Genomic DNA, 63,681 nt, shown 5'->3' on the forward strand with positions numbered 1-63,681 from the left:
CATGGTCCTTTTGGGTTGCCTTCAACATAGCAACTTCATAGGATGATTTATTAAGAGAGAATAAATATTATTAATATATTATGAGAATAATATAAAGAATAATAATATTGTTATTTGATTAATATAAGTCATAGAATTAATTAGAATTAATTTGTTGACTTAAAGAGATTAATTAAATAAGAGGGTATAAACTGTCAATTGTTTGATAATTACAGTTTAGACTCTAAATCCTTAAGAGATAGGGGTTGGACGAATTCTGGAGCTAAGGATAGCTCAAAATCGTCCAAGGCTTATCTATGGTAGGGATTTGGATTGCTTTAAGGAAAGATTATCCAACTAGGGTTTAAGGTGAAACCCTTAAGGAGTCTACAAGTATAAATAGACCCTATGGCCAAGGGAAATTTGCATCTCATTAAGAATAGAGAACCCTTGGCCGATTTCCTCCTAGCCTCTCTCTCAAATCATCTTCTTTGCTATTTGGTGTTTGTAAGCCATTAGAGGAGTGACAATTGTGACTCTAGAGCTCCAAGACAACAAGATCAAGCAAGAGATTCAAAGGTAAACTTCTAGATCTGATTTTGTATTGTTTTATACCTAATTAGTTATTAGAAGTCTTGGATTCAAAGCATGTTTAATTAGAAAGCCTAGATCCAAGCATTAGGGTTTTGCATGCGCACATAGGAAAGTTCTTATGGCTAAAACCCATCACATACAACTATGCAACTGATGTTATTACTTTCCATCTGGTGAATAACAAGACGGTTCGTCTTACCAAGAACCTGTTCATGGACTTCTTGAACATTCCTCATAACCCACCGTTCTTTAAACCCACCAATTCACAGATTATCTTCATGTTCAATGAGATGGGACATCAACCCACTCTTGAAAAGATAAGTGATTTCTGGAAATCCAGTTTGCCATGTATTTGGAATTTCGTATTTGGTATCTTTCTAAGATGTTTGACCGGAAGGAGTGTCGGTCTAGACAGGGGACGAATGGAGGTTTATGCTATGATTATGGGTTTGTACTATGATTTAAGTATTGATTATGGAACTCAGCTTTGGAAGGAGTTCAACAAAAGCCTCGAAAATACAAGTGTTGATAAGGGGATTTCTTGTGCAAGGTACTGGAGTTTAATCTTAGAAAAAGTATACGCAAAAGAAGGAATTCAAGTTCCTAAAGAAGGAGAAGTTGCAGAATTTTCTTTGTATCAGTTTCCAAAAGTTGTTGAAGATGATGAAAATATCTTCACAAGTGTTTCAAGAATTCCTGATGCAATGCTTCGCAAAGTGTCCTCTACTCACAAGGTGTTAGTTCGCTACATGAAAACGTTTGATCCTAATGTGCGAACTAGAGTGTTGCTTGAAGTCAGTGCTGAGTCATCAAAGAAGAAGAAGAAGACTCACAAGGAAGAAAAACATGAATCTTCAAAAGTGTCAAAAGCTGAAGAGGTTGCGAAAGATGAGCTTTCTCTCAAAACTAAGAAGGAGATTATACCAACAAAGTCAGGGGTATTAAAGAAGCTTCGCAAATCATCACACACGACTACTTCTCCTACTATTCGCAAAACTGAGGTGAGTAGTAAGGGAGCTGTGTTTAGAGATGTTCCAGCTCCTGTTTCTCCAGGTTCAAAGAGAAGAAGAGCTCAAGAGGTTGCGAAGCACATTACTCAAAAGCTCTACAAGAAACGAAAGATGATTATTCGCAATGAATCATCAGATGATGAAGTGGTTCCAGAGACTCCACCAGTTTCTATTTCCACAGTGGTAACTAATTCTCTTCCAATTACTTCGTAAATTTCCACCACCACATCCATTCCACTTGAAGTTGTTCCAAACAAATCAGTTCAAGAGGAGGAAATTTTTTCTAATAAGTTTGTTAACGTATCTGATAAGGGGACACCTATCACGAATATTGAACTTACAGAGTCAATCAACTTATCTACTTCATTACCACCATTTTCTCTTCCGAATACAAGCTCAACCACATCATCCATATTTGATCATCCTTTAAAACATCCCTTTACTACGTTGTTCCCATCTCAATCACCTGAAACACCACAACCTATAACTTTGCAAGCTCAGTCTGATGAAGAAACCGAAGGAGGAGGTTTTGGAGGGACATTTGAGGCTTTACATTTCGATTCAGAAGAGGAGGAAGAGATACCTGATCATATGCTTATGTCAGGAAAGCAATTCAAAATCTTGAATCGAAAGTTAAATGCTATTATTCAATCACAAGCCGATTCAGGCACTAAGTCTTCTATTTCGGGTTTAGAGGTTGAGTCAATGATTAAAGCTGCTGAGAAACGAATAACTGACAAAGTTGATCATTCTGACAAGAACAATGAGCTTCACATTCAAGCTCAAGGAAAATCGTTTGATGGTGTTGTTAATGAATTGAAAAATGTTACAAAAGAACGTCATGTTCTTTTTATACAGGATGTCAAAAAGGTTCGAGAAGATGTTAATTTTAAAGTTGAAGAGTTAAAGCAGGAGATTGCAAAAGAGCTTAAAGATCTTAATTCTCAAAATTTGGAGGTGCAAAAGAGGGTTGATGTGGTTGCTGCAGCTCTTAACAAAATTGTCACTGATTATCAACCATATGCTCAAATTATCGAAGCCAAACATAAGGAAAATAAGGAGCAGTTTGATAAACTAATTCAGTTGGTGACTGAATTAAAAACTTTTGTTTCGCAATCTTCTCACCAATCCATCCTTACTCCTGAATTCTTAACTCTTAAAGTCAACACTTTGGATCAAGCTATTCAGAAGGCATTGGCTCCCATCACGAGCTTTACTTCCATATTACCGACTAATGCCCCACCTGCTTTCACAGGGGTGCAAGGGGGAGAAAGAAAAGGAAGTAAAGAAGAAGATGCGAAAACAGTAGGACAGCTTATTTCTACCCAACTTAAAACATCTTTGCCAGTGCTCACAAAGCCAATTTCTTCAACAGTAACTACAACAAAACCAATTACCAAAGGAATTACAATTGGTTCAAAAGAAGGAGGAAGTTCAAGTGCAAAACCTCAAACTGAGGATATTGGAAAAGGAAAAGGGGTAGCCTATGAAAAATCAAAAGAAGAAAAGAAAGTAGAGGCAGAAGCTGAAATGGAAAGATTAAGACAAGTACAGAGTATTATGAGGCAAAGAGAAAATGACCCACCAACAATGAACAAGGGTGATCCTGTGAAGTTATATTCTTATGAGACCATTGAATCCAAAGTAATAGGGAGTGAAATGTTTGAGTTCGAGAAAAAGCCTAGAAAGAGTTATGATGTTGCAAACTCAAACAGAAGTCAACTTGATTTTCCAATAAACGAAATGATGTTTATTACGGCGTAGTACAAGATAAGTTCTGACAATCAAGAAGGATGTTATGTTCGAGAACATGCTTCAAAACTTTCGATATTTCATGGTTCGTGCAGACAACAAGGCATTTGATTTTACCATAGCTGATTTTCCCTTGATGAATCTAAATGATCTCATTCAAGTGGCATTTATTCTTAAAGACATGGAAGAAAACAAGCTGAAAGGATATGATACTGATGTGTTCAGATTCGGTTTCGCACATATCAAGATATTCATAGATAACTACTATGATTGCTTGGCATTGACTAATGAAGAACTTGCATCAGGTCTTGGAAGAAAAGTTATAGTTTCTTGGGAATCAACCTTGCCTCAAACGGAGTTAAAGAAGTATGTGGATGGAGAAATATGCCTTAAACCTTTTGGCATGGTTTTCACAGGAAAAGATACGAAGGGGAAGCCTAAGAAGTTTTTGTTTAAAGTCTCAGAGATAGAAAGATACACCACTTCACAATATACAAATTTCATTGTTCGTATGAATAATTGTGCGAAGAACAATGAAGGAGACAAGAAAGAGCTTAAAAATATAATAACTTGGTATTCAGAAATTCGAAGAACAATGCACTCAACTATTCAGCATCTCACAAACTGAATAGTTTTGACTGTTTACAAAGGGGGAGAATGTAGAGACTAGATGTTGTAAAAGTCGAAATGTTTGTTTCTTTAGTTTCGCATGTTAGTTATTTTACTAAGTCTTCATTTGTGCGAAGCGTATAGTTCAGGACTTAGTATATTTTTTGTACACTCAGGTTTCCTATAAATAGGGACTGAGGTTAGAAGTAGAGATATCGAATGCATGAGTGATTCATTAATCATTAGCAATTTCTCTCTGCTTAGTTTGTAATCAGTTCTTCATTAATATAAGATCTGATTAATATTTACTTTATGTGTTCTTACTTTTCATTCATACAATCATGATTGCTTTCTAAATCTCGATAACAATTCTCTTCAGAGTTTCCTCCTCAGGTTGACTGCTAGGGTTTGAAGTTCCTTCACCACTTGACTCTTGAATTTCTTCAAGGTCAATTTGCCTCCCCCTATTTCCTTGGCTTATGAACGCTCTTTCTCGAAAGACACCCCTCCTTGCTACAAAGACCATATTATCACTGGGTATGTAGAAGAGGTAACCAAAGGATTTTTATGGGTAGCCGATGAAAATACACCTCTCACTTCGATGTTCGAGCTTATCGTGAGTCTCACACCTCACGAAAGCCTCGCAACCCCAAATCTTGATGTGGTCTAGATTAGGAACATTTCCAGTCCACATCTCATGAGGAGTTTTGGCAACCTTCTTTGTAGGGACTAGATTAATGATATTGTAACGACGTGAAAATTTAAAACAAATTTTTAAATTTAAAATGCATACTTTTTATAACACTTTGTAAAACAATATCATTTGTTCACTTTTCAAAACACAACTCCATATTTGAATAATTAATAATCCAGGATCCTCAAAACATAACTCTTCCTCTGGTGTGTACAATCAAGTCGGTGTCGTCCCGCTAACCGGAAAACCTGAAACACATAACACATAACACTGTAAGCACGAAGCTTAGTGAGTTCCCTAAAATACCACATAAAACACATATTAGCCACTCGAGGCTATAACTCTATGGACCCTTTGGTCCTAACTCTGTGGACCTTTCGGTCATAACTCTGTATACTCTGGAACACACACACACACACAACATAAATCACATAGAAATAATGCAGTGCATCACATCACATTAATAACATACAAAATACTCTGTCACATAACTCTAATTGCCACTCTAGGTAAAGTTTAGTGAGAAGACTCACCTTGGATGAAGAACAGCTCTTATAAACACTGATGCCACGCACCGACCTCTAACTCTGTGCCAAACCCATAATTATCTCAATTAGGAGCTAAGTCCAACCTCTCACTATTTGGGTCTAAAGATAGACCACCTACCAACCCATTAATGCCCTGAACCCATTGGGCCCACCAAGGCTCAATAATAAATGGGGCCTCACACGGCCCAAAACCCCAAACTAAAAGGCAAGACCAACCCAAGGGCCCAAAGCACATACATATGATTCTCTGATCCAAGGCTCTATTATGTGAAGCCCGAACCCCAGGCCCAACACTCAAGGCCCAACACATCACTTAGCCCAAAAGCCCCCAGAGGGGTTACGCGGGGCGTACCTCCTTTGGCACGCTCAGCGTACTCAAGCATGCACAAATCTAATCAGGGACCTCAGCCCAGTACACGGGGTGTACTAGAATTACGCTGGGCGTACTCTCAGTTGTGCTTAAATTAATTTCTGGATCTTAACCCATTAAGACCTTAACTCATCTCTTGTATCTGGACTTCCTAACATCTCCTACTTCATAAAGCTAATGACTTTAAGCCTTTGCGTGGCTGAAGAAGTCACAAGCAGACAAAAACACTTATTCTTTTTACCCATTAAGCTCTTATCTCATGCATACTTGGTTCCAACACCCAAGATCCCATTTTTATGACATTACACCACTAATAAGCTCAAAAGGGGAGGGTCTTAGTCTCTGGAGTTTAGGATCTCATCAAGTCTCCACCTTTTTGGGACAAAACCCTAAAATACCCCATTAACATACTTAAAACAAAAGAGAGGTAAAGTTTGAAGCTTTATACCTCAAAAAGAAGCTCCCATCTCATATATGCTTAGATCTAGAAGCTTGGACTCCAACTCCTTCTTCTTCAAGGCTTCCACTTCTCCTCAAGAGCACATAAAACTCTCAAAAGCTCTTAAATACACATACAAGCTCCAAGAATGAAGGACTAGGGTTTTGGAGGGTTTGCTCTCTGAGAAAGGTGGACAGGAATAAGGCCATCTCATGCTTTATATAGGGTCACTTTAAAATATTAGGGTTTTCCTTCTGTGCCTAATACGGCCAGCGTACCATCTGGTACGCCCAGCGTACTAGGTGGCTCTTGCTTAAGGAACACGCGCATTTGTATGGTAAGCGTACGCATACGTACGCCTAGCGTACTTCGCTACCACACTTCTCCACTTTAGGGACTCATCTTGTCAAATATTCAAACTTCCATAGCTTCTTTGATATAACTCTGATTCCAAGGATCCTCATACCTACGGGAAGGTGATGAGATGCCTTACAATTCCAACAACTCGCCACAACCCGAGGCTTCCTCATGCCCGGATCGTGGCCCATGAACCCTAATCATGGACAATTCGAATCAGGATGTTACAGATATGGGCGGCAGTCTCTAAGGCATACCCCCATAATGAGATTGGTAGTGAAGCTCGACTCATCATGGAACGAACCATATCCAACAAGGTTCGATTGCGCCTCTCAGCCACACCATTCAACTGTGGTGTCCTGGGAGGTGTCAATTGTGAGACAATCCCACTTTCCTTAAGATAGTCGAGGAACTCTGTACTAAGATACTCACTACTACGATCGGATCGAAACATCTTAATGTTCCCGCCCAATTGATTCTCGACTTCTTGTTTAAACTCTTTAAACCTTTCAAAAGTCTCTGACTTATGCTTGATTAAGTAGACATAACCATATCTACTATAATCATCTGTAAAAGTCACTTAATAACGATTAGCATCCCTTGTGGCAGTTTTGAAGGGTCCACACACATCTGTGTGCACTAGATCCAACAAACCTTCCCCTTGCACAAGAACCAGTAAAGGGTGACTTTGTCATTTTTCCAAGTAAGTATGATTCACAACTACCATCTGACTTTAGGTCAAATGACTCCAAGACTCCATCCTTTTAGAGTTGGACTATGCGTTTCTTGCTTACATGTCCAAGACGACAATGCCATAATGATACTTTATCTAAATTATTATTAGAGGAATTAATACACAACACATTATTTCCTAGGTTATCTACAACAAACAGAACTTTATACACACCATCACAAGGTAATGCTTTAAAATAAAGAACATTATTAAAGAAAGCATTCATTCCACCAATTTCATTATCCAAAGATAAGGTAAACCCTTGTTTGTACAAAGCATGAAAGGAAATAATATTTCTTGTCATTTCAGGCGAGTAACAACACTTATTCAAATCTAATGTAAACCCACTACTTAGAAACAAAGAATAAACTCCAATCTTGGTGACAGGTGAAGCTTTCCTATTCCCCATGATCAAATTTATCTTTCCATGCTCCACATTCTCACTTCTTCTTAGACCCTGAAAATCAGAACATATGTGAATTCCACATCCTGTATTAAGGACCCAAGAGTTAGAATAGGGTGAGTTATTATACAATATTGTGTAAATACCTGCGTGGTGGGTTTCACTTTCCCACCCTTAATGTCTTGCTGGTACTTTGGGCAGTTCCGCTTCCAATGCGACTTTTCATGGTAATAAAAGCATTCAGCCTCTTTTGGATCAGAAAAAGGAGTGACAAAACCTTTCTTGGTTCCACTTGAAGAGGAGCCATCAAGGGTCTTACCCTTGGTACCCTTTGAAGGGCTCTTCCTCTTTTTCCCTCTACCTTTCCCGATTGACAAGACAGGGTCGGAGTTTGGAGTAAGAGTGGTAACAACCGACTTACCTTTAAGATCTGTTTCAGCGGTCTTTAGGAGTCCTTGAAGCTTGATGAGGGTAACTTCCTCCTTGTTCATGTGGTATGTCGTGCGGAATTGATCATAACACGATGGTAAGGAGTGCAAAATTATATCTATTGCTAATTCCTTAGGGAAGTTCACATTCAACTTCAGCAAACGGTCCACATACCTTTGCATTTTCTGCATGTGGCCCGTGATGGGTTCACTATCCTTCATTCGGGTTGTTATCATGGAGGAGATTATTTCATATCGCTCTTGACGAGCACTCTGATGGTAGCGGTCCATCAAATCCTGGTACATCTCAAAAGGATAGTAGTCCTCATAGGACTTCTGGAGCTCGGTTGTCATAGTGGCCAACATGATGCATGCCACTTTGGTAGCATCTCTTTCATGTGCCTCATATTCAGTGACCTCCTCAGGAGAGGCAGACGGCTCGTGTCACACCCCAAAACCGGAACGGCGGAAACGTTCTGGGGTGGAGGACGTCATGTACAGTATCACAACACATAATAATGGTAAACAAGAAAACAACATCATCCGTTGCATTAATAATGTATTTTAATACAAGAGTGTTCTGTATAGTTTATAAGGCACCAAAAATATGAATCAAAATAACAGATGAGTCTTGAATGTGCTCCATCTTCTCAAAAGCTGGCCTTGGTACCTGTCTACTGATGACCTGAGAATACAAGTTATTTTGAAAGAGTTCATCAGCTTGAAAGCTAGTAAGTTCATAAGTATTTTAGTGTCATTGTTTGTATGGAAATATTTGTAAGTGTTTGAATGTATAAGTTTGCAAATAATTGTTGTAAATGTTTGTAGTAAATGTTTGTATCTCCTAGAAAATCCTATATTTCCTACTAATAGTAGCCTTCTACCAAGGCATCAAAAGTATTGTATGTTTGTTCGTTTTAAAAGTGAGTATTCCTCCCAAATGTGACTATCATTAATAAAATATAGTTTGTACATTATTGTTTATGTGAAGATCACAAAGTAAATGTAAAGGGGAAAATAATGAAGTATTGTAGTATTATGTTATAGTAATTATTGTTGTACCAACTACCTTAAACCAGTTGTTAATTAAGGTATAATGTGATGTAATTGTAACCATACTTGATCGACCTAGTAAAACACGATGCTCAAAGACGTCGAGATGGTATGACATTCATCAACCAAAGACCTGCAGGTCCCAATGTAGCTAGCAACAAGGTGTAGGACGGTCAGTCCAGTATAGATCTATACACGAATTCACGCTCTCTCTTCAGAAGACTCTGGTTACAAGACGAGCCATGACAAAGATGCCATGCCCTGAAGTAGTGCCTCACATTTATGTTATAGTGTGTATGTATTGTATGTAGTAGTGTAGTGATTGTGCTTGCTGATTCTCATCATAGTATGTTCTTTTGTATAGTATATAGTGTGTATGAATTTAATGTACTGGTGTATGTTCTCTCTGTATAGTGTATAGTATGTTCTCTTTGTATAGCATATAGTATGTATCAACTCATGTATTAAATGAGTCTTTGTATGCTTCATTGTACTAGAAATTTGTAAGTAGTATAACCCTAAACTATACCTATTATAGTTTACTAGAACTGTTGTTTGAATGACTTAGTAAGTTTATACACCTTTGCTACCCAAAGGTGTTGGAACTAAAGTAAAAGCTTTATATCCACACATATATACATAATATATAATTAAGGATCAAATGACACTTGGACAAACAACAGAGTACTCTATTTCCACAACCAAACAAGGAACAAGAATTAAAGCGAGTTATCAGCCCTAAGTCCTTCAAACCTTACTTATATAACTATATATGTATTGTACATGGTTTTGACAATATATATAAGTTTAAAGAATTGAAAGTGAAGGTTTGGTAATTAAGAACAAGTTTTATAAGGAGTTTAACATGTAAAGGAGTTTGATAATGATTTTGAAGAAGTTTTGTTGACAAAACAGTTAAAAGTATAGTAAATCCATTTGTTTGATAGTTACAAATCACATGAGATTGATATTATAACTATTATGATTCAACTTGTATTCCCCCCCCCCCTCCATAAAAGCATTTAAAAACATTTAAAAGGTTGATTAAGAGGTATGAACTCACCTGTAGTGAGTGGTTTGGATGAACACGTGGTGTAAGATGCTAAGTGTCAAGTGAAGACTTGAGCACACCTGAGGATCCTAGTTAGCACATAATGACACATATATGCATCTAATTAGTGATTAAACAACTAATGTAGCAAGTATAGACACCCTAGAACATGGAAAACACTTTGATTTGAGTGTTATAAGTACTAAAGGGTTGCATCTAAGGGTTGTAGGGGCGTACCATTGAGTTTACGGTCCATGGTCATTACCACATGAGTTTACGGCCCATGGGCTTATGGCCCAATGAGTTTATGGCCGTAAACTCATGAAAACTAATACCATTTTGTGTTTAAGGTCCTATAGTTCACTAGGAAGTGTTCTAGACTTATTTCCATGGCTTAAGAAAGTGGTTTGGCAACTTTGCACCCAAGAATTAGGGTTTATGGCCTTGGGAGATGCCTTGGCCGTAAACACCTTTCATTCATGCTTTCTTGATGATTTCAAGGTGTAAGTTAATTGATTCAAGTATATAACAAGCTAAGACAAGAGTACTTACAATGTAGAAGCTTGTTAGGGTGTTTAAGGCTTAAGAACACTAGTGTGAGTTCTTGGTGAAATGAAGAACATTTGAAGATCTATGAAAAAGAAAGGATTTCATGGATGAAATCATGTATAACCACTAGATAAGGAGTTGTAACAACAAATCAAGAGAAGAAATGCTTACATTTTTGGAAGATTGGAATGAAGATCTTATGATACTTGAGAGAGAATTGGAGGTTCTTGAACTTGCACTACAAGAAAAAAGGCCTTTTACGACGCTCATTGCGCGTCGTAAATGGCTCAGACGACGCGCAAATGCGTGTCAAGGAAGGCCATGTCATAAAGATAGACGACGCGCATTTGCGCGTCGTCTAGAGACGACGCGCATTTACGACGCGCATTTATGACACGCATTTACGACGCGCGGTTACGACACGCAATGCGTATCAAGGAAGGCCCTGTCATAAAGGAAGATGACACGCATTCGCGTGCCGTAACCTTACGACGCGCGTGTTAATGACACGCAATGCGTATCAAGAAAGCCCCTGTCAAGAAAGGCCATGTCATAAATGAAGATGACACACATTTTTGCGTATCGTAATTTTAAATTAAAAAAAAATTATTTATGGATTTACTTATTTTCATATTAAATTTGCATTTTATGTCACATAATGGAAAATAAAATACCATATACAAATAATACAATGCATTGCACAAAAGTTAATGTTATACAAATAATCATTCGAATAGTAGACAAATGTAATACTACAAATAATCATTCCAATAGTAGACAAATGTAAGATTTCAACATTTTTTATATAATTAACTAAATTATTTGCCAAATTTCCTAAAATACCAACATACTTTTCTATGAAGAGCATTAACACTATTCTTTTCCATCAAAAACTTCAAAACCTGCATAATTAATTTAATGTTTAATCAGCTACAGGTCAATAAGGTAGGTTTAAGCAAAAGAGGTTCATAGTAGTAAGATTTTACTTACCACTGTTGTTAATGACATTGAAAGAAGCAGCCCAACAAACACCCCCTCAGAAGGATTATTACTAAATGAAACCACAAACAAAGTTAAAATGTCAAGTATTTTGTGACAACCCCGGAACCAGGGGCAAGGCTGTTTTTACCCATGGTATGACCTAATACATGATAATAAAGACTTGTTTAACAAAAAGAAAAATGATTTCTCACGTGACATCACTATTAAGAATTGATGAAAGAGGGTACTCCACACTGTATTGCCAACAAGCTTGACACCAACACCTAAAAGCTAGAAAAAACAATAACAGAAATAAAAATAAATGTAAGATTTGAGATAACAGATGCATAATTCACATGTCTACTTTTACCAATTTATTTTATGCAACATATATGCAGCTGACATGAATGAATTATACAACAAGTTAGGAGTAAAATAAGGGATGGTTGCATATTTAGTATGATAAATAAAGAGATTTGTGGCATAAGGGTGCATAAATAATAAAAAGAAAAAAGGAAGAGGAAAGCTGACTTACATAATCAGCAAATTTCTGAATTAGTGCTTTTAACATAATACATAAGAGTGGTCCCGAAGGGATAGCTGGCAGCAAAAAATCTCAGGCAAAAAAAATTCCAGGAGAAAACAGTTAGTACCTCAAAAGCAAAGGTTTTATAGGGTTAGGCATGCACCTGCAAGACAGGGACTAAGATGATAAGTGATGTGAATGGGACATAGTAATTAAAGGAATTTTTGTTACCATTGTTCCATGCATAGTGGTTGGGGTAGAGTGTTTTTCCATCACTGTTAACACGGAAGGTTCCAAGTTCTTCCATGGCTCCATATCCAAACAACAAGCATCCTAGCCCAGTAGAATACCTTCATTAATAGTGGTTCGATCTTACTCTAAATTTTGGTGCATTTGGATGATGATCTTTAGAATCTCCATTCTGATTCATGAATATTCTAATTAATTTGGTATTGTAGAATGTAGATTGGTATCTGCATTATTAAAGTTCATAGGACTTACTACTGACTCACTTTTCTTTTTTTAATCATTAGCCTTATGCAGCTCTCAAAGCTAGAGAATATCTTGATAAGCCTGCAATACATGAGACAATGGTGAAGGTATGTAGATTATATCTTATATTTCCTACACAAATATAGACAACTGTATGCTGATGTCATTATGCAGGTTAGCGCTTATCTGCTTGGAGAATACAGCCATCTTTTGGCCAGACGACCTGGGTGTAGCCCAAAGGACATTTTTGTCATTATACATGAGAAGCTTCCTACTGTATCGTGAGTATTTCTATTTCTATACATCTATGTTTTCTTTTGTGATCATCATCTATTTTTTTTGTTTCTACAGGACTCCAACAATATCCATTCTTCTCTCAACATACGCAAAGATTTTGATGCACTCTCAACCACCAGATCCCGAATTACAAAGCAGATCTGGGCAATATTCAGCAAGTGAGTTTATAATAAATAGGAGCTACACTTTTTTTTGTATATGCAAAATTTGATAATATTTAATTTCACACACATTGACAGATATGAAACATGCATTGATACTGAGATACAACAAATAGTTGTACAGCTATTCATTTTCAATAGCACACTTGCAAAAATTTTTAAACTTTTAAAACCCATCTTAGAAGGACTAAAGGTTAGAAAGGAGAAGTAATGAAGCTATGAGTTGAGAAAAGAGTAATCACAGCAAGGTCTCTAAAACAGACCTGCTGTTCAAAATGGATTTACTCCAAAATCTAAAACAGAAACATAGCTTTAACTAAATTTTATAGGAAACTATGATTATTCAGGATTCCAGAACTATAAAGAACTCCTTCTAACTCCAAAGGATGAATTAAATATGAATTTTACAAAAAGGTGTATCACTTCTGTCTCCAACAAGACAGTCAAGTGAGGTTGGCCAATTCTACACAACTTGTAAGTAGAATTCGTCCATACCAAAATTCAGAGAAGTAAAGGACATACAAATGAAAGTCTCAGAGTTGGAATTGAATGAAAAGCATTTCCCAAGCTCCGGATATAAAATTCACATTGTGGACAATCACAACACTAGTAAAAGCTGGTGACTGCCCACTGATCTGGAGTCTGGATCAATTCTAACCAATTTATAATTGGAAATAACACCCCATCTGCTCCAGATCTTAAATTCATAATATCAGGAACATATAGAAACTTGGAATCACTCTGGATCCTTTTCCAAGCCTTATAAATGATGAAAACAAAATGACATATCAGAACAGACCCGAATCAGACCTAACAGCAAAGATTCCATTCTTGCAGATAGATAAAGTCCTTACCAGTGAGGTTGGCCTGCTTAAGAAAGTTAGCCAACTCAATTTGTGAACTTTGGGAACTGGTTTGGGGTCCGTTTGAGTTCTATAGCTCAAGGTATGATTTTTACAATATGACTATAGATCTGATGGAAAACAGAATCATAGGCACCCGTGATTCCGTTTGAGTTCTATAGCTCAAGGTATGATTCAAAGCCCTTTATTTTAAAGACAAAAGATCTCAAATATACATGATAAGGTTTCTCACGAAGTGTGATCTTATGCTTGTTTTCTATATATAATCCAAAGAAACACAACCATTAATTTAACCAAAAGAAACTCAACACAATTTAGATATCATGATTTGTTACTTACCCCTTTTCTGTCGGAAGGACGAGGTGCTAATTCCTTCTTGGTGACAACATGCCCTTTATTTAGACCCACAAAGAGTCCTGTGTTTGGCTGTTTTGGAGCCATTGGAACCTGAAAACATAAACATATATTAGCGTAAAGCAACATACACTTCACAACAGTTCATCAACTTAGCGTATGCAGTTTTAATTCAATATGACCTGAAAACCTTACAAGCCTCAGACTACAATCAAAATGCGCAATATATATTCTTATTAAACATGAAGCTGATTACAAGATATAAATGAGTTTATGCGTGCCAATAAGTTTGTAAACACCAGCAAGCTTATAAGCACATGGAAAGCATCTCGGAACTATAAGAAGATGCGGGAAAACTAAAAGTACAATGAGGGAAGAAAAACAACCTGGGCAAGAAGAATTTGAGACCAAGTAAACTTTAGTTGCTGTACATTTTACTTGCTTCTTGAAAGAAACCCCCAAATTCTTAACTCCACACCGGAGGAATATCACGTGATGTACGTCAACGAGGATGTAAGCCTGAAGTGGGCCCTCAATTCTACAATAACAAAAAGTGTATCTTGTTATATGTAACAATATGATGAAAACAATGTAAAAGGGGTTGAGTATTGAGGTGGTTTAGTAAATACTTTGCTTTCCAGACGAGATTCTATCAACTTCAGCTTCTCATCTAATTTAAACATCATCAGAGTTGGTTCTGTAAGAATAATTTCATGCAACAAATGTGATAGTCATACTAATTTAAACATCATCAGATTTGTTTCTATAAGCATGTGTAACTATTAACTCGAGAGTAACAACACAATATACTACTTGTCTTCATTTTCAGATAAGGTGCAATGGCGTTGTTGTTCAAGGTAATATCCAATATTTTTCCTATTTTTAAAATTACTAAATTACCAATATCATTTATCAGTGTGCATTCTATTCATTACCTATGTTAATGTTACAGGATCCAACAAAGATTTCAGCGTATCGTGACAAAAGGTTTCCAGGAACACAATAAGAATATGAACACGCACTCCAAAATTCAACAACCGTATACATTGGCAACATGTCTTTCTACACTACTGAAGAAAAAAATGGGATAAACCTTGTTTAAGAGATTTATCAATTTCTGAATCTAAGAGAAAAATTAATATTAGATTTGGAGGCTGATGAAGTTAAAGCAAAGAAGAACAAGGAAAGTTTTTTTTGGAGATTGTAATATGGCCTTATGATGTCTTCCAAACAGAACCGAGGCAGTTAGCCCAAAAGGGTAACACAGGCTCATGTAACCCACAACTTCATCCAACTCATGCAAGTGGTGCACTTGGATTCATGGGATCTATTAATTGACCTACTTAAAGCTCATTGCATACCTCCCAGAGACTCGTTTATTATCTCTAAATATGATAGACAAACTAAACTTCAAGTCAAGAAACCTGCACAAAAAAGTGAACTTATTTTTATCACAGATTAACACATAAAACCCAATAAACAAAAAGAGAATCAGACCATATAAATTAGATATGAAATAGAACAGATAATGCTCATTAGAGAAAAGGAAGCAAAAGAGAACATTTCAATGAATCTAAAACCTATTTCCACTAACAATTAATCTTAAAAAATGAGAAGCTGGAGAGAGAACTAGCACATACCAAAGAGAATTTCCAACTGGGGAAGGAGAAAAAGAAAAAACAGAAAAAAAAAACAGAAACCCTAACCAACCTTGGTTGTTGAGATGATGGTGGAGCTTTTCCCTTGACGCAAAACCCTCCATGGTATCAAGCTCAATCTCTGTACCCTACGATCTGCCATGTCCAAATCTCTCTCATCCTCCAGAGAATCGTCCAACCCAACCGACCTTCATAGCCATTTCCAACTTGATATCATAAATTATGTTTCGACATGAGAGTGTGGGGAGGTTTCAAGAAGAACAGAGCAGAAGCAACAACGCAAAAGATAACATTAGGTATCGAGGGATAATTGAGTTTGATTAAAAAGGTTATAAAACTTGTAATAAAGGAAGACAAACCTCTGGAACAAATAGAGAAGTAGAATGTTGATGGTGATTGACCATGGAGTTTCGAGACCTTGACTTTAATGGAGCTACTGTTCTACTTGATATGGAAATCACTCTAAACTGTACCCCTTTGATCAATGTCATGGCCTGGTGACCAAAAAACCTTCGATTTCACTAAGAACCGGAACCCTAGTTCCAACAATAGTCAATTTTTGGTATTTGATTGAGAGAGAGAGAGAGAGAAGAACGATTGAAAGAAGGTAGAGGAGAGCATGGCGGGGTTTTTAATTTTTTCAGAATTTCATTTCCCCCTTTCCCCCACTATTAAAGGATGGAACGCGCGTTCCATTAAAAAATATAAAGCGACATCCTTAGACGACGCGCATTTTATTATAGGTGCCCTCCGTGTTTTTTTTAGACACTAATTTAAGGGCGCGCAATAATGCGTGTCTTCTATCCTTAAATTTTTTGAAGAGATGACATTTTTCTAATGTCACTCTCCTTTGCGTAACATAGATCAATGAGCGTCGTATTTTGCGCGTCGTAAAAGGCCTTTTTTCTAGTAGTGTTAAAAGGAAGGAATGGTGGAAAAATGATGTAAACTCATGCTTATAGCATGAGTTCACGGCCATGGTGGAGTTTACGGCCCAAACTCATGAAGTTTGGCCGTAAACACCATTTAAAGGGGGTTAATGCTTGATTGTTGCTCAATAAACCTAGAGGATACTTTCTTTCACTTATTCCTTTAAGATTAAAACACGCAAACGGACTCCAAAAGTGCTAAAAGTTAGCAGACGCAAGTTTGACTTTGATTGAAATGTGGGGTTTGTACAAGATAAAATTTTTGGTTTGTAACAGCTCGGGTACCTTAAGCTCCTTGTCGAGGACATATCCGTTGTCCTCATAGCAAGTGACCATCCTGATGTTCCTGATCCAATCCATAAAGTGGGAACCATCAAAGATGACTCACCCACAAAGGTTCATGAGAGAGAAGGAGCCGGTGGGATTTGAGCCAGAAGCAACATTGTTGGTTGACATCTGAAAAGAAGAAAACAAGTTTAGATTAGATAAAGGATAGTCCTTAATAAAACACCCAAATGTAATATTAAGGCTAGGACCCAATCACAATATATTATAACTTAGAAGAGGGATGTCGTAATCTAAGCTATAACATATTTGAAAGATAGGTAAATGACGATTCACCAATTTCCACAATGATAAACGAAATATAACATATTAGGTCTTAATTGGTTTTAGAAACTCCTAGATTCTTTTGAGATTCATTGAACTTTTCAACGGCCTATTTCAATCTCGAGTGTGCCCTTCATGTTTTGTGACTGGGATGCCGATGATCACAAAACAAGGTGTGAAGTAACCATGCAAATTACTTGGTACCCTTAATGTTTTTCACTCAATCGATGTGCCGGTTAACCACACGCGCTCCACCGACCTATGAACTGATGGGTTTTAGCCATAAGAACTTTCCTATGTGCGCATGCAAAACCCTAATGCTTGGATCTAGGCTTTCTAATTAAACACGCTATGAATCCAAGACTTCTAGTGACTATTTAGGAATAAGAACAATGTTAAAATACATCTAGAATCATACCTTTGAATTCCTTGTTGATCTTGTTGTCTTGGAGCTTCTAGAGTCACAACCGTCACTCCTCTAATGGTTTACAAACATAAAATAGCAAGGAGGATGATTTGCGAGAGAGGAGAGGGGAGGAAATCGGCCAGGGGTTCTATACTTTAGATCAAGTGTCGATTTCCTTATGCCATAGGGTCTATTTATACTTGTAGACTCCTTAAGGGTTACAACCTAAACCCTAATTGGATAATCTTCTCTTAAAGCTATCCAAATCCATTCCTTAGATAACCCCTTGGATGATTTGAATCTATCCCAAGCTTCAAGAATCCGTCCAATACATATCTATATGGATTTACAGTCTAAAGTTTAACTATCAAACAATTGACAGTTTATACCCTCTTATTTAATTAATCTCTTTAAGTCACCAAATTAATTCCAATTAATTCTATGACTTATATTAATCAAATAACAATATATTATTCTTTATATTATTCTCATAATATACTAATAATATTTACTCTCGCTTAATAAATCATCCTATCAAGTTTCTATGGTGAAGGCAACCCAAAAGGATCATGCACAACTAGATCAAATACTTGCCTAATATAGTTGCAGCCTTAGACACTATTCCAACAGTCTCCCACTTGGATAAGTCTAGCAACTATATGCACAAGTACAATTCGGTTTGCAATCGTAGCTCTCAAAAACGCTGTCAAACTCTGATCTAATCAATCTTGTCCTTTAGATAAGGGATCGTACAGTCCTCTGTTAGATATCATGCTGACAATCCTATGGAATGGTTAGTCAAGCATTTAGGTTTCTCGATCTCTGATTTATTTGACATAGAACTTAATCAAACACATTAATTCGGTTCTGACCGGGCCTGGCACATAAGTCAAATCAAATCATCGAGCGGCCGAGATATCGCTTTTACCTTCTTAGATAAAAGTTACAGATAAACTTCGACTTATATGCATTTACTTATTCATTAACCAACTATACACAATAATGCGTTTTATAACACCGAGTTACTGATGCGTTTTTGCATTATCAATGTACAATCAATTAACAAATAACAAACCATATATCTACGTTTTAAGACTATATGATATTATCGTCTTGCGATCACCCTTTTATATCATATTCCATAAGGTGATTCCAGCAAGCGCGGGTTTGTTCCAATGCTCAAAACTAGTTCATAAGCACTCATGAACGTTGCAGCAACCCATTGCTATGTCTAACACCATTTAAACAATCTACACACCAATTCATGACAATCTTCATTCATATCTACTTCCAATATAGGAACGATTGTGGACAATTCGAATAATTCTATTATTCCTAATAAACTCAATTATTCTGGAAGTCAAAACATGCAAAATGAAACAATAGTTAAACAATTAACATAAGATAGTAACATTACTCATAAATAAAACTCCTTTATTTAATCATCAAATGTTAATTACAGTTATCTATTACACGTTTCTAATACTATCTAATCTATGCAAATATCATCCTTCAGCCCAATACTCCTAGCATGCTGCAAGTGCTTAACCCTACTCAGTCCCTTCGTAAGCGGATCTGCTGGGTTATCTTCTGATGATATCCTCTTTACTACGAGTTGTCCTTCTTCTACACGATGTCTAATGAAGTAATATTTTCTGTCGATATGTCTTGATCTACCAATATCCCTTGGTTCCTTAGTCAAGGCAACCGCTCCTTCGTTATCACAGAAAATCTCCATGGGCTCCTTTATGGCAGGTACAACTCCAAGATCAACGATGAAGTTCTTCAGCCATATTGCCTCCTTTGACGCTTCGCTCGCTGCAATGTACTCTGATTTGCACGTTGAATCAGCTACGGTTTCCTGCTTGGAACTCTTCCATGTCACTGCTCCTCCATTCAGGGTAAAGACCCAGCGCGACTGCGAACGGTAATTGTCCCTGTCGGTCTGAAAACTGGCGTCACTATACCCTCGCACCTTCAAGTCATCACTCCCTCCGAGGAATAAGAACCATTCCTTCGTCCTCTGAAGGTACTTAAGGATATTCTTCACCGCAATCCAATGTGCTCTGCCAGGATTCCCTTGATATTTGCTAACATGCTCAAAGCGAAGGCTACATCAGGGCGAGTACAGGTCATAGCATACATGATTGAGCCAACTGCGGAAGCGTATGGTACTCGGCTCATTTTTGCTATCTCAGCTTCGGTACTCGGACTTTGAGTCTTACTCAACTTGGCATTACTTTGTATCGGTAATTCTCCCTTCTTCGAGTTTTCCATACTAAAACGTTTTAGTACCTTCTCAAAGTAAGTGTTCTGACTAAGTCCAATTAGTCTCTTACTTCTTTCTCTTACTATCCTTATTCCCAAAATGTAAGAAGCCTCTCCGAGGTCCTTCATAGCGAAGCACTTCCCGAGCCAGGACTTAACCTCCTGCAGAGTCGGGATGTCGTTTCCTATGAGTAATATGTCATCGACATATAGAACAAGGATGCTTACTATACTCCCACTGGCTTTGACATATACACATGATTCATCTTCACTTCGTACAAATCCAAACTCTTTGACTTTCTCATCGAAGCAAAGATTCCATCTGCGAGATGCTTGCTTAAGTCCATAAATGGACTTCTCAAGCTTACACACTCTATTCGGATGCTTCGGATCCACAAACCCCTCTGGCTGAGCCATGTAAACATCCTCAACCAACTTTCCGTTAAGGAAAGCAGTCTTGACATCCATTTGCCAAATCTCATAATCATGAAATGCGGCAATAGCAAGCATCACTCTAATAGATTTTATCTTCGCAACTGGTGAGAAGGTCTCATCATAGTCAACTTCGGGAGTTTGAGTAAAGCCCTTCGCAATCAATCGCGCTTTATATGTGTGTACGTTTCCATCCACGTCGGTCTTCTTCTTGAAGATCCATTTACACCCAACGGTCTTACGTCCGGGCACATTATCAACCAAATTCCAAACTTGGTTATCATACATGGATTGGATCTCGCTATCCATCGCCTCTTTCCATTTCGCAGACTCCGAGCCTACCATGGCTTCCTTATAGCTATTAGGTTGATCAAGGTTTATTAGTGTACCATCACTAATATATGTGTCCCCTTCGGTAGTAATATGAAAACCATAAAACTGGGGTTGAACTCTAACTCTTTCGGAATGTCTAAGAGGTAAGGACTCGTCAATCGGTCCAACCGGAGTTTCCTCCTTGGGTTGAGTGCCAGTGGTAGAGGTTCCTTCATCTATCGACTCTTGAATCTCTTCAAGCTCGATTTGCCTCCCACTGTCTCCTTGGCCTATGAGTTCTCGCTCTCGGAAAACTCCTATCCTCGCAACGAAGACAACATTGTCCTTCGGTCTATAGAAGAGATATCCAAAGGATTTTTGCGGGTAGCCGATGAAAATATATCGCTCACTTCGAGGTTCGAGCTTGTCGTGAGTATCTCGTCTTATGAAAGCCTTGCAACCCCAAATCTTAATATGTGCTAACGAGGGAGCTTTCCCTGTCCACATCTCGTGAGGTGTTTTGACAACCTTCTTAGTAGGGACTCGGTTAAGGATATGGGCGGCAGTCTCTAAGACATACCCCCAAAAAGAGATAGGTAGTGAAGCACGACTCATCATAGAGCGAACCATGTCCAACAAGGTTTGATTATGCCTTTCTGCCACACCATTCAATTGTGGTGTCCTAGGTGGCGTCAATTGTGAAACTATTCCACACTCCTTGAGATAATCGTGGAATTCAAGACTTAGGTACTCTCCTCCTCGATCGGATCGAAGCATCTTGATTTTCCTACCCAATTGATTCTCCACTTCATTCTTGAACTCTTTGAACTTTTCAAAGGTTTCTGACTTTTGCTTGATTAAATAGATATACCCATATCTACTATAATCATCGGTAAAAGTCACGTAGAATCGATTCCCATCCTTCGTGGTTGATCTAAACGGTCCACATACATCGGTATGTATCAAGTCCAATAGACCCTCACCCCTTTCACATGTACTCGTGAAGGGTGACTTAGTCATCTTTCCAAGTAAACAAGACTCGCATGTGTCATCTTCCCTAAGGTCGAATGACTCCAACACTCCATCCTTTTGGAGTTGGGATATGCGCTTCTTGTTGACATGTCCAAGACGACAATGCCACAAGGATGCTTTATCCATACTAGTGGAAGAATCTATATTCAAAACATCATTTCCTAAGTTATCAACAATCATAACAGTTTCATAAATTCCATTACATGGTATAGCTTCAAAGTAAAAGACACCATTTAGATAAGCCAAAATAGAACCATTCTCATTATTAAAAGAAAATCTAAAACCTTATCTATATAAACCATGAAATGAAATGATGTTTCTTGCCATTTCTGGCGAATAGCAACAATTGTTCAAATCTAAACATAAATTATTCCTAAGCACTAAAGAATACACTCCAATCTTGGTCACAGGCAACGATCTTCTGTTCCCCATGATTAGATTGATCCTTCCTTGCTCCACATCCCTACTTCTTCTTAGTCCCTGCACATTAGAGCAAATGTGGTAAGCACAACCGGTATCAAGAACCCAAGAAATAGCATGATTAGAATCGTTAGATTTAATTGTGTATATACCTACGAAAGATGGCTTGATCTTTCCTTCCTTGATGGCTTGCAGGTACTCTTGGCAGCTTCTCTTCCAATGTCCTATCTTGTGGCAGTGGTGGCACTCTGCCTCCTTAGGGTTAGGGCAGGGCTTAGCGGGATCAACTTTGGTCCCACTAGAAGAGGCACCATCTCGGGCTTTAACCTTGCGATAGTTCTTAGACGAAGCCTTCCTCTTCTTTCCCTTTCCTTGACCAATAGCCAAGACAGGAGCAACAGGTGGATTGGGAGTTGGTGCAACAGACTTGTCTTTGAAGTTGCTCTCAACGACCCTCAAGAGACCTTGGAGTTTGCTTAGGTTGACCTCCTCTTTGTTCATGTGGTAGGTCATCCTAAATTGATTGTACATCGGAGGCAGAGAGTGAATCACCATGTCGATCGCCAAATCTTCCCCAAAGTCAACATTTAACTTGCGAAGGCGGTCGACATACCTTTGCATCTTTTGCAGGTGCACGGTAAGAGATTCTCCATGACCCATCTTAGCGGAAATCATGTTAGTGAAAATCTCATAACGCTCTTGTCTCGCGTTCTGGTGATATCTCTCCAATAAGTCTTGATGCATCTCGTACGGGTACATGTCCTCATAGGACTTTTGGAATTCGGAGTTCATGGTGGCTATCATGATGCAATGTACCTTCGTTGCATCTCGCTCATGAGTTTCAAAGCGGTAATTTCAGTCGGAGTAGCGATTTCAGGGTTGATCTTCTCGAGCTTCTCATCGAGGACATACTCCTTATCCTCATAGCGAGCAATGGTGCGAATGTATCTTATCCATTCGCTGAAGTTCATTCCATCGAAGGTGACCTTTTGGCAAAGGCTCATCAACGTGAAAGAACTAGCAGCAGCGTTGTTTGCGTTCGACATCTACAAATAGAAAGGACAAAGATAGATTAGAATGAGAATCCCTAATTATCACCCAATAAGAAAAATTAGGGCTAGGATCCAACAACATCATTTACATATTAGAAAAGGGATGCCGTAATCTAACATGCAAATAAATTGAAGGTAAGTGAATGACGATTCACTAATTCTCCACCATAAAACCCAACTATTAGTCCTAAATGTATTGAGAATTCCTAGGATCGGATGAGATTCATTGAAACTATTCAATGGCATGTTTAAATCTCGATATGCCCCTCTAGTTTGTGACTGGGATACCGAGGATCACAAAGCGGGTGTGAATTACCATGCAAATTCACATGGTGCCTTCATTGTAACGATCACCTATTCGATGTGCCGGTAAACCACACACGCTCCATCGAACTATGATAAACAATGAATCACCCTTTGCCACCTTTGCTTTAACCAATTAGTGTGCCGGTAAACCACACACGCTCCACTAACTTCTTAGCAAGGGTGCAAAGTGTAATTTCATGGGATTGCATCAATTCACTTTTCCTAAAGTAACTAAGATTGGGAAATTTTAAAATATGTTTAGTTACTTTGTATTACTTATTATACTTTTAATGAGAGGATGAGGTTGCCCTATCCTACCCGTTCGGCTAACGACCCTCCACCGATCAAGCAAGCGGTGGGTGTGAGTGTACACCCATTAAGCGCCATTTTATAGGCCGCAACCTTATACCCACCTTATAGATCGGCTTCGTGAATGAGGCCTACTAACGGTAAGACTAGCATTTTAGTTATACATACATATATATATATATATATATATATATATATATATATATTATTCTTGTAATATTATATTAGTATAGGGTTGTATTTTAAACCTTTTAAAATCTAGGGTTTGAAATTTAAGTTGTCTAAATTAAAACCTTTTAATCACAAAATATAAATTTCAAAACTTGAGGACAAGTTTTAAACATTTAAAACATGGAGGATCAAATAACAAATAATTTCAATTAACAATTAATTTCCGAATTATCTATATTTGATTTATTCAAGATTTCTTTCAAGATAATTATCAAAATAATCAAAATAATTAATTAGTTATCATATAAGGAAATTAAATATTTTATTAGTTGATAAATATCTTTAATTAGATCAAGATAATAGTCATATATATCAAAAAATCGGATTAGGGTTGATCTAATATGATTAAGGTAAGTTTCCATAAGATAGTCATGAAGAAATCCCGAATCTGGCCATTCCTGACGCTTGGACTCGCCGAGTGCACCAATGGACCCGCCGAGTCAGGCCAACTCGCCGAGTCCACTATGGAACTCGCCGAGTCCATGACTCAGAAACACAAAAATCGAATTTTGCAGTTTAGTTTCAGACAATTAAGCAACAATTTAATGAAAACCAAGCTAGGCTCTAATACCACTTATGGGTTTTAGCCATAAGAACTTTCCTATGTGCGCATGCAAAACCCTAATGCTTGGATCTAGGCTTTCTAATTAAACATGCTATGAATCCAAGACTTCTAATGACTATTTAGGAATAAGAACAATGTTAAAACAGATCTAGAATCATACCTTTGAATTCCTTGTTGATCTTGTTGTCTTGCAGCTTCTAGAGTCACAATTGTCACTCCTCTAATGGTTTACAAACACAAAATAGCAAGGATGATGATTTGGGAGATAGGAGAGGGGAGGAAATCGGCCAGGGGTTCTATACTTTAGATCAAGTGTCGATTTCCTTATGTCATAGGGTCTATTTATACTTGTAGACTCCTTAAGGGTTACAACCTAAACCCTAATTGGATAATCTTCTCTTAAAGCTATCCAAATCCATTCCTTAGATAACCCCTTTGACGATTTGAAGCTATCCCAAGCTTCTAGAATCCGTCCAATACATATCTATATGGATTTACAGTCTAAAGTTTAACTATCAAACAATTGACAGTTTATACCCTCTGATTTAATTAATCTCTTTAAGTCACCAAATTAATTCCAATTAATTCTATGACTTATATTAATCAAATAACAATATATTATTCTTTATATTATTCTCATAATATACTATTGATATTTACTCTTTCTTAATAAATCATCCTATCAAGTTGCTATGGTGAAGGCAACCTAAAAGGACCATGCACAACCGGATCAAATACTTGCCTAATATAGTTGCAGCCTTAGACACTATTCCAACATGAACAACCTTAAGTCACCATTTGCCTACCTTGTTAAGTCCTAGTTAGTGTACCGATATGGGTGTGCGCGGTGCGGTTTTGTGCGGTTTAACGTCAAAACCGCACCGCATGTGCGGTTTGAGATTTTCGGAAACCGCAAATCGCACCTCGAAGGTTGGAAACCGCAATACGCTGTGTGGTGCGGTTTGATGTGGTGCGGGCGGTTTGGGTGAGGTTTGATAATTCAAAAAGTAAATTGATCAAATCTTAGTTGTGTATACGAACATAATCGTGTTGTATAAAATTTCGATTGATCATATATATTATTGATTAAATTTTGAATAGTTCATAAAAAAGATTTAAATTTGGACCGATAATTAATTATTATTAATGATATAATTCTTAATGGTTTCAAAGAAGGGTACATTTTAACTACAATTACAAATATATAAAGACTTGGGAAAAAATTATGATGGCAGTACGAAAGGTTGTAGAAATGGTTGTATATGTGCATTGTATCATCCGTTAATATATATATATATATATATATATATATATATATATATATATATATATATATATATATATATATAAAATAAGAAAATTTGGTGATGTGCGGTTTGAACCAATGTTTTGTAACTATAAACCGCAAACCGCATCGCATAGTGCGGTTTACAAAAACTACAAACCACAAACCGCATCGCGAACATTAAAAACCGCATTGTGTGGTGTCGTGCGGTGTGGTGCGGTGGGGACGGTTTATGCGGTTTTATGCACACCCCTATGCCGGTTAACCACACACGCTCCACTAACGACTTAATCAAAGTGCAAAGTATAATTTTATGGATTAGCACTTTATTCACATTTTCCTAAAGTAACTAAGATTGGGAATTTATAAAAAAAATATTTAGTTACTTTATAATAATCATTATACTTTTAATGAGAATTTGAAGTCATTGTCCTACCCGTTTGGCTAACGACCCTCCACCGATTAAGGAAGCGGTGGGTGAGAGTGGACACCCATTAAGCTGCCATTTTATAGGCAACAACCTTATACCCCCTTATAGACAGGCTTCGTGAAATGAATTTCTATAATAAGCTGCTACAACCGTCGCTAGGAGTAAGCCTTAGGAGGGAGACTCAAACCCCGATATAGGACAAGTAGTGCTTTAGAGCGGGTGTTTACTTGAATTTACTTTAGAAGGCTTCTACCCGTTCCACTTTCACTCTTAGGAGAATCACTTCGCTACACTCCTTATGGCCCTTCTCTTTATTCAATGGTTGTAGCAGCTTACTATAGAAATGAACATAGGCTTTAAAGGACTAACAACAACTACCTAACTCAAAAGAGCAAGTACTCAACTTCGTCAGTCTGGTTGAACAGCCTCCCAATGAGAGCAAGCAAAGACTTTGCTTGCTGTTTGTGTTTGTCGGCCACGACTGCTCAACCTTATACCCCCTTATAGACTAGCTTCGTGAATGAGGCCTACTAATGGTAAAACCACTTTATCTTATATATATATATATATATATATATATATATATATATATATATATATATATATATATGTATATATATATATATATATATATATATATATATATATATATATATGTTAACTTATAATATTATAAAGTATAAGGGTTGAATTTTAACTTTTAAAATTCTTGGGGTTGGAACTAAAGTTTACTAGATGACTTTACATCTTCCAAAACTTGAGGGCAAGTTTTGTAACTTTACAAAACCTTTCAATTCATAACTTATGAGTTATTAAAATGAAGACTCTTCATTTTTGTAACTTATGTGTTCTTTTAATGGATTTAATACAAAATGAGTTTTGGTTATCCATAAGTTGAGGACAAGTTATGGACTCCATTAAAACACATAAAGATCATGAATTAAGCATTAAACAAGTAATTCCTATGATCTATCAAGAACTCATATGAACATGAATATTCATATCAAAATTTCAAGAACATATGAACACATATAATCATGGAATTTTGATATTAGCCATTGTAAATGGATTAGAACAACCATTAAACCATGTAAAACAAGTTTTATAACACCAAAATAGTTTAGGGTAATGTTTCTAGTCCATTTCCAGCAGCAAAAGTCGAAAAACTACACTCTGCATGGCCAACTCGTCGAGTGCAAGAACTGAGTTGCCGAGTTAGTTGAAGATATGTTTGGACTCGTCGAGTCCCCCCGTGGACTCGGCGATTTCCCTGTGCAGACAGCAAGAAAATTGACTTTTTTCACTATTTGCATCCAGTATCAAACAAACAAGCCTAGACTCTGATACCACTATAGGGTTTTGAGCATTCTAACACTCCTAAGGATTACATGCAACCCTAGAAACATTGGATCTATGTTTATCTAAAATACATGCAAAATATGATATCCAAGGTTCTTAATCCTATCTAGCATACATGGGGAACTTTAATCATAAAAGTTTGCTAGAATTACATACCTTGAAGTGATTTGGATTCCTTGAAACCTTCTGAGCCTAGCACCCCAAGTGTGATGCCTCAAATGTCTCACACAACACCAAATGCACTTGGAATAAACTTAAGAGATATGTAGAGCACTTTAGAAATCGACTTGCCCTCCTTTGTTCTCTTAGGTGCCGATTTTGGTGTGTAACATGAAGTTTATATAGTGTGTTACAATTAGGGTTACACCATGTAAACCCTAATTATCATGACCTTTCATTTCCATGACCCATGGGTTATATAACCACCATGGAACATCCGTTGAGCATCCTACGGGTTTTAGCCTAACTTGATAATCCATGGAGCTTTAGCCCACTATACAAGTATGAGTGATTTACACAATCAAGCCATATATTTAATTAGTCTTCTTTTGATCACTTAATTAATTCTAAATTAATTCTTGATCAATACTAATTAAATAATATTATTAATATATTAGAACGTATAATATATTAATAAACCATAAGTGTTATTTCTCTCATTTTAGTTTATCCAAATGCATGATGCCATGCAACCCAAATGGACCATGCCAAACCGGGTCAAGTACATACCATAAATAGTTATGGACTTAGACACGATATCCAACATGTCTTTCTTATGGTTTGTATCTATATACTCACAATGAATTCGTTCATATATTGAACTTCCGACATTCTAAGTCTAAATACCCATCCGTGGTATTTAGTTCACTTAAACTACTGCTCTGATACCATGATTGAAAGACCATTTTCATACTTAACATTACTACTACAAACATGCTACATGCATATTGATAAACATATTTTATAAAAGTCCTATTACAAAAGACTGGATACAAACCGACTAACGAGGTTTCTACAAATATATATATATATATATATATATATATATATATATATATATATATATATATATATATATATATATATATATATATATAACTACCCAAGAATTTATAACACAAATATATATGTATATCAAGTACAATTGTAGTAATATCAACTACACTAATTCTTCCAACATAACATGTCTATTCTGGATGCTTATCACCTGCAATAGTTAAACACTGAGAGGGATAAGCGGGTGACGCTTAGTGAGTTCAACAATAGATACAATATAACATTATGCCATATATATATATATATATATATATATATATATATATATATATATATATATATATATATATATATATATATGACAGAAGCAAAGAGGGACAAAGAACAACAAATACATAAGTGTATCATATGACAGGCTTTCCATATCAACCAATGATTTGATTCAAAGATTTACGAACAATGAGACACAATGATTTCAACATGATATATATCATAAAACTCCAACCCAAGAGACATTGAAAATAAACGATTTCTGATTATCATTTTGCTAGCATATACAGGCTTTCAACCCTACCTAGCCCACTGCCAACACCAAAGTGATACGAGTCATTCTCTACATGGCCAAAGGCACAAAGCCAATAGCAAAGTGATACGAGACATGCTCTACATGGCTAAAGGCATAATATCAATTCCAAAGTGATACGATACATGCTCTACATGGCCAAAGGCATAATACCAATACCAAAGTGATACGAGTCATTCTCTACATGGCCAAAGGCACCAAGCCAATACCAAAGTGATACGAGACGTGCTCTACATGGCCAAAGGTATTAAAACTATTACTTAAATAACACAAGAAAGCACATTGCACATATAACACATAACATACAATTGTCCCTATATTGAACTCACCATGAAATAATCGATTGATAAAATGATAATTTGGGCAGCACTTCGTTTCTAAAAATGATTTTCTTTGACAAAACCGGGGTTTCTTGTTGAAAACCGGGCTTTAAGCAGACAGAGTTTTGACTGAAAATATTATTTCTTGGGGTTTTCGGTGCTCAGGGGCTTGCTTCGGGTGTTAGGGTAGTTCCCCAGGCTTCGGGGGGTGTTAAGGTAATTTGAGAGAGAGTAAAGGGTGAAAGAGTGTGAAATTTGTCAACAAAAACCGAAAGACCTCACTTTCTATTTATAGTAACTGAAGTCCAGCATTACGTTGGGCGTACCTCGTACGCAGGTATGCAACACGTGGATTGATACGTGACCTGTACTCGGTTCTCGGGCCTCGGACGTCTCGAACCTGCATGCTACGTGTCCTTCGTTCGTAGTACGCTAGGCGTACGACTTCGAATAAGTCTTGAAATTTATGTTTAAAACTTCAAAAGTTCATATCTTTTGCATACGGGCTCCGTTTTTGACGTTCTTTATATCCACACGTTGGTGAGACTATACTCTACAACTTTCATTTAAACTCCGTCGGCTAATTTTGACTTCATTTTTAATATTATATTTTTAACAGGGTGAGATAGGGAAAGTCCGTTAAAAATTCATGACTTTTTCATCTGACGTCCGTTTTCGTCTGTCTTTTTACCGTTGTAATACTATTGACGAGACCTTTGATTCTCGTTTAAGTTGTGTCGGCTAAAGTCACTTCATCTGACGTCCGTTTTCCTCATACGAAGTCAGATTCGTGTTGGATTAGTGTCTAAGGCTGTAACTATATTTGGTAAGTACTTGACCCGGTTGTGCATGGTCCTTTTGGGGTGCCTTCACCATAGCAACTTGACAGGGTGATTTGTAAAGAGAGAAGATATATTATTAATATATGATGAGAATAATATATTAAAGGAATAATATTATTTGATTGATATAAGTCACAAATTAATTGAGAATTAATTTGGTGACTTAAAGAGGTTAATTGAATAAAGGGGCATAAACTGTCAAATGTATGATAGTTGTGTTTTAGGCTATGTATCCTTATGGATATTAGGGTGGACGGATTTTTGGGTTAGGATACCTTAAAATCGTCCAAGCCTCATATCTAGGAGGATCTTTGGATTGCTTAGGGAATAAGTTATTCAATTAGGGTTAAGAGTGAAACCCTAGTAGCTCATAGTATAAATAGACCCCTAGGGTGAGAGTTGGTGTTTGTAAGCCATTAGAGGAGTGAAAATTGTGACTCTAAGCTCCAAGAACAAGAAGTTTCAAGCAAGCAACATAAGGTATTCTTCTAGATCTGATTTCATATGACATGATTCATTTGTTTACACTAGATCTAGAATCGTAAGCCTTGGATACATTGCATGTTCAAGGTTTGCATGTGCACATAGGAAAGTTCTTATGGCTCAAACCCAAAGCTCTCGGTTTGATGAATACTATGACTTTCATTTAGATCACTAAAGCTAAAAAGTAGTTTATCATAAACTCACTTTTTACGTCATATGGCGTCGTGCCGGTTCTGTCATGAAACTTTGATAAGTCATAACTTCTTCGTTATAACTCGGATTTCAGTGAGGTTTTCGCCTAAATGTTCCTAACGAGATAATTTACAACTTTCAATAACAAAAGTTTTACTTATTTCCAACTTAATTGTTATATTTTTCTTAATTTTGATAATTGACTTTTGATTGTAGTTTCATAAGACTTCCAATACTTCCCGAATGATTCTAAACATAGTTTTACTTCAAATCTCATAAAACTATCTTGTTAGAACTCAATGCTCAAAACCATATAATATTTAATAATATTCATTTTTAAACTAACAAAACACGATAGTTGAACGTGTATGTTACATGAAGATAGTAAGGGGAGTCATGATCTGGCGTGTTGTTGTTTTTGTTGGAGTTACCTTCATTGACGGCCATGGAGGCGATTTAGGGTTTTCACAAAGCAGTTAAGGATCTTGCTTTGTTACCGTAATAAAAGGATCTTGTTATCTTTTCAAAAACTTAACGAGATACGATAAAAAAGAAGGCCTTAAATAGGCAATCAAGTATAGGATAAATCAAGATAAAAATATAAATCCAATAGATTTTTCTATCATTCCATCATACTTTTCTCTCTCCATTGTCATTGTTGATCAAGAACCATTTGCAATCCTCATGTATTTAATAATGTCATATGGTTTTATGTTTTGAATTTGCATGTGTTATTTGTATACATCATATCATCATATTACAACACATCATGGTGTGTATTTAAAGTTTAATGAAATTAAGAAGAAGTAAACGCATATTAGTATTATATAATATAGCTAATTAACTAAATAAACGCACCCATCTGGCCAACCATTAGGGGTGAGCAGAAACCAAATCGAAAACCAAAAAAACCGAAATAATTGCATAAACTGAATCTGAATAACCGAAACCGAAACAAAAACCGATGGTGCGGTTTTAAATTTTGAAAAACCGAAAAATTGCGGTGCAGTTCGGTTTTATGTTTAATAACCGCACCAAATTAACCGAAATAACCGCAAACTGCATAATTTAATATATTATTTAAATGTTTATAATCATTATATTTAATTAATAAAAATAAATTAGCTAATCGAAGGAATGCACATCTTTCATTGACAAAGTGGGACTCCAAAAAATTGAATCAATTCATTTATCACTCATTCGTCGTTTCCATTAGTTTTTGGTGTGTAAATGATTATTAGTAAGTGTTAGACATATTGTTAATTGTTTGAATGAAATGAAATATGCTCTCTCGTATGCACGGAAAATTCAATTTCGGTACAACTCCGCTTAATAAAATGCAACTTGAAAGAATAAAACGGACCAAAATTATGATTTATTTGCAATGAAAATCTAGAAATAAATGAAAGTCGGCTTAATTGTAACATCCGGATTCCCAGGTATAATATTTTATTCCTTTATTTTTGGAAGTTGGGGGGGGGGGGGGGGGGGGACTCGGCGAGTTGGTGTTAAAACTCGTCGAGTATGGTCGCGGATTCTAATCCGAGTTCACAACTGGATTCGGCGAGTTCATGAGTGGACTCGGCGAGTCCATGCTGTTTAATGAAACCCTAATTTCCTGGGTTTGGGACCTATTTAAAGGCCCTTAGGGCCGTCATTTGCGGCTACCAAACCCCAGAGAGAAACCCTAAGAGATCTAGAGCGTTTGTGAGGAAAGAGAGGGCATTTTTGATCATTTTATTGGTGTAATTGCAACAAGGAGGTGACCAAGGCAAGATGAGACTGAAGGAGGTGTGATTCTGGTGATTTCAGAGCTCATAGACTTCATCTTGAGGTATTTTTCGGACCTTCTTCAGATTTGGTGTTGATTCCTAGAGTTAGGGTTTTCGAACCCCCTTTAGAGGATGGATTTGTGGAGCAATTGGTCCCTTCTCAAGTTCATGCTTTGGATCTGGACTCAAAGAGGTCCAGATACCTTAACCCTTGGAGCTTTTTGGAGTTACTTTGGGAGCCATGAACTTAGGATGTTATTTTTGGGACTAAATCACCAAGTAAGGCCATCTAGATGCTATTTGAGTGTCAAGGTCTAAACTTTACGTGATTATCATGCTTGGGAAGGTCAGATCTATGGATTAAAGGAACAGATCTGACCTCAGGAGGTCTATGTATTTTGTGCATGGCATGAACTCGCCGAGTCCAAAGATCAGACCCGGCGAGTAAGGTTAGGGTTTCCCATAAATCACTCAGTGAGTAGACTTGCCGAGTTGGGGAAATAACTCAGTGAGTCCGAGGGGGATTAGAGTTCTGGAGTTCAAGGCGGAAGTCGTCGAGTTAAGTCGGGGTGGCCCCGCGATTCATGCCAGGTGTGACTTGTCGAGCAAGGGGGAGGAACTCGACGTGCCAAGCAGGACTAAAGAGTTAGTAGACATGTGTAGACTCGCCGAGTCACCCAAGTGCACTCGACGAGTCGGGTCAAAGTTTGACTGGTGACTTTTGTTGACATTTAGGGTTTGGTCAACAATGAGGCCTTTAAGCCAAGAGAGGGGTAAAATGGTCTTTTACCCTTCTGAGGGTGTTAAGAAAGGTTTGAGTATAGTTATATTTATGAGAGTATTTACTTTATGTGATTAGGCGGAGGCTAGATCATATTTCTACCGAGACATCTGAGGTGAGTCTTCTCACTATACGTAGCTAGAGTGGTATTATATGTTGACCAGAGGGTCTTATGTGTTATGTATGAGATTATGTGCTAAGTGTTATATGTATGTTGTATGATGTTAAAGACCGGACCGAAGGGTCCAACGATACAGACCGGGCCGGAGGGCCCAACGAGCTATGACCAGACTAGAGGTTCCAACGAGCTACGGGACTAGAGGGTCCTGCTGAGACACATCGACCGGAGGGTCGTATTATAGCCTCGAGTGGCGTATGTGTTGTATGCAGTATTTTGGGGAACTCACTAAGCATTTATGCTTACAGTTGTTGTGTTATGTGTTTCAGGTACTAGCGAGGACCGTGGAAAGGCGTCGGCGTGACTCGTACACACTAGAGAGACAATTTGATGTTATGGTCTTGGGATATGTTATGTTTTAATAACTACTGTTGGATATTTTGAGAATATTTTTATGTGAACTTGGTTAATGAAAAATGAAAATTTTGTTTTGAAAATTACGTTGTTACAAGTTGGTATTAAAGCCTTGGTTTGAGGGATTCGGATGCATCTTTGGGCGTATCTGAACTCAAACTGAGGATTTGAGGAAAACTTTGATCGTAAAGTAAAATTTTTGAAAAGGGTAAAAAGAGTGTTGAGACAAACAGAGAGCAGAGCCGTGTGTACGATCAACCAACGCCCGAATGGTGAATCCCCAAAGTACCCTTACATTATGTGTTATGAGATATGCTATGTTATATTATGCATGCTAGAGTAGGCTAGGTATTCATATTAGGACTAGAGTGGCCTGATTTGTGATGCCTTAGCCTAGGAGATTTCTGCTGCTGAGTTGCTTTGAAAGCAAGTAGATAGCAGTTAGGAGCTCATGAGAGGTCTATCGGAGGGTAGCCAATACATAATGAGAGTAGAGTACTTGTGATCCGGGATCCAAGGAGGAGGACTTGTTGTGAATGTTGATGCAGTGTGGTCAGTAGTATAGGGCCCGTACTACTGAAGACATCGGATCAGTGGGCAATCCAAGTAAGAATCCTTTGGGCAACGGAGGACAAGTAGGGTTGTGTCATCGAGTATGAGTATGCTCGATCGAGTCTCTGATATTTATTGTTGTATTTCAGAGGCATCATGGTTGGGACTCGACACACACCTGAGAGCAGTGGTGTCAGCGACGAGGAGATCCGTCGATTGATTCATGAGGAGGTGGCTGTTGCCATCTGGGCTGAGATTCCAGAGATGTTTGGGGACATCAAGACCACATTGATTGAGACCTTTGATAAGCGGTATGCAGCACTGACTGAGGCTGCGGCAGCTGCAGCTACAGCTGCTGTTGCTGCTGCTGGACCTTAGGGAGGTGACTTGTTGTTGTTTCGGAAGTTCAGCAACACGAAGCCACCATAGTTCAATGGGATGTAGGACCCGATTGCTGCGATGAGATGGATCTCTGACATCGAGGCATGTTTCTATATGTGTTCTTGTCCAGAGCACTTGAGGGTACGGTTCGCTCTGAACCAGCTTCGCTTGGGAGCGAAGGATTTGTGGAAGTTCGTGACAGAGAGCTTCACTTTGGCTGAGATTTCTGAGGTGACCTGGGAGAGGTCCACTGCTATGTTCAGAGACGATTATGTTCCCCCGGTGGAGAGGGAACGGTTGATTCAGGAGTTCTTGACCCTCAAGCAGGGTACTGATTCTGTTGTAGTGATCACCAGGAAGTTTCATGAGAGGGCGATGTTTTGCCCTGAGCAGGTATCTTCTGAGCAGGCTCGTATGAGCCGTTATCTGAGGAGAGATATTTGGGAGCTCGTGGCGAACTCGACTTACCGGACATTTGCTGAGCTCCAGGCAAATGCCTGGAAGAGGGATATTGAGTTGGAGACTCAGGCCAGGGAGGAGGCCGAGTCACAGAGGGTGGATCGGCGACCGGCTCAGTCTCATCCGGCAACCAAGCAGGCTAGACCCGCTGATTCGAGATTTGGGGCGCGAAGGGCCGCACTTATGGGAAGTGCGGCAAGAGTCACGAGGGGTCGTGCAGGACTGGAGTATGCTACAAGTGCGGGAAGGAGGGGCATATCGTGAGGGATTTCCCCAAGGGATTTTCGGTTTGCTTTCATTGCAACCAAACCGGCCATCGGAAGGCCGAGTGCCCTCAGCTACTTCAGGGATCTGCGCCTACTGCTAGGGCTACCGAGGTTCGTCCAGTGAAGGCCGAGGCACCGAAGGCTCGTGGGAGAGCTTTCCAGTTGACTGCGGAGGAGGTCCGCGCGGCGCCTGATGTTGTGGCTGGTATGTATTCTATATTCATCTTTTATTTGAGTTGAGCTATTGTGCTTATATGATGATATGCGTAGGTACTTTTCTTGTGAGTTCTGTGCCTACTTTGGTATTATTTGACTCGGGTGCGAGTTGGTCGTTTGTTTCCATAGCATTTAGTCAGCACATTAGTATCCGTCGAGAGGCATTGGATCGACCTCTGCGAGTTTCCATAGCGGATGAGCGAGCAGTATATGCTACGGATGTGATTCGAGGATGTGTCCTTGAGATCTTCGGTGTGGAGTTTCCGATAGATATGGTTCCGATTGCGATGGGGGATGTGTGTGTTATAGTGGGCATGGATTGGTTGAGCCGATATGGAGCTGTGAAAGACTGCGAGCGTCAGTTGGTGACGATACGGAACCCTAGTGGCGGAGTACTTATAGTGTTCGGTGAGGGAACCCGATGTGGGTCAGCATTTTGTTCGGCCGCCAGGGCGAGGCAGAGTTTGCAGCAAGGCTGAAGTGGATTCGCAGCCTATGTGACAGACAAACGAGTGGCCGTTGGGAGGCCAAGTTCGATTGATGAGGTTCCGATAGTGTGCGAGTTTCCGGATGTTTTTCCCGAGGAACTACCGGGTGTGCCTCCCGAGAGGCAAGTGGAGTTCCGTATCGATTTGGTTCCGGGAGCAGCTCCTATCGCCAAGGCGCCTTATCGCCTCGCGCCGCCAGAGATGCAGGAGTTATCCTCGCAGCTTCAAGAGCTGTTGGGGAAGGGGTTTATTCGACCAAGTAGCTCACCTTGGGGAGCGCCGATCCTTTTTGTCAAGAAGAAGGATGGTTCACATCGGATGTGTATTGATTACCGGGAGTTGAGCAAGTTGACGATCAAGAACTGTTATCCGTTGTCGAGGATCAATGATTTGTTCGATCAGTTGCAAGTGGCGTCTTGGTTCTCCAAGATAGACTTGAGGTCGGGTTATCATCAGATGAGGGTTCGAGATGAAGATATCCAGAAGACAGCGTTCAAAACTCGTTATGGGCATTACGAGTTTGTGGTGATGCCTTTTGGGCTCACCAATGCACTAGCTGCGTTCATGGATCTCATGAACAGGGTGTGCAGGCCGATGCTAGATCGGTCGGTGATCGTATTCTTTGATGATATTTTGGTGTATTCGAGGTCTAGGGAATAGCACGAGGAGCATTTGAAGGAGATCCTTGGAGTTCTGAGATCGGAGAGGCTTTATGCCAAGTTCTCCAAATGTGAGTTCTGGTTACGATAGGTTCAGTTTTTGGGACATCTCGTCAACCAGAATGGGATATTGGTCAATCTGGCCAAGATTGAGGCAGTCATGAGGTGGGAGGTGCCGAGATCACCCATCGAGATCAGGAGCTTTCTGGGTTTGGTCGGCTATTATCGGAGATTTATTAAGGATTTATCTAAGATCGCCGTTCCACTCACCAAGTTGACCCGGAAGGGTGCTGCATTTTCTTGGGGTCCGGAGCAACAAACCTCGTTCGAGACACTTCGCCAGAAATTATGCGAAGCCCCAGTGTTAGCCCTTCCGGAAGGGATGGAAGATTTCGTGGTATATTGTGATGCATCGATATTCGAATTGGGAGTGGTGCTTATGCAGAGGGGGCATGCGATAGCATATGTATCGAGGCAGCTTAAGCTTCATGAGTCGAGGTATCCCACTCATGATCTGGAATTGGGAGCGGTAGTGTTCGCCCTCAAGATCTGGCGACACTATCTGTATGGGGTTCGGTGTACGATATACACGGACCACAAGAGCTTGAAGTATTTGATGGATCAGCCCAACCTGAATATGTGCCAGAGGAGGTGGTTGGATGTGGTCAAGGATTATGATTGTGAGATCTTGTACCATCCGGGCAAGGCTAATGTTGTAGCTGACGCTTTGAGCCGTAGGGCCGGGAGCGCCCCGATTCGAGACGTTTGTTTGAGGATGACAGTGATGACTCCGGTGTTAGACACCATTCATGGGGCCCAGGCTAAGGCCGTGAGGCCAGAAAGACAGAAGAAAGAGCGAGTTGTCAAGCTGGTATCAGAATTTGTTACCGATAGCCGGGGGCTTATGACATTTCAGGGTCGGATATGGGTACCGTCTGTGGGCGGGACGCATACCATTTTGATGGAAGAGGCTCATCGATCAAAGTTCTCGATCCATCCTGGGGCCTCTAAGATGTATTTGGACCTGAAGAGGGAGTATTGGTGGCCTTGTATGAAGAGGGATGTCACATGGTTTGTAGAGAGACGCTTGACCTGTTGCAGGGTTAAGGCCAAGCACCAGCGTCCACATGGTAAGCTACAGCCGTTAGAGATTCCTGAGTGGAAATGGGAACAGATTACCATGGATTTCATCACCAAATTGCCAAGGACTGCGAGAGGTGTCGATGCAATTTGGGTGATTGTGGACAGGTTGACGAAGAGTGCTCATTTCCTTGCTATTAGTGAGAGCTCTTCCGCAGAGAGGTTGGCAGAGATGTACGTGAGAGAGGTGGTATCGCGGCATGGAGTGCCGATCTCGATTGTCTCAGATCGAGATGTACGTTTCACTTCCAGATTCTGGAAGAAGTTTCATGAGGAATTGGGTACAAGGCTGCATTTTAGTACCGCATACCTCCCATAGACTGACGGGCAAAGTGAGCGGACTATTCAGACGCTCGAGGACATGCTCCGAGCATGTGTGTTGGATTTCGGTTGGAGTTGGGACACGTACTTGCCCTTGACAGAGCTTTCCTACAATAACAGCCATCATTCGAGCATTGGTATGCCACCCTTTGAAATGTTGTATGGGAGGAGGTGTCGGGCCCCCATTTGTTGGGGAGAGGTAGGGTAGCGTGTGATGGGTAGTACCAAGATCGTTCTTCAGACGACAGAGCAGATTCAACAGGTCATACAAAGGTTGTTGACCGCTTAGAGTCGTCAAAAGAGTTATGCGGACAGACGCCGGTCCGAGCTCGAGTTTCAGGTCGGTGACTTCGTGCTTCTGAAGGTCTCTCCTTGGAAAGGAGTGATTTGATTCAGGAAGAGGGGCAAGTTGGGGCCCCGATATATTGGTCCTTTTCAGGGTGATCACGAGGGTAGGTAGGGTAGCCTACCGTTTGGAGTTACCTACATAGTTGGGTCAGATTCATGACACTTTCTACGTGTCGCAGCTGCGAAAGTGTATAGCCGACGAGTCGGCAGTGGTGCCATTATAAGATATTCAGGTGGATGCAAGCCTGAACTATATTGAGAGACCGGTGGCGATTAGGGATCGGAAGATCAAGGTTTTGAGGAACAAGGAGGTGCCTCTGGTGCAGGTCCAGTGGCAGCATCGGAAAGGGACAGAGTTGACTTGGGAGTCGGAGCATGAGATGCGTGAGCAGCATCCAGAGTTGTTTGCAGAGTAAGACTTCGAGGGCGAAGTCTAATTCTAGTGGGGGAGATTTGTAACATCCAGATTCCCAGGTATAATATTTTATTCCTTGATTTTTGGAAGTTGAGGGGGGACTCGGCGAGTTGGTGTTTAAACTCGCCGAGTATGGTCACGGATTCTTATCCGAGTTCACAGCTGGACTCGGCGAGTTCATGAGTGGACTCAGCGAGTCCATGCTGTTTAATGAAACCCTAATTTTCTGGGTTTGGGACCTATTTAAAGGCCCTTAGGGCTGTCATTTGCGGCTACCAAACCCCAGAGAGAAACCCTAAGAGATCTAGAGCGTTTGTGAGGAAGGAGAGGCCATTTTTGATCATTTTTGAGGTATTTTTCGGACCTTCTTCAGATTTGGTGTTGATTCCTAGAGTTAGGGTTTTCGAACCCCCTTAGAGGATGGATTTCTGGAGCAATTGGTCCCTTCTCGAGTTCATGCTTTGGATCTGGACTCAAAGAGGTCCAGAGACCTTAACCCTTGGAGCTTTTTGGAGTTACTTTGGGAGCCATGAACTTAGGATGTTATTTTTGGGACTAAATCACCAAGTAAGGCCATCTAGATGCTATTTGAGTGTCAAGGTCTGAACTTTACGTGATTATCATGCTTGGGAAGGTAATATCTATGGATTAAAGGAACAGATCTGACCTCAGGAGGTCTATGGAGTTTCTGCATGGCATGAACTCGCTGAGTCCAAAGATTAGACTCGGCGAGTAAGGTTAGGGTTTCCCGTAAATCACTCAGTGAGTAGACTTGCCGAGTTGGGGAAATAACTTAGTGAGTCCGAGGGGGATTAGAGGTCTGGAGTTCAAGGCGGAACTCGCCGAGTTGTTCTTGAGACTCGGCGAGTTGAGTCGGGGTGGCCCCGCGATTCATGCCAGGTGTGACTTGTCGAGCAAGGGGGAGGAACTCGATGTGCCAAGCGGGACTAAAGAGTTAGCAGACACGTGTAGACTCGCCGAGTCGCCCAAGTGCACTCGACGAGTCGGGTCAAAGTTTGACCGTTGACTTTTGTTGACTTTTAGGGTTTGGTCAACAATGAGGCCTTTAAGCCAAGAGAGGGGTAAAATGGTCTTTTACCCTTTTGAGGGTGTTAAGAAAGGTTTGAGTATAGTTATATTTATGAGAGTATTTACTTTATGTGATTAGGCGGAGGCTAGATCATATTTCTACCGAGTCAGAGATTTACCGAGACATCTGAGGTGAGTCTTCTCACTATACGTACCTAGAGTGGTATTATATGTTGACCAGAGGGTCTTATGTGTTATGTATGAGATTATGTGCTAAGTGTTATATGTATGTTGTATGATGTTAAAGATCGGACCGAAGGGTCCAACGATACAGACCGGGCCGGAGGGCCCAACGAGCTATGACCGGACTAGAGGTTCCAACGAGCTACGGGACTGGAGGGTCCTGCTGAGACACATCGACCGGAGGGTCGTATTATAGCCTCGAGTGGCGTATGTGTTATATGCGGTATTTTGGGAAACTCACTAAGCATTTATGCTTACAGTTGTTGTGTTATGTGTTTCAGGTACTAGCGAGGACCGTGGAAATGCGTCGGCATGACTCGTACACACTAGAGAGAGAATTTGATGTTATGGTCTTGGCATATGTTATGTTTCAATAACTACTGTTGGATATTTTGAGGATATTTTTATGTGAACTTGGTTAATGAAAAATGAAAATTTTGTTTTGAAAATTACGTTGTTATACTAATTTTTTGTTTTGAACATGAAAGACCGCACCCTTTTAACCGAAAAACCGCACCATCTCATTTTGTGGTTAAAAACCAAAACCGTCTCGAAATAACCGCAAAACCCCAAAACCGAACCGAATCAAAACCGCAATTTTCGGTTTTTAGCTTTAAAACACCGCAATTTGCGGTTTTATATAAAAACCGCACCATGCTTACCCCTACCAACCATAGTTGGTTTTGGTGATGATCAAAGTTAATGGGAAAACTCCTAAGAAAAGAGAAAAGAAAAAGAAATTAGACAAACACATCCGAAAATTTTAAGGTTGTCTATATCAATTATAATATATAAACCATTGTATTAGTAAAAGGTAAACCGTTGAATAAATATTTTCTGTTTTTTCCGTTTAAAAAAAGTTGTAGCGCTTTTGTAGTTATCGTTAGACCAATTATTAAAATATAAAACCTTCAAAAACAACATATATGGTGATAACAACTACGAAATTATAATTTATAATATTTATCTTAATTATTAAAATATTTGATTAAATAATAAAAGGCATAAAAAAGGTGTATTCCGTACAATGATCATTGCTGTTTATACACAAAAATATTCATAATTTTCTGATTAATTAATTCTTGTTGTGCATATATTCCTTAATATAAATATAAATATATTCAATTGTAAATACTTGATCCATTATTATGAATATTAAAAATATACTAATAATTTATTATTCTATATAATCATCGTCCATGTAAATATAAATAGAAATAATTAATAATATAGGAACAACTTGATAATGTCATATTAGATTAGTGAGAAGTTGGTGTTCACTATTATTGGGTACTTTGTTTTGTAGTGGTAGACTTGTGCATGACATTTGTAATCATGGGCGCCGCCTCATGCTTTTCTAATCATTTCTCTTCTGATATCAACACCTTGCATTCAGTCTTTTCTCATCAGGTCATTAATAGTCGTCTTAAACTAAATTTTTTAACTTCGATCGCCACCATATGACTCGCACGCAGCGCCCTCCGCCGTCTAACCGTTCACTGATCCCGGCCCAAGATCCAATGAAACAATCTATAACATAATCCCATTAAACAATTTACACCCTGATCATCCATCCCTCCTTTTCCCAGAAGTAGATGCTGCCATTGCTGCTCTGGAGGCTGGTGTTGACCTCCGCAGATCACCCTCTATCCAACTGCAACCCAACGACGACCTCCTCGACTGGCTTGGCATCTTGTTCGGTTTCCAACGTCACAACGTGTTAAACCAACGGGAGCACCTCGTTCTCCACCTCGCTAACGCCCAGATGCGGTTGCAGCCACCACCCGACAATATAACACCCTCAAGAACTACACGCACTGGTGCTCTTTTCTTGGCCGTAAATCCAGCGTCTGGGTCCCCGCATTCTCCGGCACCGACAGAGACCTCCTGTATGCTGCACTCTATCTACTCATTTGGGGCGAGTCCGCAAATCTACGCTTCATGCCTGAGTGTATTTGTTATATATTTCATCATATGGCTGAGGAACTGAATAAAATTCTAGATGAATACATCGATGAGAACACCGGTAGGCCTGTTTACCAACAATTTATGGGGAAAACGCATTTTTGAATCGAGTTGTTAAACCAATTTACAATATCGTCAAGGCGGAGGTAAGCAACAGTAAAAACGGCACAACACCTCATTCTAATTCACTACTAGAAACATGGGTTTTAGCGACGGAAATATCTGTCGCTATTCCTTCGCTAATGTTGTTTGCGATGGATCGGCGACGGATTCACTCATAGGTAATAAAAAGGTGGCTAATTTCTCAGCGAGGGTTTTAGCGACGGATCGGTTTTTCCTTGCGACAAAGGTAGCGACAGAATATCCGTCGCTAAATGTCACTAAATGTCACTCAATGCATTCCGTCGCTGTTCTGTCGCAAATTTCCATAAACAGTTTTTTTTTTTCCGTAACTAATCCCTTGCAAAATTTATATACTATTTTTTTTTCCGTCGCTGATCTATTGCAAGCTTTAGACATGATTTTTTCCATCACTAATCCCTTGCAAAATTCATACATTAAATTTTTTTCCTTTCCGTCGCACACTTTAGACATGATTTTTTTTTCCGTAGCTAATCCCTCACAAAATTCATACATTAAAATACTTCTTATTTTCTCACCACGAACTTGTAATATCATTTTTTTATTATGATTCTAAAAGAAAAAAAAATACTACAATCATCAAATTATTATACTAAAGAACATCAAATAATGATACAACCAAGCATTACAATACCAAAACTATCAAAGTTTACCAAAGTGTCATTCAAGAAACATCCAAGAACGAAACTATCCACATAACATCAAACTCCCAACGGTTTAACTTCAAAATAACATTTTAGCACCAAGAAATCCAAAGTATGCAAAAGAAGTACAAACAAAAAAAAGTTTAACCTTCAAAATAACATTTTAGCTGCTCTCTTCATTTCATGTCCATCCAATCATCTTCGGTTCTCATTCCTATAAAACATTATTCAAAACAATCAAAAACATCAAATACAAAAGGTTAACAAGTCATTCAAAAACATCAAATACTAATGGTTAACATCATATTACCTCTAATTTTCAATTTCCCATCATATTTTGCAAGGCTGCATACATCTTCTCCATTGCTTCATATTTTGCATCAATTTGTTGTTGTTTGGCATCTATTGTTGTAGCTTTGGCATCCATTTCCTCACGCATTTGTTGATGTTTAGCTTCCATTTCTGCAGCTTTAGCATCCATTTCGCCATGCATCTCGTTTCGTACACGTTCATAGACAACCTAAAGTACAATACCATGATAGGAAACTTTGTAAGTACAATGCCATGATAGGAAATTTTGTAAGTACAATGCCATAATAGGAAACTTTGTAAGTACAATGCCATGATAGGAAACTTTGTAAGTATAATACCATGATAGAAAACTTTGTAAGTACAATGCCATGATAGGAAACTTTGTAAGTACAATGGCATGATAGGAAACTTTGTAAGTACAATGCTATGATAGGAAATTTTTATAAAGTACAAAATTAAACGAACCTCTTGGGATGTTATTGTACTAGATGTTCCTTCCAAAAAGCTCGCTGGATCAGACACAGATCCGAATCCATATATTCTTCCTTTCTTGACTCCTCCGGAAACATCACACCATGTTTCATTATCCAAGAGGGGGTGGCAACTAGTATCATCACCAAACTTAGCCACCATAGCACTTTCATAAGCCTCCTATTATAGCAAAAAAAATGAAAAAATAGAAACATGAAATAAGGAATGGAATGGTTCATTCCATCCCATTAAATTCATAATCAAGGAATGAAATGAACCACTTCATAAGCCTCCTATTAATTAATACTCAAACCTTGCATAAAGTTGATTACTACTTACGAAACACTTAATTACAACTAGGCAGAGGATCAAACATTTAGAGATAATAATTTGTTTCTTTTCTTTTGTAAGTTGATTACTACTTATGAAATATTTGTTTTCTGTCAATTAGTTGCTTTAACAAAGTCATTAACCCGAGTAGTAGGAAGTTTTGTTTCCTACAAAAGAATTGAAAATACCTTAACTTTAGCTGCCTTTGGTGTAATGTACTCTTGAGTAGACCGTTTAGTGTGCAACCTTGCATAAAGTTCAACTCCTGTAGGAAGGCGTTTAAGCATTCCTTGCTACAAAATCCATTAGTAATACATTAAAAAACAAAACAAAAACTCAACAGTCTAAGTGGAAACTAACGTGAGATGCAAACATCTTACCATTCTTTTCTTATGTTGACGAATAGATATAGATTCCCCGGTATGTTTGGAAACAGAGCCATCTTCTAATTTATCTATGTTATTTTTCCCTGATTGTGATAAACGTTTCCATTTGGATGTGGTTCACACTTCATTGATCATTTTTTCCCAATACTCCTTTTTTATCCAATTTGGGCGATAGTCCTTTAGCAAATTTAAATCACCTTCTAGTGAGGCATTCACATTTGCAGCTTTGGCAAGTTTTAAAGATGCTTCACGTGCTCTTCACATTACGTCAGGAAATCGTTTCTTCATACAGTCTTTCCATACCTTGCGAGCAAGAACATCAGTCTCTTCGGGCTAAACATACAAACCCTACATGTAGATCACGCATACAATTATCTTTTTCATTTTATACCAATTTTTACTTTGATAAATCATAAAAATAATAAGTACAAACCTTGAAGTGTTCCCACATTGCATCACGATGTTCTTTTTCAACCTTCTTCCATGAGGTCCATGGGCCGTCAAACATCGTCTTCAGTATACATGTGATGGCTCTGATCATTGAAATCCGATCCGTAAATCTTGCAAAAAATTAAAAATTAAAAAATTAGCATTAGTATTATCATTAACAAGTAAATTCATTTTCATAAACAATTGTAAAATTAACTTTAGTACTCCTTTTCAGAATCGACTTCAATGAACTTCCTTTTTGATGGGTTACTTGGAATTTGTTCCAAGATGTTTGATCCTCTAACTGAAGAAGAAGGTTGACTTTCTGCATCATTGTATGATTGAGATGCATTTCTATCTCCAGCATCACGACCAGTAATGTGACTACCACTGCGACCACCACCACGGGCTCCTCGTTGCGCCATTAGTCAAAAAATAACCCTTAAAATCAAGAATTAATAAACTATTGGTTAGAACAAGTATGTATTATAATAGAAAATTATAGAAGTAAGAGAAGGTAACATGCTATAATACACAAATAAATGAAAGTGCAATGTATATAGAAAAAGAAAACGATCATTTTAGCTAAAAAGTTATTTATAAGGTCCATTAGGCAAAATATATAGTTCCAAATACATTGTTTCATTCTACATTTTTAGTAATTACTCATCATCAGAATTATCATCACATATGTTTTCATCTTCAATATCATCTTCGGATGAATCATCCAAGTTATCATCAACTTCTTCATCCTCTTCTCTCTCAATGTCATTGTCATTAACTTCTTCTATTTCTCCTTCAATTACATGAGAAAGGGGTCCTGCCACCTCATTTGCACCGCTACCTGTAGAAGGTAAAGTCACTTCACTTTCTTGAAAGAATTGGTCTTCTTCATCCTCATCATCATCTTCTTCAGTAACACATTGTCGTAGATCATATACACCCCTTGGTTTCGTCTTGACGACAGCCCACCAATCTTTCAAATCCTTCATTGCAGGATATGGTGCATAATACACTTGTTCTACTTGTGACGCTAGGATAAATGGATCTTCATTTCTTAGCCTTGATTTGTATTTAATATCAACCAAATTATGCTTTCGATCCACACGTACCCCTTCATTAAGGTTAAACCATATACACTTGAACAATACTACGACGCAACTCCCTATGCCTTGATATTCTACTTCCAAAACCTCATCCAACAACCCATAATAGTCACACTCAGACTCATTGTAACAAGTCCTTCTTACACATACACCACTATTGTGTGTGACCCGTCCATCACCATATTTTTCAGTATGAAACCTGTAACCATTAACAAAGTATCCTTTATATGACCTAACATGTCGTAATGGTCCTCGTGCAAGGCATTTCAGATGTTGACTGATATCATTTGATTGTTGAAAAACCTACATTGATAAATTCATTTGTTAACTAATTCACGGGGGAAGACACTTTGGTAATACAAATTTTTCTCGTATCATACTCACATGATCTTTAAACCACTTAGCAAAATGTTGATCAAAACCTTTCAAATGCTCCATCATCCATATCAGGTTGGCTTTGGATCACATAATTTTCAAACAACCTTAAAAAATAACAAACATTTTAGAGATTCACGTCATCAATGAAAAATAGATAAGTTGACATACCCTAAAAAAGGTAGAACCTCAACACAATTGATCAAGATGTAATTATGAGCAATACGCATCTCATCATCTGTCAAAGGCCTCCGTTGACCACTTTTTTCGAATAATCTTCGAGATGGAACTTTGAAAATGCTTAATTGAGAGTCGACCATGGTATAACTAGGAATGTATGGAGCAAAATTACGCGACTCACGATTCAACTGGGTTTCAATTGTAGGCAGAAAGTATTGTGAGCAAAAAGTCGATATTTCTCCAATCATGTAAGCCTCAACAATGGACCCCTCAACCTTTTCATGTTTTTTTATCTTTCTTTTCATTGATCCCAACTTCCTAAAAAGATTTTGGAAAAGGCTTATTAGAAATTCCATAGGTTTTATGGTAGAATCTTTTGTATGGTAAAAAATATACCTTTCATAAAGATACATCCACCTATATTGAACCGGACCACCAAGCATAGCTTCTCGAGCTAAGTGGATAACAAGATGCTCCATTGAGTCAAAGAATCCAGGTGGAAATTTCCAACTTGCAAATGGTTTCAACAATAGTAGTTTGCAAGAGTTGTAAGTCATCTACACGTAACACCCTTCAACATATTACACGAAAGAATGTACACAACTCTGTAATTGCATCCCATGTTGAATTTGGCACCATACCTCTTAGAGAAATAGGCAACAATCTTTGAAGAAATAAATGGCACTCATGACTCTTAAATTTGTAAAAGCTATTATCATCTACATTAACGCACCCCCCCCCCCAAGTTTGAGGTGTATCCGTCTGGGAATTTAAGTTTAATCAACCATTGGCATATTTTAGCTACTTGTTCTTTGCTCAAAGCAAACGATGATCTCTTTTTCATATCCTTATTTCCCTTCTTCCATGTATGCCATTGCACTCGATTGCAATACATTTCTATATCTTTTCTTGCATTCATGTTGTCTTTGCTTTTTGGAGTGTCCATCACGGTGTTGAAAATATTTTCAAACACATTTGTCTCAATGTGAATGGGATCAAGGTTGTGCCGTATTAACAACTTCTGCCAATATGGTAGCTCCCAAAAGATGCTCCTCTTAACCCAATTATGAGTAATCCCGAAACCAGGCAATTTTGCATTCTTCGCTCTAAAAGGTTTGGCTTCATAAACAGTTGGAAAGTGTCGTACTTGCTCCCAAATCTGATCACCGGTTAATATTGGTGGGGGGCTAGATCGCTCAACCTTATTAGCCAGAAATCCTTTTTTGTCACCCCTATATGTGTGTTGTTCAGGTAAAAATTTTCGATGGCAGTCAAACCAACATGGTTTACTACCATGGTGTAACCGAAATGACCCCGACTCGCCCATACAATACGGACATGTTAACTTGCCATGTGTGCTCCATCCCGATAACATTGCATAAGCAGGAAAGTCACTAACTGTCCAAAGAAGTATAGCTTTCATTGTGAAACTACATTTAGTCGAAGCATCATAAGTCACAACACCATCTGTATATAGCATCTTTAACTCGTCAATTAGCGGCCTGAGAAACACATCTATATTTTGACCTAGGCTCTTTTTTCCAGGAATAACTTTGCTTAAATGAACATATGGTTCTTTTAAGCACATCCAAGGAGGCAAGTTATAAATTGAAAGGAAAACAGGCCAACATGAATACGGGGTTGTATTTGAGTTATTTGGACTGAACCCATTGGTGCATAGCCTAACGCGAACATTCCGTGGTTCACTTGAAAATTCTGGATGCGTTGAGTCGAAATGCTTCCAAGCCTCACCATCACTTGGATGGACCATCAAACCCGGTTCGGTCTGATGTTCATAGTTCCATGTCATTTGCTTTGCCCTCTTTTTTGTTAAATACAACCTTTGGAGTCTAGGAGCAATCGGCAAGTACCTCATAACCAGATAAGGCAGTTTGCCACTCTTGTACCGATCATGATCACACACTCGACACTTAGTCAAATCAGAATCTGCCCCATAGAATATCATGCAATGGTTTTTGCAAGCATGAATCTTTTTTTCTGGGAGTCTAATTATTTTCAAAAGCTTCTTCGTCTCATAGAAGTTCTCAACTAGTTTCTCACCTTTGGGTAGCATCCGCTTAATTATAGGAAGTATGTGATTATAGGCAGCCTCAAATATATTATATTCTGACTTCCAATGCAACAACTCTGTTGCAGCTTGTAATTTTGAATAATTTTCACATCCATCCCACAAAGGTTCATCAGCGTCTTCTAACATATCATAGAACCCCTTGGTAGTTGGATTCGGGAGTTCTTCCATTACATCCATCAACATTTGTGTACACCCATTAACATCATCATCATCATCTTCCATCGGATCCTGCATCGGATTAGAAGATTCTTCCTCATGCTGAGATATCGCATTTCTTTCACCATGTGCCCACCAAGTTGTATAATTAGGAGTGAAACCGTTTTGTAACAAGTGAAGCTCTACATCACCTCTTGTTTTATAATACATGTTCTTGCATTTAAAACAAGGACATCTAATATAATCCCCATCAACAGTTGCTTCATTAGAAAAAGCAACATCTAGAAATCCTTTGACGGATGCATGATATGCTGTGCTAAGATACCCATGATCTAACCTTTTGTACATCCAATCTCTATCACTACGTGTTGACATAATGACTACCTACAACAAAATATATAACTACTATTCAGAACTTAGATAGAGATTAGATAAAAACTAGCTACAACCAAGTAAGAAGAGGTGGATGACAATAAATCCTTTGGAATAAACAAGAACTGGTAGGGAGAGAAAGTAATCAAATAAATTCTAAGTAATAGATTACACAAGTGACTATGTTATATAATCTATTAATAAAAAAAATGAAGTCATTAACATTTCAAAGTATATTCATTGTGCTTATTGTATTGTGGAGGTAAATGTTGGAGATGGATACTATTTATTCTTGTAATTTTAGTTATTTGTCATATGACTATCTTAATCATGCATATAGATTGGGTATATATACTAAATGTTGTAATCAAGCTTCATAATTACAACCAATCCATGTTTTTTTTATTTTTGTTTTCCTAAATGTTGAGCATGTCAATAGGCTGAATCAAAATAGATATGATGAGACAAGAGACTTGAATCAAGAAAAAGACATAAGAGAGACAAAAGAAGGTCAAAAGATGGTTGACTTTCTAAAAGTGTGATTTGTGATTGGTAATCTACTCGCATTCAGACAGTTCATTCAGTCGATAAGTAAATACACAAAACAAGAAGGGTAAAATGGTGATTTACTCACATTAAGTCCATATGAATTAGACAAACAGAAGGGTATAGTGGTCATTTAGCACAAATGTTCAAAAAACATTATTAAGTTAAGTTGATGTTTGTAATGGTGTACCTGTCTCAGGGGAGTGACATTGATATCAGCTGCAGAAATAGATGTGGAGGAGGAAGTTGAAGTTGAAGCTGTTGTGGCATAAAAAATTTAACCATGAGTCCATTGATAACTTTGACAAATGTTGGACGGATATGCCCCTACTGGACTCACCTGCATCCAGCCCAAATGGCTCATTTGACCTCTTTCAGGGGTTTACTTATGCTAATGGTACTCTACTTATTTGTTCTAAAAAACTTGTATTTCTGATTTCAAGTTTTCTTCTAAAACCACTCTTTCATCAAAATATCAATGGAATTTGAAATAATGTGTAAGAGTAGAAAATTTATAATAAAATCAGAACTCAAGAGATGGGTCTTTTATTCAAGTGTAAAGTCCCAAACAAACAATCAACTATGCATTTATTACATATTTTTCGTCCAGGGCATGAAAAACTTGTGGACAATATTATTAGTTTTATGACATCCCAATATTATTAGTAATAGTAATGTTAAAACTTACAAGAATCGACAAGATGTAATTCAAAATGGACCAAAGAGTGTATTTGCAACTATTTTGATATTGAAGATGAAAACATGATATTGTCCCCTGCTTTCTGATTTTTTATCATATTTAGTTCAAAATTTCTACATAATGGTCCCCTGCTTTCTGATTTTTTTTATCATATTTAGTTCAAAATCAAAAAAATGTAATTCAACTATTTTGATGTTTGGAAATTTCTACAAAATGGTCCCCTGCTTTCTGATTTTTTTTTATCATATTTAGTTCAAAATCAAAAAAAAAATCAAAATCGATATGAAACCTTCAAACAAGAACAAAATTTTAGAAAAATTTCATAGTAAATCTTAGAAAGCACAGGTATTACACTTACAGACGTCTCAACTGAGTGAGATTCCCTAACTAAGGTGCGAGTATTCCTTCCAAAGATAGCCTTTTGAGATCACTTCAAGAAAAGAACCGATGATTAGTATTGTCTAGAGAAACCCATAAAAAATTATAATAAATTACAAGTAATTAGTACTTTGGTGAATATCATCAATCAGCTAAGCATGAAAAAGGATATAAAAACAAAAATCATACATAAAGAACTCTTTATGTGTGATGGTTGAAAAATAAGTAATTAGGTATAGCTTTTTTTGCTTCACCAAAAAATTAAACGGAAAATCAAAAGAAAGTCACTAAAAGAGGTTTTGTGCTGGCTTTTGCATGATTCTCATGAATTATTGCAGGTATCCAGTTCCACAGATGTGCATAAATATGGGTTGGCACCCAAAGGAACAAGTATAGCTTTATACAAAAGCAAAGCCGATTGCCCAGAGCCAGAGGTTCTTTGTATATTTTCTTTTAATTTATATTTCATGTTAAAATAATCATTTTTTTTTCTCAAAATGATTATATTTTATCTGCAGGAAATGGTTACTGTCAATGTTGATGGCTCTGTTCTTGACCGAATTGGTAAAATCATGTCTTACCTTCGTCTTAGATCATCCAGAAAAATTCTTAAAAAGAAGAAGAAAGACAAGGATGTGAAAGGTATAAATTAACATTTCAACCTAAATTATAAAATCATGTCACATCCATATATATTAAAGTTAATCTTGATATCACAGGAAAGTTCTCAGCTTTTTCTGGTAATTATGATGCTGAGAAATTTTTAAAACCTTAAAGAGAATTTCTGCCACCACCACCACCACCTCCCAGAAGCAATCATTCCGATGAAATAGAGAAAGTGGAGGTGGAGCCCACTGTTGCTCGTGTTGAGGAGGATGATATCTTTGTGGGAGAAGGAATTGACTATTATGTCCCTAGTAAAGATATGAGCCAAAGCCCATTGTCAGAAGACATGGAAGAATCTCCTAAAAGAAAAAAGAGACCTTCCTATTTCGATGAGCCAGCTTATGGCCCTGTTCCACCCTCGGACCCATCTCAAGACTGGCAACAAACAGTGAGAAAAATAGCAACATACTTTTATTTACTATTTTACCCTCACCTTGCTTAACAATTTACCAAATTTTCAGAATGGGTATGATGCTATGCAAGTACAAGGCTATCAGGGAGAGTGGCAGCAGGAGTATCAATATGTGGAGCAGATGGGGTACCCCGAACAATATGTCCAGCAAGATGGTCAAACGTATGATATGCAAGGAGGTTTGACCATAGAAGGGGACCCACATTTAATGACACAAGAAGAGAAAGATAGAGGTTTAGGGTCGGTGTTTAAGCGGGATGATACGAGGCTTCAACAATTAAGGGAAAAAGATGCTCGTAAGAAAGATCCGAATTTTATATCCGAGAGCTATTCGGAATGTTATCCGGGTTATCAAGAATATAATCGTGAGGTTGTTGATAGTGATGATGAAGCTGATTTATCCAAAATGGATATGGGTGGTTGAGTAAGTATTTTTTTTCATTTACAATTGTATGTTAATGGGAGATGAAATATGTTAATTATGTAATATGTATAAAACAAGCAAAGGGTTGGCTTCATAGGTGGGACTTTGAGACAGAAGAGGAATGGGCGACATATAATGAGCAGAAGGAAGCCATGCCAAAAGCTGCGTTTCAGTTTGGTGTGAAGATGCAAGATGGACGAAAGACAAGAAAGCAGAACAAAGACCAAAAGATTACTAATGAGCTTCATAAGATTAATAAGATACTTGCCAAAAAGAAAATGAACAAAGGAGGAGATGCAAATGATGATGATAGTGGTGGTGATGAATCTCCTCATCCTGGAAAGAAGCTCAAGGTGTAATTGATTTGGTAGAGGTGGTTATAATGAAGGATAAGTCACCTGTTTCTTCTCAAATTCACGTTGTCACCTCCTAAATATGAAAGAGAATTGGGGAAAACCTAAAAATGTAAGGGTTCATAAATCCTTAAATTCTCATGAACTGGAAGACAAACTATGATGAATCAATCCCTAACTCAAGTTCTAATTCTAAGTGTCTATTCTTATATAGATGCAATTGATGGTAGACCTGAACCTAACTTGCAGATAATGAAGAAGGCATTTCATATGGCTACGAAACACAGTAACCAGAAAGTTTCAAGGTAAATTAAACCCTAACAAAGTATATTGTGAAATTGAACTAAAACTAACCTAAGAGGGATGAGATTTACCTGAATCGGAGGTTAACGAAGAATACTTTCAAATTTAAAGATATGGAGGTTGCCGAAATCGGGTGAGTAGCGTCGTCATCTGTTCGAACAGAGATGTTGAGATAAAGCAGGAGCTAATTTCACTTAGTCAAGAGTGATAAAGCTGGAGGGAAGTAAAGTTACACTGCCTTCGTGAAGATGGAACTGGGTGTGCCAATTTCAGCAAGAGAAAAAAAGAAAACGTGCGCACCCCAAATAAAGTTTCCGTCGTCGTTCTCTCGCTAAACGCGTAGCATATGACACAATTTTTTATCACTCGCTGAACCCTAGCTAAGTGTCTTCATTTTTCGAGTGATTAGCGAGGAATAGTGGTCCATCGTTAAATACTTGCAAGATCCGTAGCTGATCCCTCGGTAAATCCTCACTCATATTCCATATATTTAATAAATAAAATAATTATCAAAACCATGGTAGATCTGTCGTATTTTCCTAGCTATAAGTCTAAATTTTGCTAGAGAATAAATCCGTAGCAAAATCCGTAGCTGAAACTTAAGTTTCTAGTAGTGATTGGAGGAATTACGATGACATCAACGAGTACTTTTGGAGTAGAAGTTGCTTTGAGAAATTGAAATGGCCTATGGAAATCGGGAATAATTTCTTTGTGACAAAAAGCAAAGAAAATGGGTAGGGAAGACGGGTTTCGTTGAGCAGAGGTCTTTTCTGAACCTCTTTAGAAGCTTCAATAAGTTGTGGACTATGTTGTTCCACTACAAGAATAAACATCTATAGGGACGAGATCTATAGGGACGACATTTGTTGTCCCTGTTTGCTACCTATATGCTACCTATAAGGACGACATGTCGTCGCCATAGGGTTGACGGATTTTTTTTTTTACTTTTGAAGCTATAGCGACAACTTCTCGTCTCAGCATTTTAAGCGGGAAAGGAAATGGATTTGCCGCATTCTTGAAACACCTGTAGCGATGACCTATCGCTCTAACAAATAACGAAAATTAAAAATAACATATTTTTTTAATAAAGGTGGGCGGTGGTTTTTGGGGATAACTATAGGGACGACTTGTCGTCCCCATAGCTGTCTATGCCCAAAATTAGGAGAGCAGCCCCTTCGTTTCATTCATGCACGCTCAATCATCAGTCCGTCTCCGTCTCTCTCGATTTATCGACAATTCTCCCCTGGCGACTTCCTCACCTCCCACTCCTGGAAAATCTTCTTCCTCTCTCTCGATCCTCATGCTAGTTGTCGAAGACCACGGCGATTAGCTTCAACATCGACGATTCTAACTACCGGCTTCATTTTCACTTCTGGTTCTGTATCGATCGACCAGAAACTAGATCTTAATTTGGAATCAATCAACACAGATCTGATCTACGTGGCTCCGGATAATTGATGGCAAGGGCGGCCTCTGCGCTATTCCTCATCGACATCAAAGGCCGTGTTCTGGTTTGACGCGACTACCATGGCGACGTGTCTGCAGTTCGGGCCGAACGTTTCCTCACCAAACTGATTGAAAAAAGGTATTTTTCATGTTCGTCTTTCTTTCAGATAGCTTTTTTATGTTGTTTGTCTTGGTTAGAAACCAAAACACGATAAGTAAAACAATATGTGCTCATAAAGTAGGTTGATTAAGCAAAGATGTTTGTATTTCGAGTTAGGTATTGGTAAATCGAGAGGGTTTGAATAAGAATCTGTTCCAGTTGGCTTCGAATTGATTTGTTGCACACAGATAAATCTATTAAGAATCCACAAGTCCATTCAATTTTCTTCTGTTGTAATTTCATGCCTTCATTTAATAAACAATTCAGTAAGAACTAGGGAAGTAATTAGTTTGGGTATTGGAATTCATTGGTTAAGCGGAAGCTTTTAATAATAAGATCAATATGTTTGCAGATTTTATATTGCATAGGGTTTTTGCACTTTTATTTTTAGTTTAAAGCATTGTTGTAATACTAAGCCTTCAAACATATATCAAGGTTAAGCTATGTTTATATGAAGCTGTGTGAAATGAGTATGTTTATAACGTGTTAATGTTCTGATGAACTTTAGGGTGATCAAGATTCTCAAGGTCCTGTTATTGTCTATGATAATGGTGTCACTTGTCTAATGATTGCTTCGAGACAGAGCTGTAATGTTGCTCATATAATCTAATTCCTTTTATTTCTGAGTAGATTAACATCTCTACAGAAAAAATTAACTTTGCTTGTGTAGAATATATATAATTAATTAATTAATTAATTATTGTTGTTTATGATAGGCTGCAAAAGTTGTGCCAATGTTTGCTCCGACATGTTCATGACACAGGAGGATTTTGGTAGAGCTAGAGCATGTAATCAGCAAGGAAGCACTGACTTAGTTCAACAAGCTATTGATAGCTGGTAATTTTTTTAAAAATGTTTACATCAAATTTGGTTTTACTCCACCATTTGACATCAAATTTGACATTATTCTATTAGGGTTATCTTATCTTTATGCATACATTATAGTAAAACATAAGTTTGAATCTTTGAAAGGCATTTGAGAATTTTTTTTCTTCTTCAGCCCTGTTGATTGCATCCATTGGACTTCTGTTGCACAAGTATCTTTGCTTGAAGATGAAATGTAGAGGGTAGAAAGAGTCAATGTAAGGAACACCAAGTATCTTTGCTTGAAGATGAAATGTGGAGGGTAGAAAGAGTCAATGTAAGGAACACTGTAAAAGATTTATATTACATCCTCATTTTTTTAATCTTCGTCATCTGAGTTTCATATAAATCTGTAATTCTATTTTTTTCTTTTTAGTTATATAATAATGATATTGCTAACTCTGCCTTTGGTTATTTTGACCAGGTTGCCCTGATGCTTGTAGGGATGGGTTCATCCGCAGATGTTTTTAGAATGGCAAGACTTATTTCTTATAAATTGGTTATTCATGATTAGTTTTTTTTTTCTTCCATGAACCCTGTTCATCAATTGTCTGAAAATACGTAAGTACCCTCCTCATCTCCATGGTCAATGCTTTCATCTTTATGATGGTTCTGTTTGTTTTGGCAGACAAGCAGTCAATGGGAAAAGAGACAAAACAAAGTTATGGTAATAAATATTATTTATTTATTAAACACTGAATTCCCATTTCTTGACATTTCATTCTCACTTTTATGTTCTGTTCCATTAATTTCTACTTTTATTAACATAATCAATCTAATAACTCCTGATCACATTTTACGATTGATTGAGGAGCTAGATGCAGCAAGGCAAAGACTTGTTAATGAAGTCAATAAGTATCCGATAGGCAAAAGTTTAGTTGATGATGAACATTTTTCATGTGGTAAAACCACTATTAGAGTTTAATTGTTCCCATTTTGGTAACTTGTTAATGATGTTGATTTTGATTCACAGATTACTTACTTTATGCTATTAGAGTTTGCTTTAATTACCAATGATTATAAGGGCTTTATCTAATGATAATCATTTGCATTTGGATTCCACTCTTTTTCTGTTATGCAGGGAATTACATAAGCAACGGATTTCTTAAAGTTTCATGTAACGGAGGCTTAAATCAAATGAGAGATGCGGTTTGTGTTTCTTCTTTTCCTCTTTCATGTATATTTTATTCTTAAACACCACTTATTTATTTTTAAAACCAGCTTATCAATTTCAGATATGTTACATGGTGACAGTTGCACGTCTTTTAAATCTCACTCTGGTTGTTCCAGAGCTTGATAATACATCTTTCTGGGCTGATCCTTGGTAATTCCAGGGGTATTTTAGTAAATTTGATGTTTTTGGAAACTATGACTTACAAGTTATGGTGTTTGATTGATTCAGTGATTTTGAGGACATTTTTGATGTGGGCTATTTCATTGAATCACTAAGAGATGAAGTCCGGATTGTTAAAAGGTTACCAAAGAGGTTTAGCAGGAAATACGGATTCCAACCATTAGAAATGCCACCTGTCAGTTGGTCAAGTGAAAAGTATTACCTTGAACAGGTTGGTATATTTATTAAAAAGGTCAAATGCAAGTAGACCTTCTGTTAATGGAAATATGTCATCAAGTTCTTCAGTTCCAAATTCTATTTATAGGGAATTTGTTTTTGGAGCCTCAAAGGATCATACCTCTCAAAATGATGCAACTCCAATACAGGTAGACAACCAAGGTATGCAAGTTCTTTTGTTTCTTTTAATTAAAAGTAGAAAATCTTGTCCATGTTCTTTTTTTAAACATTACATGTAATTTCTCAAATGCACATTGGTAGCTGTTTTAGCTTAATTCAGTACTTAAGCAATCTGTTCAACACTCAATTAGATGACATCTTCCAGTAGCAACACAGTAACTTTGCATTCTGGATGCCATGGATCAAGATCAAGGTTCCTTCTTCCTAGTTCCTTCATCTTTTTCATTTTTTTTTCAAAAAAAATGATTAAAATTGAATTCATGATGATGTTTCAGATAATGAAAGTGGGAAGAGTGCAAGAAGCTTTAGGGAGCAAAGAAGGACACAGTATGCTGAGAAGCCATCCATTGTTAATGGTGTTTTTTTAAACCATGTAGAATGTAGTGTTATGTACACAAATGATAAGACATGTGATGATTATGAAAATTCCCTCAAATTAATAATTTTGTTCTTTATATGAATTATATTTGCAATAATGTAGTGTTTTGAGATTGTATGGAATTTTAATGTTTTGCAATTAAATTTACTGTATTAACTATTTTGTAAATTTACTGCTTTAGCAATTTTGTGATGTGAAAACTGGGAAAGCATAGAGAAAAAAAAAAAAAAAAAAAGAGCAGCTGTATGGGCATACCTATAGAGACGACATGTTGTTTCTATAGGTGGATCTATAGAGACGACATGTCGTCTCTATAGATGCATCTACCACAACGACATGTTATTGGTAAAGGTTAGACGAGTCGAGTCTACATCTCTATTTACGGAGGCGACATGTTGTCTTTATAGATACACCTGTAGAGACGACATGTCGTCTCTATAGCTTCATCTATGGAGACCAGCACCGTATAGCGACGAACCAGAACAAGACGCCATGTTGTCTCTAAAGGATACTTATTGCGACAATATTTATAGTGACGACCAAAAAGATCTATTGCGACGAGGCTATGGTGACGAAATCTATAGGGACGACATGTCGTCCCGGACACCTATAGGGACGATTTTTTTCACCTATAGAGACGACATTTGTCATCCCTATAGGTCCCGTTTCTTGTAGTGTTCCTCTATCTACAAGCTGCCATCATTGTTGCGTGGAAAGATTCAAACGATCCTCTGTTGCAGGCTTTAAACGACAAAGATGTTCAAGCAGAGCTTTTGAGTGTGTTCATAACTTGGAGTTCCCTAAGGTTCCTGAAAGCTCTTCTGGATGTTGTGATGCAGTATAAACTGGCTTCCAGAGAGACTTCTTTCTGGCTTGGTGTAAGAATGGCATTGAAGATCATTGTTTCGATTGTTTGGATTACTGTTTTTGCGACGTTGTATGCTAGAATCTGGAGTCAGAAAAAGAAGGATATGGGTTGGTCAGATAACACTACTAAGGAAATCATAATTTTCCTCAAGACTGTATTCGTCTTCATCATCCCTCAAGTCTTAGCACCAGTCCTCTTCATTTTTCCAATTCCTAGTGTCTTGATCGAGACTACTAACCGGAGAATCTTCTACACGATAACATGGTGGTTTCAGACTAGAGCTTTTCTGGGCCGAGGACTTAAGGAAGGATGGGTTGATAAGATGAAGTATTATGTGTTCTGGATCATGGTTCTCGCCACAAAGTTTTGTTTTAGTTACTTCCTTCAGATCAAACCAATGATGCATCCCACTAAAGACCTCTTACACCACTCCAACATAACATACGAATGGCATCAGTTCTTTACTAAAAGTAACAGGTTTGCAGTTGGCCTTATCTGGCTACCAGTCGTATTGATCTATTTGATGGACTTACAAATCTGGTACTCCATTTATTCTTCATTTGTGGGTGCGGGCATTGGGTTGTTTAGCCATTTGGGTGAGATCCACAACATGCAACAATTGAAATTGAGGTTTCAGTTTTTTGCTGGTGCAATACGATATAATCTCATGCCGGTTGAGTTGTCGCTAGTTCCTAGTAACTTGATTCAAACTCAATGGGGCATGGCTAGAGATCGCTTTCATCGATTGCGATTAAGGTATGGTCTTGACCTGCCTTTCAAGAAACTTGAATCAAATGAAGTTGAGGCCTTTAAATTTGCGGCGACATGGAATGAAATAATTTTTAATTTTAGAGAAGAAGACATTGTTAGTGATGAGGAAGTTGAGCTTCTTGAGATGCCTCAAGATACTTGGAAAGGTAGAGTCCTAAGGTGGCCGTGCTTTCTACTTTCTAAGGAGTTATATCTTGCTATCAACCAGGCAAAAGAGTTGGCTGATGCAAGAGACGAGTGGTTATGGCATAAGATTCAAAAGAATGAGTATAGGCGTTGTTCGGTTATAGAAACTTACGACAGTGTCAAGAAGTTGCTGCTCTCAATCGTAGAGGACGAAACGCAAGAAATCACAATTCTCACAAAACTGTTTGAAGAAATCGAAAACTCAATTGATATCCACATGTTTACTAATACGTTTAACATGTCCGTCCTTCCCATCATTCATGAAAAATTGGTCGCTCTTGTCGAGTTGATCATAAATTCCAGGAAAGATTTTGAGAAAGTGGATAACACGCTACAGGAACTTTACGAGATTTTCATAAGGGATTTCATCAAAAAGAAAAGGACAATAAAGAAGCTTATAGAGGACGGCTTGGTTCCTGACAGCTGGCTGCTTTCAGGTGCAGGTTCATGGCGGCTGTTTTTAGAGAATGTTGTCAGGTTGCCTGATCCAAGCGATGAGGTTTTCTATCGACATGCTCGAGGACTCCACATGATTCTCACATCACCTGACTTGCTGAACAATATTCCTGTGAATATTGAGGCCAGGCGACGACTTGCATTCTTCAGTAACTCCTTGTTTATGAACATACCTCATGCTCCTGTAGTTGAGAAGATGATGACTTTCAGTGTCTTGACGCCCTACTACAATGAAGACGTGGTGTACCAAAAAGAACAACTTGTTACAGAAAACGAGGATGGGGTTTCCATTCTTTATTATCTGCAGACCGTTTATGCTGATGAATGGGCCAACTTTTTGCAGCGAATGCGTCGGGAAGGGCTTGTCTCAGAGGATGAGTTGTGGACAACTAAGCTTAGAGAACTTCGGCTATGGGCATCATACAGAGGCCAGACCCTTGCTCGCACAGTTAGGGGAATGATGTGCAATTCTCGAGCACTTTGGAAGCTAAACTTGTTTGATGCCGCATCTGAGGAAAACATTCGTACTGATGGGGTTGATGCTTTGGAAAGACGTCATAAGCGTGGAATGGAGATGATAAAATACACGTACATAGTTGCCTGTCAGATATATGGGACTCAAAAGGAGAAAAAGGATCCAAATGCTATAGAGATTTCGTATTTAATGATGGCAAACAAAGCACTTCGTGTGGCCTATGTTGATGAGGTGCGCACAAGAGTTGGAACAGATTATTATTTTGTTCTCGTCAAGTATGATTGGACTTTGGAAAGAGAAGTTGAAATTTATCGGATACAGTTGTCGGGTCCTTTGAAGCTTGGCGGGGGAAAGCCTGAGAATCAGAACCATGCACTCATTTTTACTCGGGGGGATGCGGTTCAGACCATTGATATGAATCAAGACAACTATTTTGAGGAGGCTCTCAAGATGAGGAATTTACTTGAGGAGTTGAAAGTTTCATATGGTATTCATAAACCACAAATTTTAGGAGTTAGGGAACATATCTTTACGGGTTCTGTCTCATCCCTTGCTTGGTTCATGTCGGCTCAAGAAACAAGCTTTGTGACATTGGGCCAACGCGTTTTGGCAAACCCTTTGAAAATCCGGTTTCATTATGGGCATCCAGATGTGTTTGATAGATTTTGGTTCTTAACCCGTGGTGGAATCAGTAAAGCATCGAAACTAATCAACTTAAGTGAAGACATTTTTGCTGGTTTTAACTGCACCTTAAGAGGGGGAAACGTGACTCACCATGAGTACATACAAGTCGGAAAAGGAAGGGATGTCGGGTTGAACCAAGTATCCATGTTCGAAGCAAAAGTTGCAAGCGGGAACGGCGAGCAAGTTCTTAGTAGAGACGTTTACAGATTGGGCCATAGACTCGATTTCTTCAGAATGCTTTCGTTTTTCTATACAACAGTCGGATTCTTTTTCAACACCATGATGATTTCGTTAGCTGTATATGCTTTTTTATGGAGTCGGTTATATCTCGCATTGAGTGGGGTCGAGAATGTTGTAGCGGACAATGCTAATACAACCAATGCTTTGGCTACGATTTTAAACCAGCAATTTCTTGCCCATGATTTTCGAAAACACTCTTGAGTTCGGATTTTTCTCAGCAATTTGGGATTTCATAGTAATGCAGCTACAACTTTCCTCTATATTCTACACATTTTCTGTTGGAACCCGTTCTCATTACTTTGGTCGAACCATCCTTCACGGTGGAGCAAAATACAGGGCAACAGGGCGTGGTTTTGTAGTGCATCACACAAGTTTTGCTGAGAATTACAGACTCTATGCTCGTAGTCATTTTATAAAGGCGATTGAACTTGGTTTGATCCTAATCATTTATGTTTTCTATAGCCCTGTTGCTAAAGGAACATTTGCCTACATTGCATTGACCATTTCAAGTTGGTTCCTTGTGGTTTCATGGATCATGGCACCATTTTTTTTCAATCCTTCTGGGTTCGATTGGTTAAAAACAGTCGACAATTTTTACGATTTCATCAACTGTATACACTTTCGAGGTAGTGTGCTTGCAACACCTGAAGAGAGCTGGGAAAAGTGGTGGTATGATGAACAGGATCATCTGAGAACAACTGGTGTATATGGAAAGTGTTCGGAAATTATTTTGGATTTACGGTTTTTCTTTTTCCAGTATGGAATGGTTTATAAGTTGGGTATTGCTGCCGGTAGTAAAAGCATTGTTGTTTACTTCCATTCTTGGATCTGCATGGTTGTGGTTCTCGTAGCTTATATGACTATTGTATACGCACGTAAAAAGTATTCTGCGAGAAAACATATCTACTATCGGTTGAGTCATCTCCTTGTTACTGCTCTTGGAATACTTATAATAATTGTTCTTATGGTGTTCACACAGTTCAAGCTTCTTGATCTGTTAACGAGTTTGTTGGTCTTCCTTCCCACTGGGTGGGGTGTTCTTTTGATTGCCCAACACAACAAGAATTCGGAGTATTAGGGACGACGCTTTTTGGGACGACATAAGCAATAGCGGCGACATCAGAGTAGACGCGCTTGATGTCGCCACTAAAACATCATTGTCGCCGCTATTACCGTCGTCGCTAAAGATAACCACCGGTGATCCGTCGGAGACACGCTACTTTCAATCGTGACCCTTGGTTTGGCAAATAATCCAATGGATAGGGTTTGTTCCTACGCTAAGGCATTAGAGACGACACCTTTAGCAGCGACACGTCACCGCTAAAGGTGTCGATCCGTTGACTCACCCTTAGACCAAGTATGGCCCTACAAATCCTACCCAATCCAACGGTTGGTAATCGCCAGAAAGTGCGCGTATGATTCCCTCCATTTTGTCGCCGCAAATAGCCCCTTGTCGCCTTCAATCCATCGCTTGTGTCACTTATCTCGGCAACGAACTGATCGACTGTATCCTTCCATTCAAGGATCTCATCGACGTTAATCTCAGTTCTTGTAAGCTTGTTCTCTAAGCTTGCCAAGGCATCTATCGATTGGTCCCTTTTCTTGGACTTTCTTCCTTACTCCTCGACGACAAGAGGCACGTTTGCTACTTCATTACCTCCTCCTTCCGTAGCCATGATCTGTTGCTTGTATGAACTCTGGCTCTGATACCACGTGTCACGGGATGCTTCAATCATCGTATGCCACTTAGTGTTCTCTCCGAATAAGTCAGGCTAATTACGATGGCTTAGATGTATT

General features: G+C 38.3%; 2 protein-coding genes and 2 long non-coding RNA genes across 6 annotated transcripts; 1 reads left to right on the top strand and 3 right to left on the bottom strand.

The window, feature by feature from the left end:
- Window positions 1-12,351: 12,351 nt before the first annotated feature.
- On the bottom strand, window positions 12,352-15,899 carry LOC111879351 (uncharacterized). 3 transcript variants are annotated; one of them, XR_008231211.1, is made up of 6 exons: window positions 15,605-15,899; window positions 14,873-14,913; window positions 14,630-14,781; window positions 14,229-14,336; window positions 12,589-12,649; window positions 12,352-12,497 (listed from the first exon to the last, which is right to left on the bottom strand). It is a non-coding gene; the product is annotated as an uncharacterized LOC111879351 (long non-coding RNA). The 3 variants fall into 3 exon arrangements; XR_008231209.1 differs by having other exon boundaries at window positions 12,353-12,497; window positions 14,873-14,940; XR_008231210.1 differs by having other exon boundaries at window positions 12,354-12,497; window positions 12,578-12,649; window positions 14,873-14,940.
- On the top strand, window positions 12,585-12,999 carry LOC128133014 (uncharacterized). The gene is made up of 3 exons (XR_008231208.1): window positions 12,585-12,675; window positions 12,743-12,849; window positions 12,920-12,999. It is a non-coding gene; the product is annotated as an uncharacterized LOC128133014 (long non-coding RNA).
- Window positions 15,900-43,649: 27,750 nt separating the features above from the next.
- Window positions 43,650-45,388, bottom strand: LOC111914456 (uncharacterized). Its single transcript, XM_023910197.3, has 4 exons — window positions 44,916-45,388; window positions 44,392-44,577; window positions 43,925-44,134; window positions 43,650-43,828 (listed from the first exon to the last, which is right to left on the bottom strand). The coding sequence occupies exons 1-3, from the start codon at window positions 45,012-45,014 to the stop codon at window positions 43,934-43,936; spliced, it is 486 nt and encodes a 161-aa protein (XP_023765965.2). The 5' UTR covers window positions 45,015-45,388; the 3' UTR covers window positions 43,650-43,828; window positions 43,925-43,933.
- An 816-nt stretch (window positions 45,389-46,204) lies between these two features.
- On the bottom strand, window positions 46,205-49,826 carry LOC111914425 (uncharacterized). The gene is made up of 5 exons (XM_042900572.2): window positions 48,009-49,826; window positions 47,600-47,760; window positions 47,195-47,521; window positions 47,071-47,130; window positions 46,205-46,847 (listed from the first exon to the last, which is right to left on the bottom strand). Exons 1-5 carry the CDS (start codon window positions 49,824-49,826, stop codon window positions 46,205-46,207), a joined length of 3,009 nt encoding a protein of 1,002 aa, XP_042756506.2.
- Window positions 49,827-63,681: the final 13,855 nt, after the last annotated feature.

The sequence above is a fragment of the Lactuca sativa genome, chromosome 3 (assembly GCF_002870075.4).
Source record: "Lactuca sativa cultivar Salinas chromosome 3, Lsat_Salinas_v11, whole genome shotgun sequence".
Taxonomy (NCBI): domain Eukaryota; kingdom Viridiplantae; phylum Streptophyta; class Magnoliopsida; order Asterales; family Asteraceae; genus Lactuca; species Lactuca sativa.

Bases quoted from the DNA above. Each gene is read 5' to 3' on its own strand.
- LOC111914456 (XM_023910197.3), bottom strand. From the start codon at position 45,014: ATGCTTAAACGCCTTCCTACAGGAGTTGAACTTTATGCAAGGTTGCAC. The intron at 44,578-44,915 runs GTATTTTCAATT...TTGCTATAATAG, and splicing joins CAAAGGCAGCTAAAGTTAAG to GAGGCTTATGAAAGTGCTAT. The intron at 44,135-44,391 runs GTTCGTTTAATT...ATTGTACTTTAG, and splicing joins GTACAATAACATCCCAAGAG to GTTGTCTATGAACGTGTACG.
- LOC111914425 (XM_042900572.2), bottom strand. From the start codon at position 49,826: ATGTCAACACGTAGTGATAGAGATTGGATGTACAAAAGGTTAGATCAT. The intron at 47,522-47,599 runs GTATATTTTTTA...AAATCTTTTTAG, and splicing joins TGGATGTATCTTTATGAAAG to GAAGTTGGGATCAATGAAAA. The intron at 47,131-47,194 runs GTATGTCAACTT...TTATTTTTTAAG, and splicing joins GAGGTTCTACCTTTTTTAGG to GTTGTTTGAAAATTATGTGA.